The sequence below is a fragment of the Ylistrum balloti genome, unplaced genomic scaffold (genome assembly GCF_031769215.1).
Source record: "Ylistrum balloti isolate Yb309-2 unplaced genomic scaffold, AGI_CSIRO_Ybal_v1 Utg370914, whole genome shotgun sequence".
Lineage (NCBI taxonomy): Eukaryota > Metazoa > Mollusca > Bivalvia > Pectinida > Pectinidae > Ylistrum > Ylistrum balloti.
In genome coordinates, this window is record NW_026782518.1 from 16,118 (window position 1) to 88,206 (window position 72,089).

At 35.0% G+C, this 72,089-nt stretch overlaps 3 protein-coding genes across 3 annotated transcripts in view; all 3 read left to right on the plus strand.

Moving 5' to 3' along the window:
- Positions 1-385: 385 nt before the first annotated feature.
- LOC132559446 (uncharacterized) lies at positions 386-43,529 on the plus strand (the record flags this gene model as incomplete). Its single annotated transcript, XM_060224064.1, has 24 exons — positions 386-438; positions 4,932-5,006; positions 6,214-6,255; positions 12,457-12,525; positions 14,550-14,680; positions 15,274-15,385; positions 15,654-17,559; positions 18,264-18,327; positions 18,969-19,050; positions 19,935-19,995; positions 20,738-20,819; positions 21,012-21,162; positions 22,590-22,667; positions 29,782-29,859; positions 32,670-32,792; positions 33,000-33,070; positions 33,312-33,434; positions 34,046-34,133; positions 40,407-40,454; positions 40,790-40,864; positions 41,174-41,273; positions 41,492-41,604; positions 42,366-42,511; positions 42,973-43,529. Coding segments are annotated over 24 exons (4,070 nt in total), but the record flags the coding sequence as incomplete, so codon positions are not given.
- A 10,389-nt stretch (positions 43,530-53,918) lies between these two features.
- Positions 53,919-58,478, plus strand: LOC132559450 (anhydro-N-acetylmuramic acid kinase-like). The gene is made up of 2 exons (XM_060224069.1): positions 53,919-55,313; positions 56,774-58,478. Exons 1-2 carry the CDS (start codon positions 54,579-54,581, stop codon positions 57,200-57,202), a joined length of 1,164 nt encoding a protein of 387 aa, XP_060080052.1. The 5' UTR covers positions 53,919-54,578; the 3' UTR covers positions 57,203-58,478.
- A 7,007-nt stretch (positions 58,479-65,485) lies between these two features.
- The window catches only part of LOC132559449 (cysteine-rich hydrophobic domain-containing protein 2-like), an 8,982-nt gene continuing 2,378 nt past the window's right edge, over positions 65,486-72,089 (plus strand). Inside the window, exons 1-3 of the mRNA XM_060224068.1 lie at positions 65,486-65,601; positions 70,145-70,199; positions 71,010-71,165. Coding sequence (XP_060080051.1) covers positions 65,486-65,601; positions 70,145-70,199; positions 71,010-71,165 — 327 coding nt within the window. The remainder of the gene's footprint in view (positions 65,602-70,144; positions 70,200-71,009; positions 71,166-72,089) is intronic.

Here is a 72,089-nt window from a genome sequence, read left to right on the forward strand (position 1 = left end):
CACAAGGGTTTAATTGCTATATCAGCAGATGATATTCCTTGTCAGAGAAGTCTTCAAATTGTTTGTAATTTTGACTGACAACCGTGCTATTTTTACATCTGGTAAAACTTTATTGACAACAAAGGTATAATATTAGAAATGGACAAACCAATGTTAGGAAGATTTTGGAAACTTTGCAAAATAAAAAAGAAAATTCCACAACTTTTTATCTGTTTTGCTTTCTTTTTTTGTTTAAAGTTTTATTATTTGAGCAATATGATTTGGTAATGTAGACTTGAGCAAAATAAAAAAAATTGTATTTGGTCTTACAAAGGCTTTCTTTGTACTTTAAATACCTGAAATTTGCAATGCCTTATATTTATAACTATTTTTTATATTTCAACAGGAGAGCTGTATGACCAGGACGCAACTGACCTACAGCGAAAGATTATCAAATATGTAAGCATTCATTTGTACAGTGGTATATAAATCAATTTATTATAATGTATCAAGAATATATTAGGGTGTATGATTCTGTGATATCATCAATATTTAGTGTGAGTGATTCTCTGATTTCATTGGTTTAGATATCTCTAGTGTGTGTGATTCTTTGATTTCATTGGTTTAGATAAATATGGTGTGTGTTTGATTCTTTGATTTTATTGATTTAGATATTCAAGGTGTATATGAATATTCATCAGATTTCATTGGTTTAGATAAATATGGCATGTGTTTGATTCTCTGATTTCATTGGTTTAGATATTCAAGGTGTATATGAATATTCATCAGATTTCATTGGTTTAGATAAATATGGCATGTGTTTGATTCTCTGATTTCATTGGTTTAGATATTTAAGGTGTATATGAATATTCATCAGATTTCATTGGTTTAGATAAATATGGCGTTTGTTTGATTCTCTGATTTCATTGGTTTAGATATTTATGGTGTATATGAGTATTCATCAGATTTCATTGGTTTAGATAAATATGGCGTGTGTTTGATTCTCTGATTTCATTGGTTTAGATATTTATGGTATATGTGGGTATTCTTTGATTTTATTGGTTTAGAAATTCCGTTGGTTTAGAGTTTTAGCTCTCCTGGTCCAATTGCTACTGGTCATGTACAACTGAACAGATTTTGACCAAGTTTTCTTTGGTTAAAGGAAGTCAATCTTGGATAAAGTTAGGTCTCAGCACCCTGGGGCGAAAGGGTTGAAGCCAAATAGGGAAATAGAGAGAATTCTTTTAAATCCTATCTTTGGTGAAGGGGAATCAGTTCAGTATAAATGGTGGATCCAGGCCGTTTGGGGCGGGAGAAGTGAGGCTCAATCATAGAAATGTATTTTTAAAAAATCCTTCTTCTGTACAAGAATATTGTCAAAGTTTGGTCTGAAGTAATTTTTATGAATAGTGAATCTGACTTGTTTGATAAAAGGACGGAACCTTATAAGGAAATGAATTCTGATATTGTTTGTAATATTTGAAATTCTTTGTAAAATGACTGATAGGCTGAATTACCAAGGTGAGCAATGCAAACTCAATTGGCCTCTTGTTATGGTTTATATGAATATTCTTTGATTTCATTAATTTAGATAGTTATGGTGTGTGTGTGATTTTCTGATTGTTGGTTTAGATAGTTATGGTGTGTGTGTGATTTTCTGATTGTGTTGGTTTAGATAGTTATGGTGTGTGTGTGATTTTCTGATTGTGTTGGTTTAGATAGTTATGGTGTGTGTGTGATTTTCTGATTGTTGGTTTAGATAGTTATGGTGTGTGTGTGATTTTCTGATTGTGTTGGTTTAGATAGTTATGGTGTGTGTGTGATTTTCTGATTGTGTTGGTTTAGATAGTTAAGGTGTGTGTGTGATTTTCTGATTGTGTTGGTTTAGATAGTTATGGTGTGTGTGTGATTTTCTGATTGTTGGTTTAGATAGTTATGGTGTGTGTGTGATTTTCTGATTGTGTTGGTTTAGATAGTTATGGTGTGTGTGTGATTTTCTGATTGTGTTGGTTTAGATAGTTATGGTGTGTGTGTGTGTGTGTAGATAGTTATGGTGTGTGTGTGATTTTCTGATTGTGTTGGTTTAGATAGTTATGGTGTGTGTGTGATTTTCTGATTGTGTTGGTTTAGATAGTTATGGTGTGTGTGTGATTTTCTGATTGTTGGTTTAGATAGTTATGGTGTGTGTGTGATTTTCTGATTGTGTTGGTTTAGATAGTTATGGTGTGTGTGTGATTTTCTGATTGTGTTGGTTTAGATAGTTATGGTGTGTGTGTGATTTTCTGATTGTGTTGGTTTAGATAGTTATGGTGTGTGTGTGATTTTCTGATTGTTGGTTTAGATAGTTATGGTGTGTGTGTGATTTTCTGATTGTTGGTTTAGATAGTTAAGGTGTGTGTGTGATTTTCTGATTGTGTTGGTTTAGATAGTTATGGTGTGTGTGTGATTTTCTGATTGTTGGTTTAGATAGTTATGGTGTGTGTGTGATTTTCTGATTGTGTTGGTTTAGATAGTTATGGTGTGTGTGTGATTTTCTGATTGTGTTGGTTTAGATAGTTATGGTGTGTGTGTGATTTTCTGATTGTATTGGTTTAGATAGTTATGGTGTGTGTGTGATTTTCTGATTGTTGGTTTAGATAGTTATGGTGTGTGTGTGATTTTCTGATTGTGTTGGTTTAGATAGTTATGGTGTGTGTGTGATTTTCTGATTGTTGGTTTAGATAGTTATGGTGTGTGTGTGATTTTCTGATTGTATTGGTTTAGATAGTTATGGTGTGTGTGTGATTTTCTGATTGTTGGTTTAGATAGTTAAGGTGTGTGTGTGATTTTCTGATTGTGTTGGTTTAGATAGTTATGGTGTGTGTGTGATTTTCTGATTGTGTTGGTTTAGATAGTTAAGGTGTGTGTGTGATTTTCTGATTGTGTTGGTTTAGATAGTTATGGTGTGTGTGTGATTTTCTGATTGTGTTGGTTTAGATAGTTATGGTGTGTGTGTGATTTTCTGATTGTATTGGTTTAGATAGTTATGGTGTGTATGAATATTCTTTGATTTCATTGGTTTAGATAGTTATGGTGTTTATTAATACCCAGTGACTTGATTGGTTTGGAGATTATGACAACATTAGGATTTTTTGTATTTCTTTGGTTAGAGATTAAAATGGTTTGATTTAGTTTAGAGGCTTTGACATACATGGTTTCTTTGATTTAATTGAGTAAGAGGTTATATAAATGTTGCATGACAATTATGAAATTTTATATCACTGGTTTAGAAGTTATGACATGTATGGTACTTAGATTCCATTGGTTTGATGGTTTCAGATTTGGAGAAAGTATTACTGAGTGCAATATATTGATTTCATCTGAGGTTACCAAGTATATGTCACAATTAATGTTTTAGTTCTTTAGAAACGGGGGTTACAAAGTGTGTTATTTCTCAAACGCTTCGATCATGGGTATTTAAAAGTGGAAGACTTGTAATTGAATTGTTGTATAGAATCCATGGAAACAGGAAAGGTAATGAAGTCAACTTGTTTGTGTACTGATCTTCAATACTTGCATGCAATTAGCGAAAGATGGATTCAACCTTTCTGTTGATGTAGTGGCTGTATCGCTTACTCATTCCCTTCGATACAGGTTTCTAACATAACACAACTCAACCACGATTGTAACCAAGGTTGATCAATCCATTGATAACACTCCTTGTCAAAAATATGAAGCTTTACTAATGAAATTGGCCAGGGAAATGAGAGATTTAAAAAAACAATAAATGCCTGCAAGATATCAAGTAATTGGTTGTTAGAAATTTGATATTTTTTCTAACTATCAGAATTCTATTTAACAAGAATTGAGACTCTGGTCAATTAGCCATTAAATTTGTTTTTATAACTGTTTTTCAAAACTTATTTTTAAAAACATGATAGGTGCATATAAAGAGAGAGAGAGAGAGAGAGAGAGAAAGAAAACCTTTTGAAAATTATTTTTTTCCCTTTTTTTTCCATAATAAGATGATGAATTGTATAAAAATATTGTTCTTTCTCTCCTTGTAAACAATTTAAGCCACTGTGTGTTGAAATTATATAATTTCTGACTGTATTGCACAGAGGAATTTAACAAATTACTGACGTGATATTGAAATTGGGATATTCCTACTCACCACTTCAAAATAAAACTGAGATTACCGGTACTGCCTTTTTCTCATCCAATTCTACCTCCTTGTCTGAATTAGATTTGAAGTCAATTTACCAAAGGAAGTCCAAACTAAATTGTGACAAAAATCGAAACAGTTCCATTATGTTAGGACATTGATGACGGTGAAAGAGCAATTAAGAAAGCCTCCAACAACCATGAAATTTGAATTGAAATTTGGTTTTGATATTGATTTTACTGTAACAAATATATATGTTATAAAGTCAGATGAAACTTCTTTATTTGGTGATGTTGTCAAAGGTGAAGCCATAAAAAGAATTTGTTAAATCTTCAGAGATTGGCTCACAGCAAACTTACGACATTTCATCAGTACAGGGTGACAATGTGCCTTAACTTTACTGGTGAAATGAAAGATTCACAAGCTTCTCTGTCAGTGAATCTGCCAAGGCTGAGCTTGCACTTATAGGAACTTCAGAATTACTTTCTTGTTATTAAATGATAAAAATTCTGATTAGCTGAAGCATTTTCTGCTTATGTTGTTCCCTTCCCTCCCTCCCCTCCTCCCCCTCCTTTAGTTATTACAAGATGATCCCTTTGATCTCAAGCCAGCAGAAACATTTCTTGTTCATTAATATAAGATAATATCATGCAAGCTTAACACTGTGAAAAGGCCAAATAATAACTCCTTCATAACTGGTTGACTTGTGTTTTAAAATTGAAAAATAACATTATTATGTTTCATTTAAATGGAGAAATATTTCTTAACTCAAAGGGGAATTATGCATTGTGTTGTTTTTATTTTTCAGTTAGAAGAATACACCAATGCAGAGTTTGGTTTTATGTTGTTAGTGGTTCCAGAAACACAGGAACTGTATTGTCAGGTGAGATATTATAATACTAAATAATAATGCCTATTACTGATATAAGATTTCAAATGTGATAAAGTACAAAATTCAAATGTGAAAAAGCAGGAACAGATACTACAATATACAGAGTGTATATTGAGAACAACAGTATAAGGATCAGATTATCAGGAAGATTACTAAGGATTGACCTTCAGTAAGATTTTTAAGAATATAATTTTTAGAAGTAAAAGTTTATTGGATTTTGATGTTTTGGGTGCTGGTTGTTCTATATAAATGAATATTGATTCAGTGAAAAGAATGCTGATCTCTTTACTCCATTCAAGGTCAAAAGAACTAAGGCTTCAAAGGTCATGGTATTTTAACCTTTGGCATTCTAGGGTAAAATCATTACAGGTTTCATCAAATGACTGATCCACTCTCAAGGTCACACGGAGCAAATGTGTTGAAAGTGGATTTTTTTAATCAACAACTTTTCCTCACTATTTGTGTGATTAGTTCTATGTTTGTTGAAAACAAATAGAGTTGTTATTAGTATTCCTTTTCCACTGTAAATTTAACCTTTACCCTTTTTTACAGAAATAAACATTTTTATGGTATCATGGATTGCCTGATTAACTTTAACATTTGGCCTCCCTTTTCGTATGGCCGTGTGTTTCTGTGCAGATCTTATGTGACTTGGCATTCTTTTTCTCATACATTGTGGGATGGTGCTGTATTACTTCAAAATTGGTACTTGTATATTCATGCCTAGAAGAATGTGATGGGATGAAAAGTGTTATTGGTGTCTATATGACATGATGATAGATGTGTCTAGACAGATATACGTATGCCCATTGTCACATACAGGCAAAACCAATCTGTATATCTACAGACACTAACAGAACATTCTGATGGGATTCCAGTATCACTTAAGGCTAAACTGCTGCCGATTGAAATGTAATTTATTCATGTGCCATATGCGCAAGGGATACATTTGTTCAAAGTTTTAAAATGTACTGAATCTGAATGTATAATGTTTGGATCAAACAAAAGATGATTTTCATGTCAGCATCAGAATATGTACTGTAGAAATGTTATGTTATTCACCAGTGGATTAAATATATATAAATGCCTGTTGAAATTCTGTAATTTGATAACACATTCTGATAACAAGCATTGAAGAATGGTATTGATATAGGAAATGTACAAGAATGATCATTTATTTTTACTTCTTTTTCCTTAGGTGATTGGGGACAAGGTTCTGGAGTCAGAAATTCGGTTTCCCGTAAGTAAATCAATTAAGCAAGATAGTTATCTAAGGTATAGACTATTTATATTTAACTGAACCATCAGACAAAACATATGACATTTTACCTAGATGGTCAGACATCACCAGGATAGATTACCAGAGACAAAATGCTTATTGAGTTAAAGTAGACATTTTGGCAGTCAGACATCACCAGGTGAGGTTAGGGAACAGCCTAGTTAATGACCTGAAAAAGAAGTTTATCTAGACAGTCAGACATCTCCAGGAGAGGATAGGGGACAGACTAGTTAATGACCTTAAAAAGAATTTTATCTAGACACTCAGACATCACCAGGTGAGGATAGGGGACAGACTAGTTAATGACCTGAAGAAGTTTATCGAGACAGTCACACATCACCAGGTGAGGTTAGGGACAGACTAGTTAATGACTTAAAGTAGAAATTTGTCTTGGCAGTCACACATCACCAGGAGAAGTAGGGGACAGACTAGTTAATGACCTGAAGAAGTTTATCGAGACAGTCACACATCACCAGGTGAGGTTAGGGACAGACTAGTTATGACCTGAAAACGAAGTTTATCTAGACAGTCACACATCACCAGGTGAGGTTAGGGACAGACTAGTTATGACCTGTAGAAGAAGTTTATCTATACAGTCAGATATTACCAGGAGAGGTAGGGGACAGAATAGTAAGTGACCTAATTAGATATTTATCTAGACAGTCAGATATTACCAGGAGAGGTAGGGGACAGAATAGTAAGTGACCTAATTAGATATTTATCTAGACAGTCAGATATTACCAGGCAAGTAGGGGACAGAATAGTAAGTTACCTTAAGTAGATATTTATCTAGACAGTCAGATATTACCAGGAGAGTAGGGAACAGAATAGTAAGTGACCTAATTAGATATTTATCTAGACAGTCAGATATTTCCAGGCAAGTAGGGGACAGAATAGTAAGTTACCTTAAGTAGATTTTTATCTAGACAGTCAGATATTACCAGGAGAGGTAGGGGACAGAATAGTAAGTGACCTTAAGTAGATATTTATCTAGACAGTCAGATATTACCAGGCGAGTAGGGGACAGAATAGTAAGTGACCTAATTAGATATTTATCTAGACAGTCAGATATCACCAGGAGAGGTAGAGAACAGAATAGTAAGTGACCTAATTAGATATTTATCTAGACAGTCAGATATCACCAGGAGAGGTAGAGAACAGAATAGTAAGTGACCTAATTAGATATTTATCTAGACAGTCAGATATTTCCAGGCAAGTAGGGGACAGAATAAAAAGTTACCTTAAGTAGATTTTTATCTAGACAGTCAGATATTACCAGGAGAGGTAGGGGACAGAATAGTAAGTGACCTTAAGTAGATATTTATCTAGACAGTCAGATATTACCAGGCGAGTAGGGGACAGAATAGTAAGTGACCTAATTAGATATTTATCTAGACAGTCAGATATTACCAGGAGAGGTAGGGGACAGAATAGTAAGTGACCTTAAGTAGATATTTATCTAGACAGTCAGATATTTCCAGGCTAGTAGGGAACAGAATAGTAAGTTACCTTAAGTAGATATTTATCTAGACAGTCAGATATTACCAGGAGAGGTAGGGGACAGGATAGTAAGTGACCTTAAGTAGATATTTATCTAGACAGTCAGATATTACCAGGCGAGTAGGGGACAGAATAGTAAGTGACCTAATTAGATATTTATCTAGACAGTCAGATATCACCAGGAGAGGTAGAGAACAGAATAGTAAGTGACCTAATTAGATATTTATCTAGACAGTCAGATATCACCAGGATCGGTAGGGGACAGAATAGTTAGTGACCTAATTAGATATTTATCTAGACAGTCAAATATCACCAGGAGAGGTAGGGGACAGAATAGTAAGTGACCTAAAGTAGACATTTATCTAAAAAGTCAGATATTACCAGGAGAGGTAGGGTACAGAATAGTAAGTGACCATATTAGATATTTATCTAGACAGTCAGATATTACCAGGAGAGTAGGGGACAGAATAGTAAGTGACCTTAAGTAGATATTTATCTAGACAGTCAGATATTACCAGGAGAGTAGGGGACAGACTGGTTATTGATCTGAAGTTATATGATTTTAGCTAAATTGTTTTGAAAACATAGATATGAATTGTGTCCTCTTGCCCTGATTTAGATGCTAGCATACTGTGTTAGTTCCATCATACACAGCATGGTAGGCTAGCATCATATTAAGGGAGTCTCTAAAAGCTAGCCCTACATAATCAATAGAACAACAAGGAGATAGGTGTGAATTATCGTTGTGCTGGTGATCTCAAGAATTACAAGTCAGGCAAAAGATGTCAGCATCAGCTGCAAGGATTATCACATCATCAGATGCGACAAATAAGGGGAATGCATTTGCTTGTCTGGAGAAATGTCTTGGGTTCACCAGCAGACACGTTAGTTAATCGATTTGTTTTATTGAGGTAGAGTTGTGATAATACACCAAATGTTACCCGTGTCTGACCGCGCGATGTTGCTGGAGATTGTAACGCCTAATTCCCCCTCATTAGGATATGTGAGGATCACTCATTGCTCTGCTCATTGGATTACATTTGTAAATCAGGATACAATAAAATAGGAGATATAGACATACTAAGCTAAGAATTTGTTGTAGTTTGGCGGCATCTCTTGTTTGGTTATGGCCACTGATTGAATTAGACCGTTAACTACATTGAGAAGCATCCTTTTACATCATAATGGTTGAGGAGATCACAAAGAAAACAGTGCAATTAATATTTTCCTTTATCTGGAGTTTGACACTATTTATTGTAATGAAGTAGGTGAAATAGCGATCAATATTATTAAAATGACCACAGTAATTATAATATACAAAAGCATTTTGGTGAGCTATGGTTTGATTTTATTTTGTATCTACAAGAAATAAATATTTTGAAAATTATGATGGCTAATTTAGCTATTGAGTAAAAGGAAGAAAATTCCTTCCTGTATATTCATCAAAAAGCCATGTATGGTCTCGCTGATATTTGCTTTAATGATATTCAATGCAGTCACTGTTTTCTGACAAAATGGTAAGTTTATGCAAAGTATGAATGACTTTGTTTGTCCTTGAAGGGTTTTCTATTCTGACTTGACTTTTTGTGATTTTGATTAGCTCGTCTGGCTTGAAGGACCAAGTGAACTTATATTATGGCATGGCATGACATCCGTCATGCGTCCGTCAACTTTTTCTACAAATAGCTACTCATAAACATTTGCTCAGAATCATCCTTGGAAGAGAAGGGAATCCAATTTTATGTAAATGATGGGTCTCTGCCTCCCCTACCCATCCTCAGGGACCGAAAGTACAGGGCCCAAAAGAGGAAATTTATAAAATCTTTTAAATGCTTTCATTTGTAAGAATGATTGGATTTTGTTAAAATTATGGCTGAAGTATCTTTCGGTAGTTGGTACTCAATTCAACTGAAAAGAGAATCTGAACTTTCAATGAGGTCTGGAAGGTGAGACCCATTATGGTGAATACAGAAATTGCTTTAAAATCTTTCTCCTTCTGCTTGGATCATTGTATTTTGACTAGATTTTCTTAGAAGAATCTTGGGTGGAGAGAAATCAATTTGTATCATTTGTGTGTGATATCTTCCTTAAGGCTGGATGAGCAGGGACCAGTAGAGGATATATAGCTAAAGTTTTAGAATCCTGCTTCTGTAGTTATGGCAGGATTTGATCCAAACTTGGTCTGAAGCATCATTAGTGAAAGACTCTCGATTGTGTATAAATTGTAGGTCTGAACCATTTTGGGACAGAGGGATGGGCCAGTAGATGAAATAGAGGAATAAGTTTAAAATCCTTCTTCTGTTTGATAAAATTATGTTGATTAAGGTCAGAAGCATCCTTCAACAGGAGAAAGGGAATTAATTTTGTATAATAAATTTTAGGTCTTTGCCCCAGGGTCAAAGGGACAGGGCTCGAAGGAGAATGTTATCCAAGTCTTAAAATTCTACCTTTGTGTGTAGCAATGATGAAATCTTATTCTAACTTAGCCTGAACAATTTATGTGAATGGTAAATCTGACCCTTTCTGATGTGAGATATTTTGAAATAATTCTGTTTCTGCTTGGATGAAGGCTTGGTTTGAAACTTTAAAATTCCCCACCTTTTGGGGAAAACAAATGATTTGATGAGAAAGCTGAAATATCCAGGTGGGCGATAGAGTCCCCATGAGCCTCTTGTTATAAATCTGTGTGTGGCACCTTTAAAGATTTATGCATGCAAACAACAAATTTCTCTTCTTTTTTAAGGATAAAAGCTAGAATCAAGAAATACTTCCTTTTTCAATTCATTTGTTTTTGCTTGGAATAAGTTATTTTGGATGCATTTTCAAGATGAACTTTTATTTGTGTTTTGCTTTTTTGATGCACTGTTTCAAAAAATACATTTCCATTTTCAGAGGGTTTTAAATATTCTCGTCAATAATGTTTTTTTTCCTTCTTACCTTTCATATGATTTTACTGTTGTCTGTTTATCTGGGGTTATATATCACAGGAGTGTTTATAGAACAAGAGGATCTAGCTTGATGTTATCTCCTTTTGTGTCAAATATTTTCAACAAACATTTCAAATACTCTGTTTAATCTCAAAAAAGTGAATAGGTATTGAAAAAGTTTTAGAAGTAAATATGGTCTTCTCAACCCATGAAATTCATGTAAGGTGTGCAAGAGATAAGATCAGCTGACAATTTTGAGACCCAGATACATACATATTCTAGATCGAGTTTAAGTTGCCTATGATAAAGATTCTGAGTTTCCCAACCCGTCTGTGTCACCTTTAAGTCCAATGCAGATGATATTTCAGTGTCATATTGCTTAAGCTATCTGTTTCCTTGCTATATAAACACACATACACACAAACACACACACACACACACTCAATAGTCATAAATAAACAAATTGATTCATGTTGCTGTGATTGGTTCCTCCCCAGGGACTTAGTCCAAGCATTGGAGTTGGCCTAGATCCTAACTCTAGAAATACTGCAATATATTTTTTCATCAAAGATGAATATAACCATGTAATGATATCAGGGTGCAGTCCTGTCCCTGGAGGAACCTGATGGTTGCTACCAGTCAAAGTTTTAATACATGTAGCCTCTACTTCCTTATGTACAATTGTTCAAACCTACTACAGTAATACCTTTGTTTATATATTAGCTGCATATTTCATAGAAATAAAAATTTTGCTGCAAATATCATTTATACAGGTGATTTCAAAACATTTCTCTCAATGATTCTACAAAGAGTAAGGTCACTTTACAAACATTATAGAAGGTCACATTTAGATTTTGATATCTGAAATGTGTCTGAAAAGCAAACTTACAAGTGCCAATCATAAAACATTTCATTTTCTGTCTGAAAAAAAGATAGTAGTCAACTGAAGTACCTTGGTTGACTTCACTAAGTTAAACCTGTCCTATTAGACTTTGTTTCTGAGAGAAAATAAACAGCTCAGTTTCTGTCAATAAACAGTCATACAGTTGTTTATAAATATATATGACATTGCAGTTATTGAATACAGCACAAACATAACCCAAAATATTTAAATAGAAATTATAATTTTCCAACTGAAATCAGTTTTTTGGATTGGTATATGATATGTTGACTTTTTTTATTTGGAAAAAAGCTTAACTTCATTTTTTTGAGCTGTTAGTTTTATTATAATGAAGATTGCTGAATGTGATCTCTGTTGTGATTTTTCACTGCTAAATGAAGCCCATTAACTATATCTTCATTATATAAGGGCTGACAGTAAGTGTTATTAAATCTGAAAGTAAAATTTTATATATGATAAATACCTTTTGTCTGCTGAATGGATTTTATATTATCTCAAGGAGTAAATTAATTTGTTTTGAAACTTATTGATTGTTTTTTAGAGCCTCTTTTTCAATTTTTGTTATACATTGCTTAAAAATGTTGTGTCAATCAGTATACTTTGGTTCCTGATGTTTTAATCGTTTGATGGAAAAGTCAAGATCATTTAATAGCTTTTGATACATTAATGGAGGTAAATTAATCAATAGGTCCATTTCCTGATCTGACAGCAGTTTAGATCAATGTTTTTTAATGACAGGTAGTAAATGAAAGTGTATTGACACAAGGGGAAAAGTGTCTTTCTCTGTTTTCAGGCTTGCACTTTCAAGATAGTAATAATTGTCATGTATTTCAGGGTGAAACTAGTACGTTCTCAGCTGTTTTGGAAACCAAAGACCCATTACGGCTAGAGAGTATAACTGAGGTAAGTAATTAATATACTGATCACACATTGCATTGCTTTATAATTCTATCACTTCACATGTCAATATAAAAGCACAAATGACTGGTTATATATACTGATCGCTAAACTTTGTTATTTTTGAAGCATTCTATTTTTCATTTTGTTTTAAGATTCTGATAACAGCACAAAAATCTAACCTGTCTAAAAAAATCAAGTGAATAGAAACACAAAATTATAAGGATTAACCATTACATGGTTTATATAAGTTTTATGTACAGTACTGGATGTAAGTGGGATTTTTATTTTTAGTATGATGTGTTTTTAGTATAGCAGTTTTCTCAGTTGTAAATACTCCATGTAAATACCCCAGTTTATAGGTTTGTGCTATAGTCTTGCCTACCATTCGATAAGAGCTAATGGTACTAGAATTGTTTTTACACAGAATACCTTCTATTTTTGTTTCATTAACAATGCTAGATGCTGCTGTTTTTTGCATTTCCTCTGTGCTAATGGAGATGTGAGCTATAATCGTGTGTAAAAGAGCACCATTTCAAGCTCTTATGACACAGATCATATGAGGGGATTCAGATATGTCTAGTCAAATGTATATATAGAAACCATTTGTTGGATTTTACTGTCAGCCATTATCACCAAAGATCTTTGGAGATGTATACTTTGTCTGAGATCAATGGTTTGCATGAGAAATGTGCTATTTACTGTTTCTGTGGACTGGTGGGGATGACATCTGAGTTTCATATAAGTCAGTGATGTTCTTGCCATCTATACCATCTTAACAAGTGTTGATAAGATTGTATAATGATGTTAAACAATGGGAAATGAGGATCAGAATAACGAATGGGTTTACAATGATCAGGTCCTCAGGGGAAAATTGTCTTTTTTGGTTTATTCCTTTGTTGTCCTTGGTTTTGTAATCCTCGACATTGCTTTTAATGTCAGCTGATGTCATCTGGCTATATAATCTTGTTTTAAGTAGCTTGTAATGCTGAAGTCTAGCGAATCAATAAACTTCAGCTAAAACATTACACAAGCATCTCTCAATCTGTATTAAGACGCCATGGTATTACACTGTAATATGTAAAATTATAAAATGATTTTCGTCAGGTTTGTTATGTGTACTACAGCAACATTGATGATAAAGACAGCAGCACACTTCATGTTTACAGATGCCTTACAAGTAGTAGTGGTAGACATATATCCTTCTACAGCTTACTAACCCCTGTTTTGTATAGACAACTTTAAATTCAATTATCCTTTTTCCTGTAGACAGTAAGTCATAGTACTTACAATGACATCATTTGATCTTGTTTTCTGTAAACATGGATCATTATTACACTGTCATTACATAGCCATTGTGCTTTGTCCGTCCTCATGGCCGTCTGATGTGCGTAAACTTTTGACATTTTAAACTTCTTTTCTGGTTACATCAGTGGGATTGAGTTCAAGCTTGCATGGAATGATCCTCAGATGGTCCTGACCAAGTGTTGTTATTTTTATGGTCAGTCTGAAATCTGAGATGCCTGCCATGGCTGCCATCTTGAAAAACATATTTTAAACTTCTTCTCCAGTTTCACTAGTGCCATTGAGCTAAAAATGGATGGTGATGCTAATGAAAGGTAGCCAACAAAGTGTTGTTATTTTTCGACCTTGTCAAAATTTAGGTATGGCAGCCAGGGAGGCCATTTCATAAGATGTTTGCACAATCATGGTGCAACTTTACTGTCAAAAATAGGTAACACTTGTTACAGTTACCTACTCCTCACCAAACTGCCATCTGCATCGTGGAAACAACGTCTTAGTAAGATTTCATTTAACGTAGAAAAAATAACCCTTCTCCCAGCTGAAAGTTTTTGTAGTCAGATGACCATTAAGGCGCATGCATGGATCATATTTACACTGACCTTGTTCAATCTGTAAATATGGATCATATTTTCACCGACCTTGTTTGATCTCATAACATGGATCATAGTCCATTATATAGTTCCACTGACATCATTTAATACACTAATTTGGCTTGTTTATTTCAGGAGAAGAAGAAGGAGATGGAGGACCTTCTTGGACGAAGTCTTCAATCTTTGATGTGTGTCCCTGTTTCCAGTAGAAACTATGATGGACTTGTTGCTATAGCATGTGTTGCTAACAAGTTTGGCTCAGACAGGTCAGTCGGCTACAGGCACATTATACGCTTTGTTGCCCAGAAAGGTTCCGTCATGTTAGGATCTGCTCTTGTGAAAAGTCATAATTTTGTGATGATTGAACTTTTGAAAACCAAAATCTATACCTCATTTAAAGGGGGAAAATTAGGGTTATTTAAATGAAAAAAAAAAAAAAAAAACAGCAATAAGATCAGTGTGCTTGCTTTCTCATGGCATGTTGGTGAGTTTTGGTAGTAGTCTTTATGTGTTTAAGAGATTTTTTTATGCTAAATATCATCTTCTTTTCACATTTAAATACTGTGTGATATATTATGGTGTTCATCATCATGTTCCTTTCTGAATCAACACGTATTTTTTTCTCCTTTTTTAAATAGATAAGCAAAATTCTGTATGTTGTCAGATTATTGCTTTGGTGTTAAAAATATATGTGTACTTGTAAGGATAAGTACATCTAGCTTTAAATGAAAGAGATTTTTTATTAGAATACAATGAGACACAAAAGTCTACTCTAGATTTAAGGAATGTGTTGCCTATATACATAACAAAATTGTTTTGGAACTTCTGTTTCAAATGTCTTGTTTTTTTCTTTTAACAGTTTTACCAGTGGTGATGTTGAGACAATACAGACCTGTTTTAAGTACACTGCCGCCATTTTAACTAATACTTTAGCATTCCAAAATGAACGCAAACTAAAAAAACAAACACAGGTACTGTCACTTTCTTTATTTGTTGCAATGTGGTAGATGGATAAATAGATGTGGCCATATTTAATGTCCAATTACAAGTTGTGTTTTTCTTCCTGAAAAAATGTAAAGTTGGAAGTTCAGTGAAAAAGCCATTGGTTATTAAAATATCTCAAGTAATAAGTCTGATTTTGTGAGGAATAATCTGTTTGGTATGATAATGACTCTGTAGTGTCCTGTGAAGTTAGTTATGATGTGTACTAATGAATACCCTTTTTTGTCTCTGTAACAGGCTATGTTAGATGTTGCCAAGAACCTGTTTACCCACTTAGGTGAGTTATCATCTGTCCACTGTAAGGGTCTGGACGACTTTCCAGTCATACCTAGTAATGGGGTTGGGGTCAATGTCAGAGCATACTCCTACTTTGACCGTATTAAACCAGAACAGGACCACCTGACAACTTTATGCCGCCCACGAGTGGAAGGGGCCTCTCTCCAACACAACAACTCAGCCAGATTAGCGTCTAAAAATCTTAATAGAGAGATACAACAACAAGGAATACTGGCTGAAAAATTAACTGGCTATTATGATATTGAGGAAATAGCTCGTCAGCCTCATCAAAAGGTCAAAGGTTATCAAGTTCACCCAAAAATAAAATCTCCAGAACATAAACAGGCGAAGAAGTCCAGTGACACAAGCAGCCCTCAGAAGGAAACTGTATCACCTTACAGGCTTCCAGGGGGAAGACGACAAGATCAGACCAGTGTAGAAAGTGTTGAAGATGACTTACTTTCATTGTCCATTGATTCTTGTGTTCCTTGTAGAATGTCTGATGTTTCCAGATCAGAGTTTGCTCTGATAAACAATTCCAATGAGCAATACAGAACAGATGATGAGGAGCCAGACCAGTACCCTCCATCTGATACTAGTCACTGTAAAACAGACTTTCAGTATTATATCCAGGAAAGTTGCACCAGCCCAGGTGACCAGAGCTCTACAAATGTACAATCTATTAGACATCATTCTGACGGCTATCCAGGAAATGGATTTACATGCAGTGAGTCCATGAGAAATTTTGGAGAAGATGGTGGAAGTGCATCCTCCAGTGCATCTAGTATTTACACTTTAGCTGAGCCGCCGAAAGATTTGGCTGAAGAGAGACATCATGACAGGACCTCACATGGAATTAATGCAAAAAGCACTGAAAGTAAACAAGGGGGACTGCTTTACCAAACTGTGGTTGAGGCATTCAGAGATGCTGGAAAGGATACAAGTGAAGCTGTCTGCCCTGTAAATTTGACTGATGCATCTTTCCATCAGTTTGATAGTGCTAGCTCTGCTCCGGACACAACTCTGACTGCGCATTCAGAGCAGAAACATAAACAGGAACTGGACTACAGCAGCAACTCAAGTCCCAAGACAGATGTTCCATTTTCTGACAATCATGTTTCTACCTCATTAGCGTCAAGCTCACCTGATTCTGATTCCCCTACAAGTCCGTATGTTCCCAGTGAAACCTCCTCAGAAATGTTCACCTGCAAGGAATTTGAGTCATCAGATCTGAATGTTGATGCAAGTGAATTCAGCTCAGGATCTGATGTAGAAGAGATTGGTAGAGATTGCCATAGGTTGTCCTTTCATGATGCTTGGTCAGGCAATAGCACAAGGATTCAGACATGTCGTTCCCTACCTCTCAGCTCACAGATGCAAACTATTGAGGGATATGAGATGGATAGAAGTCAAATTCTTGATCCACAGGTATCTAACGTCAGGTTCTCTACAAGTGACCCTGGAATTCATCACTTTGAACCAAACGATGAATTTATGGAAAGCAAACCCAGTTTGAACTATGCTTTTTGCAAAGAAAGTTCTGCTGACACTGTAATGTCAACAGATTTCAGACGGCGACAAATATTTGCCTCCACCCTTGGTTTAGTGGGTAGTCTTGACCAAATTGGGGTAAGTCCATCAGAGTCTGGATTATGTGACCACACCATCATTGTAGAAGACACAGAATCCAGGGTCAGTCATACTTATGTCATCACCTCCGACTCTTTGATGTCCATTTCATCTGAGGATCTGCCCAAGGGGTCAGGCGACACCCAAGAGACTTCTAGGTGCACATTTATTGACAAAAATATGATAAATATATTAAGATTACAGCCCCCCAGTACTGATGCTTTGCCCATCACAAAAAGTAGGTCTGCATTGTTCAGTTCTGCACCTGTGTTGCAGTTATGGAGATCAAAGTTTCTTCAGGCGTTTCCTTATACAAGACAAAAAAATCATAGGGGAAAAAACTGAATAAAATTGAGGATTAAGATTATAATTTTGTTGTAAAACTGCTTGCCTTGTGTACCAGGATTAGTCTGCAAGAATTTGTAAATGTTTATTACAGTTAACTTTGATTTCAATTTTTTTATTGGTGTTTTTTATTTTTCAAGTTGTAAGCAAGAGTTATGTTGTTGATCTGTTTTGTTAGATTGTGTTGAATTTTCTTGTTTTCTTTGCAAGTTTCATTCACTGTATGCTCTGTATTGGTCATAAATACAAATGATCTGTTATGTAACAAATACATGATATCTGCTATATACAGACAAGTTAATGAAATATAGAAAGACATATTTACATTCAAATAACATATTTATGTATCATCAATACATGTACATCTTTGCCAATGTATTGTAATTCCCTTGAATTTTAACAACTTGTTGCCATTTTGCACAATTTTCAAGAACCTGATTCCATGACATTTTTGATTTAGAGCTCCAAGCTGATTTTGTAATGATAGAAAGCATTGTTAATTTATGAAATTAAAAGATGATGAAGTGTAATCTTAAATGTCTTAATGTTACTGATACATTATGTGACACTCATAATTTTTGTCACTTTCACTTGCAGATGACTTAACGAAACTTCTACGAGAAATTATGCAAGAAGCTAGGAATCTAACACAAGCAGAGAGGTGAGAAGTTAATATGAGCTATGCAGCATTTTCCAAGTTAACTAGAATTAATTTGAACATTGATTAGTGAAACCGTATTTTGCATCGCTCCAAAGGCATAGGAAGATTATTGCAGGGAATGCATTATTGATTCCTCTGTGAAATCTCAGAATATTTCATTTTAATCCCATGTTGTTTATGAATTAAACATTAGACTAGATTTCTTTACGATAGCTTTTTGAAAAATAAAGCTTTGTAAAAAAAAGTTAGTATCACAAATTCCTAATACTCTTTCTTAGATATTTAATTCGCCTATATACTTAGGCAATAGTATGTTTGATGTCTGTGCATCTACTGGAGATTAGATCATGAATTTCGGTTTTAACATGAGACCAAGTCATATCTGTCATGTCATTGCCATTATATTCTTCGATATTGACATCCATCATCTGCCTGAAAAAGACAGATGGACGTCATTATTTTGGCTAGTGTCAGAATGATTGCCATGACAACCTTTTGGCTGTTTGTGAGTATACCAGTAATAAGATCATGAAAATTTTCCAATTAAAAATATGTAATAATATCAGCATCGTTTTAGAAGAAATATTAGCTGTATGTGTTGCTGTGATATTGAGTTTTTCTACTTGTGTTCTATTTTATAGGTGCTCTGTATTCTTGATAGACGAAGAGACAGAGGAGCTTGTCGCTAAAGTGTTTGATGGAATCACTACCAATGACAAGGAGGTACTATCTCATATTAAAATGTAGATATTTGATTTTTAATTTGATTCGTCTTTACAACTTGTACATGTGTCACACACAAAAGAAGTAAATCTAGCTGAATATTTTTTTTTCATTTCTTAAAACTGTTACTGTTTTAAATCAGTTTTCTCTGCTTTAATGGTAACATCCACTTTGCTTCATTATGTGTGATAAGATGTAGATTTATGAGGTTGGGTTGGAGATTTAAAAAAAAAAATTTGCCCAATACGGACAGAATTTCCCCTGCAAACCTGCTCAACATGGTGCTGAACATAAACATTCAGCCTGCATGGTTTAGAGCAACCATTAAGCAAGGAGAATTCTGCAATGTTTAAAAAGAAATGAAACTAGTGCCCAATGTGAGAATAGCTTTGAATACATAGAGGGGGGGGGAAACTTCCAAAATGACCATTGACGATCTTTGTCTGGCAATGCATTTGCACAGTTTAAAATGGATCTTTTTTTAAAGATTTCACAGGAATGACCAGTATAATATGGTGATGTGCCCCCTGATGATACTCTGCATTTCTCCCCTGTTTCAATGAGTTATACATTTTGAGAGACTGCCATTTTCCAGATAATATGGGTTTTTGCTGTTTAACAAAAAGCCAGTTATACCATATACATAGCATTCTATCAATAAATACCCTCAACAACCTCAATACCAGAAAGTACATATGTTTAACAAAAAGCCAATTATACCATATACATAGCATTCTATCAATAAATACCCTCAACAACCTCAATACCAGAAAGTACATATGAAGGACACCAGCTGAATACCTACAACTGTTGTGTATTGTATAGTATTTCTAACTAATTGTTCAATCCATACAAAAGATATATTGTAAATAACTGAATTTCAGGTTCAGTCGGAGATCCGCATGCCAATAATCCAGGGTATAGCCGGACATGTAGCTACAACAGGTAAGTTATCTGTCATTATAAATGTCAGCATATGCACAATGTAGGTGGACGGTTAAAACAATTTTTGTTTTTTTTACTTCAGGTCCATACCTTTCTATTCTGACCTGGGTAAACATAGGTGCAATAGGATTGCACTAATGTCTTTTGTCAATATTGTAGCAAGAATTTCTCTACTGAATTCTTGTTGTAGATGTTGAATTTGACCAGCTCATGAGTGACTTTATGGTAAACAAAAATCAGCTTCTTCCTTAGAACATTTGTTTTTGTCCATGTCTGGTAACTGTGTTTGACAGGTTACATTTGCACTAGTGATGTAAGTAGGTTTGACCTGCGGAGTGTGTTTACAGTTCAAAGTGTTTACGTCTTAATATTCTAATGAATGGACTTTGAGGAACCTGTCTGCTGCACACATTACAGAACACTGTCATGTTTCTACTGCTGTTTTAAGGACTGCCTGACTATTTACCGATGTCCTACGGTCTATTCTGTTATTATGTCACTCAAATGAAGTTGGGGACATATTTTTTTTGCTTCATTTCTCTTTTTTTTCTGTTGGTTATTTGTTCTGGTTTCTTCCACTGAGAAAAGTTACCAGCATTTGGCTACTGGAAGTATCATTAATAACCACAGGTGTAGCTTTGAGATCCCCATTACAATTGGCACTTGTTTCTTATTTGATTAAAATTATCTCGAACAGCCTATTTGTAGGTCTTTAATGAAATACTTTGTGTTTTCTTCACAGGTAAACTTCTAAATATAAAAGATGCCTACTCACATCCAATGTTTTATCGAGGAATTGATGACTCCACAGGATTTAGAACCAGGTACAACATATCAATATATACTCATTTTAAGTTTGAAATTCGGTATTATGTAAATATAATCTGACAGTCAACTAGAATATGATTGTTTCCCTCCTTCAGAATGGGCTGTACATGAAGATTTCAATTTTCAAATCTATTTGGCCATAGAAGTAATATATATGTATTACATTTCAAAACATTTTTCTTATCCAGAAACATTTTATGCTTCCCCATCAAAAATGAATCTGGCAACGTGCTTGGAGTGGCCCAGCTATGTAACAAGAAGACAGGACCATTCTTCACTGTGTTTGATGAAGATGTTGCATCAGCATTTGCTGTGTACTGCTGCATCAGCATCAGCCATGTAAGTCTTCTTACACTCAGTGCTGTCTTTGTTAAATTATCACCATACTTAAATATTCTACAACCGAATTTGGATACACTGCAGAAATGTCAAATGATAAGCTATTAAAATTTTACATATGATTGAAAAAGGACAAAAAGAAAGAAAATACCCGTAGAAAGAACCCTGAAACTGAAATGTTAAAAGGTATTGAAACTGAAAAAACCCTGGTGTGATGGTTGGTGTTAGATCAACATTTCAAAACCATATGTAAAATTCTGCCTGCAGAGTAACTCAATGTTAGGCTTATCAGAAGATCTTTTATACACCTTGATGAAACTATGTTTAAACCATTATTTAAAGCATTGGTTAGGTCACATCTGGAACATGCAGTATGCATATGGAACCCCTACAAAACAATAGACATCCAAATGATAGAAAATGTACAACAAAGAGCCACCAAGCTAATACCACGATTTAAAGAATTATCGTATGAGAAGCGACTACATACAGCTCCCCACTCTGAAGTATAGAAGAGGACACTTGATAACTGTCTGGAAAATAATGAACAAACATTTTGATGAAAGAATTACCTTAAACCTGCTTATCTTTGATATTAATGAAAGAACTTGTGGTCATAATTTTAAACTGTACAAAAGACATTGTAAAACAGATCATAGATGAAATTCAATTACATATAAAGTTGTTGAGGTATGGAATAGTCTACTTGTTCAAATCAAAAATGCAAAAACTTGTCAAGACATTTGAACATCTATTGGATGATCATTTCAAGAACATTATGTATGGATTTTAATTAATATGATAAGTACATTTCATTAGCCAAGTCATTGATACTTTGTTGTATGTAAATATAACATAACGATATAGAGGCTTTTAGCCTGTGTCCATCATTGCTATTAAATTGCTATTAAGATGTTTTGTCAGTGTCTCCAGGTAGATTCCACCATTGTCTCACCGGAGATAGGATAGACATTTGATTAAGGTTGGACTGGTGTCTCATATTACATATAAACATCATGATTTCACTGTGATATCCCTGTCCAATGTCTTTTCACAGATGACTATTATGGTGATGCATTCCTGTTTGAAATAGGTCATACCTCATATTAAAAAGTGATATTTTTCATAGCTATTTGTAAATGTGGTGTACAAAATCTGCCATTGCATGACATCACTTCAAAAACCAAATTGGTTTAAAATGAAAAGCATTTCAAAGACATAATTACAATAACTTTTGCTTCATTTTTTAATTAGTGCTTTGAAGTTAATTAGAACTCAGATGATCTGTGTTAGAAGCTATTGTTGAAGTATTGTTTAAGATGTTCCTTAGCACCTCATTAAGTTTGCCACACCTAAACTATGGGCCAAGTTCCAAGGTGTGTACGAGCCATGATGGTGATTAGTATTAACACATGCTGCTCTTTCAGTCCCTCATGTACCAACGTGTGATTGCGGCGCAGATTCGTAACAGTCTTGCCAACGAGTTGATGATGTACCATATGAAGGTATGACCACCACCTGGTGGTCCTTTTAGTGGTGCCACTCTGAACAGGCAACACCACATCCTCTGGATGTCTACCTTACTTTAGCACTATTTTTTAAAATTTTATTTCAGTTCTGCAATTTACAAATCTCCTGTACTGAAGATTTATTTTTTCATTTCAATCAAACCTCAACAATTTTTCAATTTTCAAGTCATCTCATCCTTAATATTCACAGATAAAGAAAACAAAATCTGAGCGTAGATATTTTTTCTGGCCTTTTTTTGTTTGAAAAAAAAAGTAGTCAGGATATGAAAATTGAAGAATTGTATGCCAATTTCCTGTAATAAACCAACAGATCAAAAGTGTCATGATATGTTTTGAATTCATTTTAGACCATATTTTAAAATTTACACAGTAATGTCTTATTTTAGACCATTTGATAATTTTTCAGTGATAGTTTGATCTGTTGTTTGATGTGTTGTATGTAGTTCTTGTGTTGTAGTATATAGTTTTATCCCTGTATACCAATTATCCATAGTTTTATCCTTGTATACCATTTATCCTACAATTTCTATCTGATCTGTTAATACTACACATTTTGTTCCTCAACAAAATCTCCTGTTCATTTTCCTATCATCAAAAATCTGTCCAATTGTATATCTAAAATATCGCTAACTGCCATTAGACAGTGGATTAAAACTTGATCTCAAGGATTGGCCATAACCTTCATTCTGAAGCTCAGAATAAATAAACCATGGCCAGTTCACATGTTCCATGCCCAGCATCATAATTTTCTATCAACTTCCTCTTTGGTTACCCGAGTTGTGTGTTTGGTGATGACCTGTCCTCTATCTAGGCCTCCTATTGTACTTTAAAGGATTCCTCAAAATCACGCTACTAGTACCTGTACCCAAAATATATCCCACAAGTGTATACAGATGTGACATATCTTAACTACCACCGAGATAAAAAATTCATTAAAGATTGGCAAGATATCTGCCATGTACCTTCCATGTACCTTCAATAAAGTCTGCCACACTAAATTCTTGATTATAATCAAGTTAATATCAGGTTACTGGCAATGATAGATTTCTCTGATGAACCTGCACATTACTCTTTGATTTTCGTGATTAGATTAGAGATTGGAGTTGATTAAATGCCCTGCAAGGATCTAATCAGCATCTTATCATCATCCAGAATCAGACACGACCTTTACACACACAGATAGTCACAGAGTCTCAACACATAGCAACCTCTACACACACAGATAGTCACAGAGTCTCAACACATAGCAACCTCTACACACACAGATAGTCACAGAGTCTCAACACATAGCAACCTCTACACACACAGCTATAGTCACAGAGTCTCAACACATAGCAACCTCTACACACACAGATAGTCACAGAGTCTCAACACATAGCAACCTTTACACACACAGCTATAGTCACAGAGTCTCAACACATAGCAACCTCTACACACACAGATAGTCACAGAGTCTCAACACATAGCAACCTCTACACACACAGATAGTCACAGAGTCTCAACACATAGCAACCTCTACACACACAGCTATAGTCACAGAGTCTCAACACATAGCAACCTCTACACACACAGATAGTCACAGAGTCTCAACACATAGCAACCTCTACACACACAGATAGTCACAGAGTCTCAACACATAGCAACCTCTACACACACAGCTATAGTCACAGAGTCTCAACACATAGCAACCTCTACACACACAGCTATAGTCACAGAGTCTCAACACATAGCAACCTTTACACACACAGCTATAGTCACAGAGTCTCAACACATAGCAACCTCTACACACACAGATAGTCACAGAGTCTCAACACATAGCAACCTCTACACACACAGATAGTCACAGAGTCTCAACACATAGCAACCTCTACACACACAGATAGTCACAGAGTCTCAACACATAGCAACCTCTACACACACAGATAGTCACAGAGTCTCAACACATAGCAACCTCTACACACACAGATAGTCACAGAGTCTCAACACATAGCAACCTCTACACACACAGATAGTCACAGAGTCTCAACACATAGCAACCTCTACACACACAGATAGTCACAGAGTCTCAACACATAGCAACCTCTACACACACACACAGATAGTACACACACAGAGTCTCAACACATAGCAACCTCTACACACACAGATAGTCACAGAGTCTCAACACATAGCAACCTCTACACACACAGATAGTCACAGAGTCTCAACACATAGCAACCTCTACACACACAGATAGTCACAGAGTCTCAACACATAGCAACCTCTACACACACAGATAGTCACAGAGTCTCAACACATAGCAACCTCTACACACACAGATAGTCACAGAGTCTCAACACATAGCAACCTCTACACACACAGATAGTCACAGAGTCTCAACACATAGCAACCTCTACACACACAGATAGTCACAGAGTCTCAACACAGCAACCTCTACACACACAGATAGTCACAGAGTCTCAACACATAGCAACCTCTACACACACAGATAGTCACAGAGTCTCAACACATAGCAACCTCTACACACACAGATAGTCACAGAGTCTCAACACATAGCAACCTCTACACACACAGATAGTCACAGAGTCTCAACACATAGCAACCTCTCACACACACACAGTCTCAACACATAGCAACCTCTACACACACAGATAGTCACAGAGTCTCAACACATAGCAACCTCTACACACACAGATAGTCACAGAGTCTCAACACATAGCAACCTCTACACACACACAGATAGTCACAGAGTCTCAACACATAGCAACCTCTACACACACACACACAGTCTCAACACATAGCAATACACACACAGTCACAGAGTCTCAACACATAGCAACCTCTACACACACAGATAGTCACAGAGTCTCAACACATACACACACCTCTACACACACAGCAACCTCTACACACACAGATAGTCACAGAGTCTCAACACATAGCAACCTCTACACACACAGATAGTCACAGAGTCTCAACACATAGCAACCTCTACACACACAGATAGTCACAGAGTCTCAACACATAGCAACCTCTACACACACAGATAGTCACAGAGTCTCAACACATAGCAACCTCTACACACACAGATAGTCACAGAGTCTCAACACATAGCAACCTCTACACACACAGATAGTCACAGAGTCTCAACACATAGCAACCTCTACACACACAGATAGTCACAGAGTCTCAACACATAGAGTCTCAACACATAGCAACCTCTACACACACAGATAGTCACAGAGTCTCAACACATAGCAACCTCTACACACACAGATAGTCACAGAGTCTCAACACATAGCAACCTCTACACACACAGATAGTCACAGAGTCTCAACACATAGCAACCTCTACACACACAGATAGTCACAGAGTCTCAACACATAGAGTCTCAACACATAGCAACCTCTACACACACAGATAGTCACAGAGTCTCAACACATAGCAACCTCTACACACACAGATAGTACACACACAGCAACCTCTACACACACAGATAGTCACAGAGTCTCAACACATAGCAACCTCTACACACACAGATAGTCACAGAGTCTCAACACATAGCAACCTCTACACACACAGATAGTCACAGAGTCTAAACACATAGCAACCTCTACACACACAGATAGATGTCACAGAGTCTCAACACATACACACACACAACCTAGCAACCTCTACACACACACACAGTCACACATATAGTACACACACACATAGTCTCAACACATAGCAACCTCTACACACACAGATAGTCACAGAGTCTCAACACATCACAACCTCTACACACACAGATAGTCACAGAGTCTCAACACATAGCAACCTTTACACACACAGCAATAGTCACAGAGTCTCAACACATAGCAACCTCTACACACACAGCTATAGTCACAGAGTCTCAACACATAGCAACCTCTACACACACAGCTATTGTCACAGAGGTTTCCACACGTCCTGATCTTTACACACACAGCTACAGTCACAGAGGTTTCCACACATCACGACCTCTACACACACAGCTACAGTCACAGAGGTTTCCACACATCACAACCTCTACACACACAGCTATTGTCACAGAGGTTTCCACACATCACAACCTCTACACACAGCTATTGTCACAGAGGTTTCCACACATCACAACCTCTACACACACAGCTATTGTCACAGTCTCCACACATCACAACCTCTACACACACAGCTAAAGTCACAACCTCTACACACACACATGTGTTCACTTATGACACACTCACTACACACACAGCTAAAGTCACAGACTTCTCCATAACATGTTTTCTGATAGGAAGAAAGTAAATTGTTCTGATGTCTGGAAGTATTCTTGCTGTTATTCTATTTTGTACTAGTAGTAAATATTTCTCAATGCAATAAGGATTTTTCACTGGCTGAGTTATATGATGGTGTTAACTCTGCTGGAAGACTGGTGCCTGAATTTCTTTCCCAATTACCTTTCATGCTTTTAAGTCAGGCACCTGTGTGAATTTGTTTACATAAGGTAATTAAATATGTTAGGGTCACGATGATTGTGGTTTCCTAATTATCAATGGATCAAACCACAACGGTTTCATTGCGGTAACCAGTAATCAAATAATTTTTCTGTAGAAAATTTTTTTTTTTTTAATCTGACCCCAAAGAAGTACCTGCGCACTATACCCGAGTGCGCACTATACCCACAAATTTACGGTATCCTATATTTGATTTTAGGAGATTGTCATTACCTGAAATAATCACAACAAAGTAGAATGGGATTTAATTCCTGGTTTTCTGTATAACTTGGCAGTCATGGATAATTCAACTGTGAAAAAAAGTAAAAGGTATAAAAAAATAAATGACCCAAGATTTTCCTTTGTTATTGATATTTAAAATTTGAAGAAAAACTCTAACCAGGTTTCTACATTGTATTGTTTCTACTGCGAGATCTGAAGGTTGAGGTCAGTTAATTCCATAACCCAGCTGGGAAATCTTCAAGACAATGCTATGTTAGAAAGAATGCTATTGTTAAGGTTTAATTGTCAGTTTTGTGCAGGTTTATTGGTGAGAGCTGCACTGTTAAGCAATATCTTAACCAGCTGTTTTTGGGAATTTCAAGGAGGTTATAGATGTTACCTGTTCACTGTTGAAATAAAAAAAAATCACAAACATTGAAATTAAGCAAGACGCCCACATAGTTCTGACAAGACGGTAAGGATAAACAAAAAACAACTCATCCCCAATGTATTGCAATAGATTATCTTTTTTTTTCACTATTCTTCGATTGCCCTGCGTACCGTGAGGTTTTCAAATATCAAGAAGTCACTGAACTCCCACTTACATAACAGCATTGGCTCTATTTCATGGACTTAAACTTTGAAATTGTTCTGATGATAGCAGAATCACAATCAATATTTTAATATTAAACAGATTTAAATGCAACCATGAATCCAATAAAAAAAAAATATGGTGAAAATCTTACTTTCATGAATTTTTGATCTATTGAAACTTGCCATTTGATTGGAAACTTTTATCAGAAAATTTCACTGCAATAAAACGAACCAAATCTGCTGCAAAAGTCCTAGTTACATTGTAATTGTTATACACTAAATACAGGTAAATTGATTACTGATCAGCGGATATGATAAACTGTATTACCAGAACATCAATCATCAAATACAGGGCATAACAAATTCAGGGTGATTGGAAGTAATAATTTAGTGCAAAAAGATTGATGACGTTAAAGTATTGTCTCTTGGAGATGCTGGTCTTACTGACACAATAGCACTCTTTACCATAAGTCAGGTTTGTGAGTCCATTTATCAACTTGGACCGACTTCTTTGAAAACTTTCATGAGAAATGGGAAGTGTCTGTAGTTGGTCATTGACCAACCAGTCTGTAATGTACATATTTTGGATGAAACACCAAAATCACAGCAGCTGAATGAAGCCACTGAAGCTGTCAGGAACCCCATCTATTTGGTACACTGTTTTAGGGATAGCATTAGTAAGAACCAGGCTAGTCATTATGATGTGAAGGACTGACTCATATATCTCCACAGACAGGACCTAGACAGTGAACTTTAGCAAGCAGTCAAATGACCTTTTTGGATACATGCCTACATGTAAACCGCATTGTCACTGATTGGTTAATAGCTATGCATACAGGCCATTATTTGAATTTTGGTTCAAGCCTCTGACATGAAAACACAGAGGCTCAGTAAGAAGACCCCTAATGGCTACTGAAGCCTCATTGTAATATCTGCCTTACTGTGAAGGATTTACACAACAGAGTTCTATCATGTGATCAAGATATTTTCAGTTGGATTGGATATTGATCTTGTTAAAAATCCAAGGGCTCTAATGAAATATTTGAACATCAGTCACAAAAATAAAGATATGCAACAATTCCATGATATAGACAATGACTTCCAGGCTTGTTATGTACCGTTTGCAGGCTTTTTCTCTTTGGCCTTTGTTGGTACCAGTGGACTGACATCTTGTGGTCAGCAGGCCTTCTGTTGTCAGTCTGTGTTCTAGTTCCATTTACCTGTACATTTGGTTTCTTTAATGTTTTGTCTCTTTATTCCTACATGTGGCTTTGATGTCCTTGTATGGCCTACCAACAAATTGATGAATGTGTGTTGTTTTCTCTGCTGTTTGGCTGAAATGACTGATTGTCAATGTAAAATTATACAAAAACAATATTTCTATTGAAATGGAAACCCAAACTGTACCTATTTGCAATAAAAAGTCAGACACATAGATCATGCAAGTTAAAACAGGCTGCAAACAACACATTTTCAGACTCTCTTTTGATGTGGTAGAATGATTTAATTTAGTTTTCAGATGTCTAATTATTATTTTTGTATTCCTTAATTACATTCTGTTAAAGTTTCTACTTTTGCATGTTTGAAGAAATGATTTCAGACTTAAAGCTTGCAGAAGTAGATTCTTTTCACCTTTTTTTGTTTGTAGATGGTGATTTAATTTTGACCGCTTTCTTGTGTGTAGTTTTGCAGGTGTTGAGTATTTCTATCTTCTTTCTCACCTCATTTCAGTTTGTGTGCCTCTATTTTATCTTTGGTCGGCCCTTGTTTACTTCCAGTGTCTTATGTACAAGAAGTTACAAGACTCCCAGCACAGAAATAAGCTAGCAAATGAACTTATGAATTATCACATGCAGGTTTGTGTGGTATTTTTTTTTCATTTAAATATATGTTTCCACAAATTTCTTTTGATGTTTTATTTCCAAACATATTCTCTATTTCTGCTTGATGTGCTTTTGTTTTAGATCAGAATCTTGTAAATGTACATAGATCATTTCTACCTTTACATAGTTTTTCATTGTAGTCATGTGGTATATCTGTTCTAACAAAATTTAAACGCTCATTTTCTAAAGTATGAATATGGCTCAGAATAGAAAAAAATGATGATAGCCAAATAATTTTGATTTAGATGGGAGGGAAAATCAGACTATCAACTACGTAATGTTTTATGAGTTTTGTTGTTGCTGAATGTATTGAAATCCTGAAAGTAATTTATAATTATTTGTACCCACTGATATTGTTATGGATTGAGTAAATCGGTCATGAATCATTATAAGTCTTATGATTTGCTAGCTAAAGAGGTTGTAATAAAGTAATCTTCCAACAATAACCAAAAGTTCAGGTTACTGATATTTTGCCTGTAGCATGTAGGGATGAAGGGATCCATAGTTTTTCCAAGTGAATGACCTTGACTCACTTTCAAGATCGAAGGCATCAAATGTCTTAAAACCTTTTGAACAATAATCCATAGGTCCATTTGGTACTGATATTTAGCCTATAATATTTGGGGATAAAGAACTATCAAATTGTTAAAATAAATCATCTTGGCTGACTTTCAAGGTAATGATTTTATAAAAAAAAAACTTCCTAAATAACAAACATGATCTTGATAAAGGACCAGTTGAATGCTTGGATGAAAGGCTACAAAGTTCCTGCAAAGGAATGACTTATATCATTTTCAAGGTCGCAGATGTCAAAGGTATTAATAATTTTAAACTCTATTTAATATTGTATTTCTGGGACTATAAGCTGCACCGGTATATAAGCCGCAGAGGTCATTTTAAATGATTTTATTTTCTTACAAAGTGATAACCGTAATTTTGACCAGAGTTTGTTGATATAACAATGGAGGACAAGTTACCAAGATCATGAGTGACACATTTAAACAAATGATATGCAGATAATCCTTTATTTTATTGGTGTAGTTAAAAAAATGTAAAATAGCAAATATCAAATTCATTTGACTTAGTTACCTTCATAGATTGTCTATGCACAGATATATGGCCTGATGTTATGTACTTTACTATCTCGCCATCAGTGTCTGTACTGTTAAATATTAATAAAGGCCCTTGCATATTGACCAAATTCTTATAGTCCCATATTCTTTCTTCTTGTAAGTTTCATGAAGCCATTCATATCATAAACAAGCATGGAGGTTGTTCTAGAATTTGACTTACATCCCAGGATGCATAAAGCTAGTGTAAACATTTACTTTGGCTTTATATAAACCACAAAAAGTCCAGAAAATATTATTACAATTCATTAAAAGGTATGAGTACTTAAATCTACAACAATGTTATTTTATACATAAATCTTCAAATCATCCTGTATGTGATTGCAAATGACAGTTCTAGGCAATCTGTTTCAGTCAGTTTTGTACATGAGAGAGCTATTATAATACATAGGATTCTTGAGATAGTGTTTTGCACATGAGGGGGCTATTATAATACATTGTTTTCCTGAGATAGTGTTTTGTACATGAGGGGGGTTTTATAATACATAAGATTCTTGAGATAGTGTTTTGTACATGAGGGAGCTATTATAATACATCGTTTTCCTGAGATAGTGTTTTGTACATGAGGGGGGTTTTATAATACATAAGATTCTTGAGATAGTGTTTTGTACATGAGGGAGCTATTATAATACATTGTTTTCCTGAGATAGTGTTTTGTACATGAGGGGGGTTTTATAATACATAAGATTCTTGAGATAGTGTTTTGTACATGAGGGAGCTATTATAATACATTGTTTTCCTGAGATAGTGTTTTGTACATGAGGGGGGTTTTATAATACATAAGATTCTTGAGATAGTGTTTTGTACATGAGGGAGCTATTATAATACATTGTTTTCCTGAGATAGTGTTTTGTACATGAGGGAGCTATTATAATACATAAGATTCTTGAGATAGTGTTTTGTACATGAGGGAGCTATTATAATACATTGTTTTCCTGAGATAGTGTTTTGTACATGAGGGGGCTATTATAATACATAAGATTCTTGAGGGAGCTATTATAATACATCGTTTTCCTGAGATAGTGTTTTGTACATGAGGGAGCTATTATAATACATAAGATTCTTGAGATAGTGTTTTGTACATGAGGGAGCTATTATAATACATCGTTTTCCTGAGATAGTGTTTTACATTTGAAGGAGCTATTATAATACATAGGATTCTTGAGATAGTGTTTTGTACATGAGGGAGCTATTATAATACATCGTTTTCCTGAGATAGTGTTTTACATTTGAAGGAGCTATTATAATACATAGGATTCTTGAGATAGTGTTTTGTACATGAGGGAGCTATTATAATACATCGTTTTCCTGAGATAGTGTTTTACATTTGAAGGAGCTATTTTAATACATAAGATTCTTGAGATAGTGTTTTGTACATGAGGGAGCTATTATAATACATCGTTTTCCTGAGATAGTGTTTTACATTTGAAGGAACTATTATAATACATAGGATTCTTGAGATAGTGTTTTGTACATGAGGGAGCTATTATAATACATCGTTTTCCTGAGATAGTGTTTTACATTTGAAGGAACTATTATAATACATAGGATTCTTGAGATAGTGTTTTGTACATGAAGGAGCTTTAAAGCTTATTGTTTAGTATTGAACATCAACCTGCTTTGTGTAATTATGATGTGTATTTGTTTGAATAGGTGGCACCAGAAGAAGTTGAAGAATTGGCTCATAATGATATACATCCACCCTCTTTCTGGCATAAAGACTTCGATAAATTTTCATTTCCTCCAAGAACTATACCAGAAGATGATACAGAAAAGGTATGTCTGTCTATAAGAGTCATTCTGTATAGGTTCAAACCCAATAAGTGGGGTTTTTAATGTGGTACTCTTCTTATATGGTTATCTGCCTTGATGATAAAGTTTCTGTATATATTGTTTCTCTGTAAAAGACTAAAGATTCCTTGGTTAATTTGAGGAATTGCTAGACAGTAAGTTGCTGATCAAGAGTTTCTGATTCAATTTCAGGCTTGTTTAACAATGTTTGAAGATTTGGGATTTATATCAAAATTCAGAATCAAGAGAGACACTCTTGCCAGGTATGTGTTTGATGTTTGTAACCAGATTTGTCTAGTGATGTTAAATGAATGATATAATTTGCTAAAGATAATTTTTGGAACTCTGATATTTTCACTATGCAGTTTAATAATTTAACAAAGTATCAACATTAAGAAACAATGAAGTGAAGACAGACTGTGCGGTGTATTTATTTGTCTCTAAAGTCTGTAGCTTAGATAAATTATTGGATTTGAATCCGTAATACTTTGACGTGTGTTTCAGGTTTGTGCTAATGGTGCGGCGAGGCTACAGAAATCCACCATATCACAACTGGATGCATGCATTTGCTGTCACACATTTCTGTTATGTTTGTATGAAGAACCTGAAACTTTCACAATATTTGGAGTAAGTGTTATGATTAATGAAAATTAAGATGTCAACATTATGAATTTTTAGCCCACTATCATCAGTCCATCCTGCCATCCGTTCGACTGTAAACAGTCTTTGTTATTGCTATTTCTTGAGAATTACTGGATGGATCTCTCATAAATGTCATATGTAAGTTACCCTTTGTCTCTAGTTATGCCCATTTAATTTGGGTCTGATCAGAAAAAGCAAAATGGCCGACAGATGGATATTTAAAATTTTGATGTTGCAAGTTTGTTATTGCTATTTCTTGAGAACTACTGTATAGATCTTTCTCAAATTTCATTTAAAGGTATCTTTTGGGCCCTAATTTTGGGCCGTTGTTGACCTCTATATCTTAAACCACCATGTACATGTGCTGGGATTTTTTCTCTTTCTCTGGTGATATATTGATATCACTAGATATTACATGTCTTTGTAACATCATCCCTAGTGTCATACTCATCCAAAAATCCTCAATTTTGATACAAATCACGAGACTGTAGGGGAGTGTATTAGATTATTGTATAATGAGTTTTTATCCTTGGTTGTGTAAGACTTGTGTATAACTATATCTTAACAAACAACTTATTTCTACCCTCTCTTTTCAGAGAATTAGAAATGTTTTCACTGTTTACATCATGTTTGTGCCATGATATTGACCACAGAGGAACCAATAATTCATATCAGTCAGTATCGGTGAGTATATGTGTTCCAGATAAGTTTATCAGTCAATGGTGTGTTCCAGACAAGTTTATCAGTCAATATCAGTGAGTATATGTGTTCCAGACAAGTTTATCAGTCAATGGTATGTTCCAGACAAGTTTATCAGTCAATATCAGTGAGTATATGTGTTCCAGACAAGTTTATAAGTCAGTATCAGTGAGTATATGTGTTCCAGATAAGTTTATCAGTCAATGGTGTGTTCCAGACAAGTTTATCAGTCAATATCAGTGAGTATATGTGTTCCAGACAAGTTTATAAGTCAGTATCAGTGAGTATATGTGTTCCAGACAAGTTTATCAGTCAGTATTGGTTAGTATATGTGTTCCAGACAATTTTATCAGTCAATGGTGTGTTCCAGACAAGTTTATCAGTCAATATCAGTGAGTATATGTGTTCCAGACAAGTTTATCAGTCAGTATCAGTGAGTATATGTGTTCCAGACAAGTTTATCAGTCAGTATTGGTTAGTATATGTGTTCCAGACAATTTTATCAGTCAATGGTGTGTTCCAGACAAGTTTATCAGTCAATATCAGTGAGTATATGTGTTCCAGACAAGTTTATCAGTCAGTATCAGTGAGTATATGTGTTCCAGACAAGTTTATCAGTCAGTATCAGTGAGTATATGTGTTCCAGACAAGTTTATCAGTCAGTATCATAAGTATATGTGTTCCAGACAAGTTTATCAGTCAGTATCAGTGAGTATATGTGTTCCAGACAAGTTTATCAGTCAATATCAGTGAGTATATGTGTTCCAGACAAGTTTATCAGTCAGTATTGGTTAGTATATGTGTTCCAGACAATTTTATCAGTCAATGGTGTGTTCCAGACAAGTTTATCAGTGAGTATATGTGTGAGTTTATATGTGTTCCAGACAAGTTTATCAGTCAGTATCAGTGAGTATATGTGTTCCAGACAAGTTTATCAGTCAGTATCAGTGAGTATATGTGTTCCAGACAACTTTATCAGTCAGTATCAGTGAGTATATGTGTTCCAGACAAGTTTATAGTCAGTATCAGTGAGTATATGTGTTCCAGACAAGTTATCATCAATATCAGTGAGTATATGTGTTCAAGTTTATATCAGTGAGTATATGTGTTCCAGACAAGTTTATCAGTCAGTATCAGTGAGTATATGTGTTCCAGACAAGTTTATTCCAGACAAGTTTATCATGTGTTCAAGTTTATCAGTGTATCAGTGAGTATATGTGTTCCAGACAGTTAGTATATGTGTTCCAGACAATTTTATCAGTCAATGGTGTGTTCCAGACAAGTTTATCAGTCAATATCAGTGAGTATATGTGTTCCAGACAAGTTTATCAGTCAGTATCAGTGAGTATATGTGTTCCAGACAAGTTTATCAGTCAGTATGGTTAGTATATGTGTTGAGTATATGTGTTCCAGACAAGTTTATCAGTCAATATCAGTGAGTATATGTGTTCCAGACAAGTTTATCAGTCAGTATCATAAGTATATGTGTTCCAGACAAGTTTATCAGTCAGTATCAGTGAGTATATGTGTTCCAGACAAGTTTATCAGTCAATATCAGTGAGTATATGTGTTCCAGACAAGTTTATCAGTCAGTATCATAAGTATATGTGTTCCAGACAAGTTTATCAGTCAGTATCAGTGAGTATATGTGTATATGTGTTCCAGACAAGTTTATCAGTCAGTATCAGTGAGTATATGTGTTCCAGACAAGTTTATCAGTCAGTATCAGTGAGTATATGTGTTCCAGACAAGTTTATCAGTCAGTATCAGTGAGTATATGTGTTCCAGACAAGTTTATCAGTCAGTATCAGTGAGTATATGTGTTCCAGACAAGTTTATCAGTCAGTATCAGTGAGTATATGTGTTCCAGACAAGTTTATCAGTCAGTTTATCAGTCAGTAGTATATGTGTTCCAGACAATTTTATCATGGTGTGTTCCAGACAAGTTTATCAGTCAATATCAGTGAGTATATGTGTTCCAGACAAGTTTATCAGTCAGTATCAGTGAGTATATGTGTTCCAGACAAGTTTATCAGTCAGTATCAGTGAGTATATGTGTTCCAGACAAGTTTATCAGTCAGTATCAGTGAGTATATGTGTTCCAGACAAGTTTATCAGTCAATATCAGTGAGTATATGTGTTCCAGACAAGTTTATTCAGTATATCAGACAATTTTATCAGTCAATGGTGTGTTCCAGACAAGTTTATCAGTCAATATCAGTGAGTATATGTGTATCCAGACAATGTTTATCAGTCAGTATATGTGTTCCAGACAAGTTTATAGTATCAGTGAGTATATGTGTTCCAGACAAGTTTATCAGTCAGTATCAGTGAGTATATGTGTTCCAGACAAGTTTATCAGTCAATATCAGTGAGTATATGTGTTCCAGACAAGTTTATCAGTCAGTATCAGTGAGTATATGTGTTGTTTATCAGTCCAGGTGTGTTCCAGACAAGTTTATCAGTCAGTATCAGTGAGTATATGTGTTCCAGACAAGTTTATCAGTCAGTATCAGTGAGTATATGTGTTCCAGACAGTTTATCACAAGTTTATCAGTCAGTATCAGTGAGTATATGTGTTCCAGACAAGTTTATCAGTCAATATCAGTGAGTATATGTGTTCCAGACAAGTTTATCAGTCAATATCAGTGAGTATATGTGTTCCAGACAAGTTTATCAGTCAGTATTGGTTAGTATATGTGTTCCAGACAATTTTATCAGTCAATGGTGTGTTCCAGACAAGTTTATCAGTCAATATCAGTGAGTATATGTGTTCCAGACAGTAAGTTTATCAGTCAGTATCAGTGAGTATATGTGTTCCAGACAAGTTTATCAGTCAGTATCAGTGAGTATATGTGTTCCAGACAAGTTTATTTATCAGTGAGTATATGTGTTCCAGACAAGTTTATCAGTCAGTAAGTATCAGTGAGTATATGTGTTCCAGACAAGTTTATCAGTCAATATCAGTGAGTATATGTGTTCAGACAAGTTTATCAGTCAGTGAGTATATGTGTTCCAGACAAGTTTATCAGTTATCAGTTTATCAGTATCAGTGAGTATATGTGTTCCAGACAAGTTTATCAGTCAGTATCAGTGAGTATATGTGTTCCAGACAAGTTTATCAGTCAATATCAGTGAGTATATGTGTTCCAGACAAGTTTATCAGTCAGTATCATTGAGTATATGTGTTCCAGACAAGTTTATCAGTCAATATCAGTGAGTATATGTGTTCCAGACAAGTTTATCAGTCAATATCAGTGAGTATATGTGTTCCAGACAAGTTTATCAGTCAATATCAGTGAGTATATGTGTTCCAGACAAGTTTATCAGTCAGTATCAGTGAGTATATGTGTTCCAGACAAGTTTATCAGTCAATATCAGTGAGTATATGTGTTCCAGACAAGTTTATCAGTCAGTATTGGTTAGTTTATCAGTCAATATCAGTGAGTATATGTGTTCCAGACAAGTTTATCAGTCAGTATCATTGAGTATATGTGTTCCAGACAAGTTTATCAGTCAGTATCATAAGTATATGTGTTCCAGACAAGTTTATCAGTCAGTATCATTGAGTATATGTGTTCCAGACAAGTTTATCAGTCAATATCATGTGTCAGTTTATCATCAGTATTGAGTATATGTGTTCCAGACAAGTTTATCAGTCAATATCAGTGAGTATATGTGTTCCAAGTTTATCAGTCAGTATCAGTGAGTATATGTGTTCCAGACAAGTTTATCAGTCAATATCAGTGAGTATATGTGTTCCAGACAAGTTTATCAGTCAGTATCATAAGTATATGTGTTCCAGACAAGTTTATCAGTCAGTATCAGTGAGTATATGTGTTCCAGACAAGTTTATCAGTCAATATCAGTGAGTATATGTGTTCCAGACAAGTTTATCAGTCAGTATCAGTGAGTATATGTGTTCCAGACAAGTTTATCAGTTATCAGTGAGTATAGACAGTTTATCAGTCAGTATCATGAGTATATGTGTTCCAGACAGTTTATCAGTATCAGTGAGTATATGTGTTCCAGACAACTTTATCAGTCAGTATCAGTGAGTATATGTGTTCCTGACAAGTTTATCAGTCAGTATCATTGAGTATATGTGTTCCAGACAAGTTTATCAGTCAGTATCGGTGAGTATATGTGTTCCAGACAAGTTTATCAGTCAGTATCAGTGAGTATATGTGTTCCAGACAAGTTTATCAGTCAGTATCAGTGAGTATATGTGTTCCAGACAAGTTTATCAGTCAGTATCTTTAGTATATGTGTTCCAGACAAGTTTATCAGTCAGTATTGGTTAGTATATGTGTTCCAGACAAGTTTATCAGTCAGTATCATAAGTATATGTGTTCCAGACAAGTTTATCAGTCAGTATCAGTGAGTATATGTGTTCCAGACAAGTTTATCAGTCAGTATCAGTGAGTATATGTGTTCCTAATGATATTTTCTGTCAGTATCAATGAGTTTAGTTGTTCCCTATCAGCATTGCTGAGTATATATACAAACAGAAAAAGAAACTGTCTGTACTGAAATATTTCAGAAAAAATTATTATCATAATTATTTTCGCAACAATGATTTCAAAAATGATATTTTGAAATATTAAATGATTGTTCAAATAATAAAATCTTAATAAACATCTACTTTTATCATGTTTCAATGGTTACGTATGTTTTTTTAACCAAGGCAGCACATGCTAAGAGAACAGTCATAAGCTCTTGTATTTTTGGTTGCATTCTACACACTGTAGCAAAAACCTTTGTTTTTCTGCAAAGAAGATTGCCAGCAAAATGCCATATATGGGTGAAAATGAATGTTTGTGTGGTATTGGCATGCTAGAGGCTGGAATATCTCAGAAAGATATGGCAAGGCAGTTTGAGGTCACAAATATGATATATGCTTTTGGGAAGCATTTTCAGCAGATGAAAATGAACGACCCACAAAGAGGATGTCCACATGTGACAGTATGTCAGCAAGATAAGTTTATATTGACTTTGCATTTGAATGATCGATTCCATTCCTCTCATTAAACACTAGAAACATTCCAGGACTTCCAGATCAGTTCAAGAACCATACAAAACAGATTGTAAAATGCTAACATCTACCTGTGACATCCTGCTGTTCATCCAATTTTACTTTAACATCACAGAGTTAAGTACTTAGCATGGTGCAGGAATCATGTGTGATTCACCACAAGGGACTTATCTTCACTGCTTTTCACAGATAGTCCAGTTTTCACATTGATCAGCAGCGACATTTGTGTTTTTGGTGTACCAGTAGAATGTTACAGTGACATTTGTGTAATTCACCATGATCAGTTCAGTTGAGGGAGTGTTATGGTCTAGAATGGTATTACAACACATGGAAGAATTCCTTTGGTTAAGGAGGAAAACTTGACAAGTGTGTATGACCGAGACAAACTTGTTCTTCATCATGTTCTGCCATTTATCCATAACTGCCAGCACAACATTTGCTGCAGGACAATGCAAAACCCCATATTGCATGTGTTATTTAAGGCATATCTACAGCAGCAGATCCATGGCCTGCTGTGACATCAGATTTCTCTCCAAAACCAGAAAAACAACTCTCCTGCAACATTGGCTGTATTACATTGTCAGGCATATTGTAGAACATCCCCCCCCCCTAAAACTTCTTTCCTTGACAATAAATTTCAGTCATAAATGATATAGAAATTAAGCAGTCAAGATACAAAGCTTTTGTTCCATTAGTGTATATTTCAAATCAATGTTTTCTGTCGGTATTGGTGAGTATATGTTCCAGACAATTATATCAGTCAGTATCGGCATGTATATGTGATCCAGACAACCTTATCTGGTGAATATGTGATCTAGACAACTTTATCTGTCCAAATTGGTACACTAATTCCACTGTTTAAGGGAGCCAGACAGATGTAAGTCAATATGCTATTTCTAGCATAATACAATACTGACATGATCTGCTATCCAAAATATTGTCATGAAATGTCATATCATTTGTTATTGGCAATCAGTTTAATAAAAAAAAATATTGATATTTGAGGTGATTTCTGGTGCAATATATTTCAGTGAAACATGTTCCTGTAAATAGTACACATTCTGCTTAGTGAATTCAAGATGGCATCTACAATAGTTTACAGTGTAACTATTGTCTGATTGGTATCAGCATTTTGACGGATATACAACTCTCATGATGCTTGCAAACATCAGAATACAAAATTTATTTATTTTGTTACAAATGTCTTATTTACTCTGTTGTAGAAATCCGTTCTTGCTGCCTTGTACAGCTCAGAGGGATCTGTCCTTGAGGTACACAATTAGTATATCAGTTTTATTAACACTTTCTTTGAAATACATCCTATAAAATCATAACACTTATACAATTTTTGTCTTGCCTGTGACAAAACATTGTCAAAGTGAGATTATGATGCTGTATTCTTGTAACAGCAACATCATACTTTTAACTTTTGGTTTAGATCCTTTGATTCTAAATTAACATATGGAATGGGATTTATAAACAGGATGAATGAATTTCTAACAGAACTGCAATATGAATTAAGCTCTGACAATACTTTATAAAGAAAAATATTGAAAATACAGGTTACAAGAAGATTATGTTGTCAAAGTTTATAATTTGTTTTCAGAGGCATCACTTTGCTCAATCTATGTGTATAGTCAACACAGACGGATGCAACATTTTTGAGAACTTGTCTAGCAAGGTTCGTTATGGTGTTTTAAAACCTTTTAATTGATTTGATGTAGAGTTTTTTTCCATTTTGTTTAAAAAACCTTTACTGTTGAACTTAATATCACTGTATTTATCTTTCATTATTGCTGTAAATCACTGTTTGTTATGAATGCAGGTTTGGTGTCTGCATTTTTTTGATGATTAAAAAATTGTTAAAAAACAGGACAATGTTCATTTTGATATCTGATTTATAACTGTACAATATTTCTTTGGAGATGTAGAACTAAAGGCTATTAGTTCTGTTGACAATTGTACTTACCTTTATTCACTTTCTATTCAGGATTATCAGCAAGCTTTAGATTTGATGAGGGACATCATATTAGCCACTGACCTTGCACATCACTTACGAATATTGAAGAACATCGAATCAATGGCCAAAAGTAAGTATCCAGTGATGTGGTGGAGGGGAGATAACTCTATAAACCTTTCGGACTTATTATGTTATGAAATGAGATGTCTATAGGACCTTTTCGAATCATCATATATCTATGTCATTTAAACTCCCATGATATTCTGTAATGGTAAGATGTTTGATATATAAGTTGGTTTAGGTGTTGTAGAAGTTATAACTAGATGATGTATTGGTTTTGTTGAACAGCTGGCTATGATAAGGAGAACATGAAACATCATAAACTGCTGCTATGTCTCCTGATGACTGCTTCTGATCTGTCTGACCAGACCAAGCCATGGGATGCAACCAAACATATAGCTGTAAGTCTAATGTACTGTTAGCTACTCAAAACCTTTAGTGACATCAGTAACTTATATAATCAAGCTGTTGATATCTTTATAGTTTAATAGATTTGAAAAAAAAAATTCTCAAAAAACATTTCATTGATTCCAAACATATTGAGGTAATGCTATGTTAAACACAGATTTACTAAAGCACTATGCTTCTTCTGGAGATTTACATCTGCAGGGGACAAAAGATGGGGGTTAAATTTGATGCAGTTTTTTGTATCCTTTTAACAAACAAGTTAGATAGTTTTCATACTTTTAGTACAAATTTTGAAAATTTTTGAACGGATAAAAATCAGTCAACAAACTAGAACATACGAGGACTTTTGGGATACATTAATACATTATGCAATGTTTTGAAGGAATGGAAATTGTTTAAATGTTACCATATATTTTTATCATACAATGAGTCATGGATAGTGGGGATGGAATCACCTTACCTCTATCTCCAGTTCAGGTGGTGAAGGTCTTATCACTGGACAGAGAAATATCATTTGATAGTAAATCTATTGAACAGCAATAAATATGGATGAGCTTAACTGAGGAACCAAAAGGCAACAAACTGTTACATTTCCATAAAGTTTTCTCAGAGATACAACTAGAAAAGATTTAAACAAGACTACAGAATTCAGAAGATGGTCTTAGCACCACTTTAGCATTTTCATTTTGAAAATAATTTTTTCTGGAGCGAATGAGTATGATACTGTTGTTGTAACCACACTTCACTGTTGCAGGCACTTATCTACAAGGAGTTTTTCTCCCAGGGAGATTTGGAGAAATCCATGGGTCGTGAGCCTATTGAGATGATGGACAGGGAAAGAGCCCGTATACCTGACTTACAAATAGGATTCTTAGATCATATAGCCATGCCAGTTTACAAGTATGCCTTTCAGTTTCCTCCCTTTAAACATTTAGTGCTAGGTCAATTGTTACAGTCTACCCTTTACCCTTTTGTTGTAACTATTAGAATTTAAATATTTTTAAGAGCAACTTACTTAAATTTTGTCCATAACTCAACATTTTACTTGGATTGCTTAATTTTGATGTGATTGAAAAATTTAATTGCAAAATTTCTATGGTGAATTTTTCATTTATCGGAATAAGATAATCTCATTGGCAAATTTCTTTTCATCCAGATATTGAGCAAGGAAACATAGCAACATACAATGAAAATTATAATTTTTTAAAATGCTTCTCACTGACATTAGACCTTGTGCAGTGCTATAGTGGATGTGTAATTTTTAGCTGTTTTGGTGATCAGACAAACTTTGATAAAATTTAAACAAAACAAAAAATTTTAATTTAAACTCAATGCTACTAATAAAAAGATGCTATTTACAGGGTGCTTTCTGAACTCTTTCCTGAGGCAAACTGTGTTAGGATTGCTGTGGATGATAACCGTCGACATTGGGACAAAATCTGTTCTCTCATTAAAATACGTCGTGGTGGCAGCTGTGAACAGATGAGCTATGACCAGATATTGGCATTGGAAGCTGAGGATCACTCACCACAACCCAACCAGTCCAACCACATTCAGTAGGCTCAACAAGTCCAACCACGTTCAGGAGGCTTATCCAGTCCGACCATATTTTGTAGAACATCCAACCACAACTTCTAAACTCCACAATCCAAACACATCTATAAAACATCCAACTGATAACAGAATGATACAAACACATCTAGTAGACATTCAGCCTTAACTGATAATTCAACAATCCAACCACATCTATAAAACATCCAACTGATAACACAGATACTACAACTAACTAGTAGACTCAACAATCCTAACCACAACTAATTAGTAGACTCAACAATCCTAACCACAACTAACTAGTAGACTCAACAATCCCAACCACAAATAACTTGTAGACTCAACAATCTGACTACAGCTAACTGGTAGACTCAACAATCTGACTACAGCTAACTGGTAGACTTAACAATCTGACTACAGCTAACTTGTCGACTCAACTATCCTAACCACAGCTAACTTGTAGACTCAACAATCAAAACCACAACCAATAAGTAGACTCAACAATCTTACTCAAATAACTTATAGACTTAACAATCTGACCACAACTAACTTGTAGACTTAACAATCCTAACCACACTAAGTAGTAGACTCAACAATCCTAACCACAACTAACTAGTAGACTCAACAATCCTAACCACAACTAACTAGTAGACTCAACAATCCTAACCACAAATAACTTATAGACTTAACAATCTGACCACAACTAACTAGTTGACTCAACAATCCTAACCACACTAACTAGTAGACTCAACAATCCTAACCACAACTAACTAGTAGACTCAACAATCCTAACCACAACTATCTAGTAGACTCAACAATCTGACCACAACTAACTTGTAGACTTAACAATCTGACCACAACTAACTAGTAGACTCAACAATCTGACCACAACTAACTTGTAGACTCAACAATCTGACCACAACTAACTTGTAGACTTAACAATCTGACCACAACTAACTAGTAGACTCAACAATCCTAACCACACTAACTAGTAGACTCAACAATCCTAACCACAACTAACACTCAACAACTAACTAGTAGACTCAACAATCTGACCACAACTAACTTGTAGACTTAACAATCTGACCACAACTAACTAGTAGACTCAACAATCTGACCACAACTAACTTGTAGACTCAACAATCTGACCACAACTAACTAGTAGACTCAACAATCCTAACCACAACTAACTAGTAGACTCAACAATCCTAACCACAACTAACTAGTAGACTCAACAATCCTAACCACAACTAACTTGTAGACTTAACAATCTGACCACAACTAACTTGTAGACTTAACAATCTGACCACAACTAACTAGTAGACTCAACAATCCTAACCACACTAACTAGTAGACTCAACAATCTGACCACAACTAACTAGTAGACTTAACAATCTGACCACACTAACTAGTAGACTCAACAATATGACCACAACTAACTTGTAGACTTAACAATCTGACCACAACTAACTAGTAGACTCAACAATCCTAACCACACTAACTTGTAGACTCAACAATAAAAACCTTAACCAATAAGTAGACTCAACAATCTGACTCAAATAACTTATAGACTTAACAATCTGACCACAACTAACTAGTAGACTCAACAATCTGACCACAACTAACTAGTAGACTCAACAATCCTAACCACAACTAACTAGTAGACTCAACAATCCTAACCACAACTAACTAGTAGACTTAACAATCTGACCACAACTAACTTGTAGACTACAATCTGACCACAACTAACTTAGTAGACTAACCAACAATAAAAACCTTAACACAATAAGTAGACTCAAACACATCCTACAATATGACCAAATAACTTGTAGACTTAACAATCTGACCACAACTAACTTGTAGACTTAACAATCCTAACCACACTAACTTAGTAGACTCAACAATAAAAACCTAACCACAACTCAACAAACTACTCAAATAACTTATAGACTTAACAATCTGACCACAACTAACTAGTAGACTCAACAATCTGACCACAACTAACTAGTAAACTGATTAACTTTCCATCTATAAAGATCAAACTGTCCAATAACATTATAATGAGTACTCCTAACATTTACATAAATCTTGTACCTACTGACTCGGACGAATATGTATTTAAATACAGTAAAATAGAGAATGTTGATGCATCAATCATATGAGGTCTGCTGACTACAGGCTTTATTTTGAAGATAGAACATGGTATGCAAGGAGTTATTTACAACTTATTTCCTTCAACACAGGACTCGGGACTGAACTTCCAAATAGGACTAAAGCTTGAGGTCCTTAATATACAGGGCTTACCTTCCAAATAGGAAAAGACATTCCTAGTACAAAGGAACAACCTTCCATTAGGATACAAAGGGATTACCTACCATTTAGGACAGGTGGTATTTCTTCTTAATATTGTTTCTCCTTAAGGTTCAGATTCATTATCAAATAAGGGATTAGGAGATAATGCATCAACACAAAATATATCCTCGGCATTCCATGGAAAGTCCAGTCTAGTGTTAATGCAAGTGACCAGTGATATGATGTTGATATTATCTTCTCGAATATTTGATAGAGACTACCTATTCATTTTGTATCTATTTTCAATCCAAGAAATATATATCTTAGTCCTCCATGATAAGTATGTATTTCTATAGGAATATGAAAGCCAGGAGTCGACAGAATAAGAAGTCTTAATGATAGACTGCTATTGATGTATATGTACTCACTAAACAACCTGCAATGTAATTGCTCAAACATACTCACCAGACATTTATTATTCCTAGCTAAGGAATATTCATCAATTACTGAAATTTTAATTAGTTATGAGAAATCAAAGCAATTGTATTTGTGGAAACCTGTCCATTAAATTCAGACACTTCCTCATCAGTTATTGTAAGGTTTCCAATTTTACTTTGGCATTATCTAAAGGAAAACATTGTGCCAGGTTTGCTAAGCTTTTTAATAATACATTATATGATATTCAAGTAGTTTTTTTTATCTACTTTCGAGTTGGTTAGCTATTTCAATTTTAAGGTTTATGTAATATATACATATATATTGGATTATAGAACTTTCAGTAGATAGTTATAAAGTTATAATTTTCTATGAAATTGATTGAGATTTACATTGTACTGGTATGTAAAAAAAATCATAATTTCTTGTTTATTTCAGGGACTTTAATTTTTTTGGAAATATTATAATGATTTCTTTCATTGAAAAGAAAAAAACCACTGTTCTTTTATTATATCGACTTCTGGTAAAAACTGTTCGAAGGACATCGATAGATATGCTCATCATATGCAATATTTCAGTTTCATATTTCAATAGGGGGAAAATGATCATCCTGATGTCATATGCATTCATTTTGCCATGACTGTTCAGCTTCTCTATAACAAACATTTTTTATGAACAAAACTGTGACAATGTTTTGTTGATGCAGTGGTAATTAAAAACATTACTGAATAGATGTAATGTCTGTTTCTCATTTTACTCTATTTTCTGTACTAATGAAGTTTGAATTTATTTTGTACTTCAGGATTTTTCCATTTGTTACATGTTGTAAAACCTATCAGATATGAGAGGATATTGCTTTCTTACAAGAGAGGGGAGATAACTTGCTGTGGACCACTGTGTAGATTTTATTGGTCAGTGCTGGGTAATTTATATACACATGTTTCCTGATGAAATGCTCACATGATTTTAAAACTTCTTGTACATGAATGACTACAATGCATATGAAAATATTACCTCCCTCAAAGCTGTTTTGTGTTTGAAAAAGTTTGTTTACAGTTGAGACTTTAGACATATTTGAAGTGTTGTTTAGTTTTAATTATGTTATAAATCTGCAAACATAATTTCTGATTGACTTATGTTTAATGTAGCCTTCTTTTTCCATGTATGAAGCTCTTTGTTCATAAGTTCAAATCATTTGAAAATTTAAAATTCTAACTGTGGTGTTGAGTACAAACTCTTGATTCCATACTGAGATGTCTATTCAGTCCATGAGAAAAGACAATAGAAGTAACAAGAAATTAATCCCAATGTGTATTTTTAAAAATATTGATTTGGTTTCTTATCTTGTTTCATGTTCAGCATGTTGATATTTGAGTTTTGATCACTTTTTTTGTGTACCAATCTGTTACTATGCAACATACACCAACATATTCCTTTCGATCTGGACAACTGTTAATATTTTAACTTGTGCTCTAGATTCCTTTTCCTGAAGGGTATATGCTACTTTATAACATTTTATGTTATTTTTTGCTGGAGTTACCTCCCTTAAAACACTCTGAACTCAATTAAAATTGATTATAATATTTGCTGTAATACCAGTCAATGTATTTTCGGATATGTAATGAACAAAATAAATCTTACCATTCATTTGTTACTGTAATGTAGCATACCCTCCTGAGACATATCAATCTAAGGTAGGATGTGTTCACTAATTCAAGTGCTCATACAGATTATATGTCTTACAACATGACTGTTAAGTGTCCCTATGTCGAATCTAATACTGCTCATTTCTTTAGTAAATTGTGTATTCTGATTGTTATTTACAAACTTTGTTTTTGTGTTGGAAATTAAATACTTCATATTTCATTCATTAACAATCCATAGAGTCTGGGTAAAATACTTTCATTGGTTTGCAATAATTCCATACAACACCAGTCCATGTTTATTTTTTTGTGGGAAATAAAAAAAACAATAGCAGCATTTGTAGCAGCATCCAATGCATATTTGGTCATCATTAAAACTTTGATACAGGAATTATTATGTTCATATAGGGATTTACTGATACATCATGCCGGGTCATTACTTGGAATGTTGCATCATAGCTGGGAATATCTTGTGTTAACTGGGAATGTCAGGTCATAACTGGGACTGTCATAACTGGGAATGTCAGGTCATAACTGGGAATGTCATAACTGGGAATGTCAGGTCATAACTGGGAATGTTGGGCCATTACTGGAAATGTTGTGTCATGACTAGGGATTTTAGGTTGTTACTTGGAATGACAGATAGTTATTTGGAATGTCAGGTCATTACTGGGGATATAAGGTCACTACTGGGGATGTTAAGTCATTTCTCAGAATTTCAGGTCATTATTGCCAGTGTAAAGTCATTACTGGGGATTTTAAGTCACTATTGGAAATATTGGGTTATTAAGGGGATGTAAGGTCACTGGGAATGTCAGGTCATAACTGAGGTATTGTATCATATAACTGAGAGTCTTATCTCAATATCAAAAGTAGTATTTCATTGCGAGAGTTGACTTTTGAGACAATGTACATGAAGGTTTATTGATGTAAGTTCTATACAACAAACCAGGTGATTTACCAAGATGTAAAAAATGTGTGATCAAACGTTTGTGATATCTGAGTTGTGTGATAGTTTTACTTCATTGTTTTAGAATTTATTTAATTATAGTCTGTTATTGTCTTGCTTGATATCTTAATTTATTTCTAGCTTTTATTTCACAAATATTACACCAAATGTGTTTACTGTAGTTGACATTTTTGAAATGTGCGTTTAAATCATTATTTGTACCATGCTTATTTGTTTATTGGTAACATCAAATTCTTGCAAAGTCTGATTATATAAACTTCCCCTATTTGCCATATATTAGATGTTATGAAGTATTTATACTGATGTATGTTATGGTAGGTTTATATAAATACAACTACTGCTATCTATTCTTACAAATGTTACTCCTACAAGAACATCAGCTGAAATCAGAAAGTAAAACCAGCCAAGAGGACCGAAGGTGCTATCTTCAGAAACTCTCACTAATTTATTATCCATTCATTTTTTTTTTTTTTTTTTTTCGCTGATTCATGTATTTGCTTAATTTGTTAATTTCAGCAAATTGATCCCTTTGAATGAATTATTTCTAGCATGATAACATGTCCTACTTGAGTGTGAAGACTACACTGAAGAGAGACCTATGATAAATACGGAGCCCTCTTGCAATTGGTCCAAAAGATGGTATACACAGGGGATGGATTTAACTTAACAACCATTAGTCAAAAATGTTTTTCCTACTCCACAATGTAGTGGGAAGGGGGCTTACATTATATTTCGTAAATGTACAGCGATTTTTCCAAACAGCTTCTTTATAGTTCACAATTAACAACAAGGGAGAGCCTCACAGTACAAAACTAAGCAGTGACTTGTCCAAAAGACTTCTAAGAAACCCATAATTTACTGGGAATGTATTTTATTACAAAAACATAATGATTGGTCCAAAAGATTTGGTAGTCCATAGTTTACTGAGAATGTATGTTTTATAACTAGATCAGTAGTTTCCAAGGATATTGAACTATTTCATAAATTTTATTGATAAATCAAGATCTGTCCATCCTTCTCTCATAAAATACAATTTTCAAATCTCTTGTGATTTGGTGGAATATAGTTTTTTGTTTTTTGAATAATGAAATACTAATGGGGAGTTTATTTTTAGATTAGGAAGTTATATTTTGTTATTATAAACTGCTATATGGAAGGATATAGCTATATTCTGTATAAGTCATTATGTAAAGGGTTACGTGAAAACATATGAACATGTACAGGGATTCCAGGTTTCCAGTTTGCTCAATGCATTATATATGAATGTTTCAGAGCTATATATAGCAGTATGTGATTATATCCAAGTTAATGTTTGGTAATGCAGTATTTTATTGCAGTACAGTAGAGTGAAAACAGTGTACAAAACATAGATATTTCTCCCTCATGCAGATTAGTCAGTTGTGCTCCTCTTGATGCTCTGCAGTAGAAGCTATATTAGACTGAACTTTTCCTTCGTTTTTTTTTTGTTTTTTTTTTCATTTATGATACGTCCAGATAATTTATTTCTGCTATGCTCAAGTCAAAATAGAAATTGATAATGAACCACTTTCGTTAGTACAAGTGGTAGTATTATCAACCAGCTGTTGTTTTTATATATAAAATTGTGTCTCCTTGTTCATTGTGAACAATGAGAGGTCAGCTTGGCAGTCGTGTGTAAACTGATTTCGACTTTGAATAAAACCAATTGTAGGGATTTCATATCATCATCTTTCGACATATCTGATTGTTATAATCTCTGGACTTTGAAGTCATCATTTTCCTCATGTATCTACATGATTGTAGTATGGTGGAAGACCTTATTTATGTCTAGAGATTGAATATCCACCAGTATATATAATTTACACTTTTTTTTAATCATATTAAAAAAACCTATTTAGTATTATCATTATATAATCACGGTTTTATCATTAAGAAAACACTGCATGTTTTTTTTCATCCTCTTTCATTAAGAAACCAGTAGCCCATCTACACATTATCTCTGGCCTTGTTGGTGAGAAGATTCATCAGTTTGGTATGTGGACAAACTTGTCCAACATCTTTTATCTTGTTGTAAGAATATGGAAAATTCTATGTTATATTAATTAGCTTTTATTAATTTTTATCCTGCTGTGTTTCAGTTGTTACTAAATAAAAGATATTATTATATTGACTCCAAAGGGTTGTTTTATGTAAACAACGTATACATTATATACATAATGTGGGGGAAAATTAGACAAAATATATACATAATGTAATATGTAGTGTAATGAGATTTCTGCTGTGTTACCAACACCATTGTAATTATACATATGGTATAAAATAAAGAATATGTCAATAGCGGTACAGGTATGAGATATTGAATAAAAATATCTGAGATACCAAATATCAGGATGGTAGACAAAGCACAATAAATTAATAATCACCAACGTTCAGAGTTTGGGCAATGTCAAAACAGCAGAGGCAAAGTGGACAGAGGAAAGATGCTGCACAATCGTATCATGTGACTTGACCTTTTGTGAAAAAAAAAAAAAAAACCAAAACATTTTATTGAAGAATTGTTAATATTCACAATTTTGTATATAATCCTTTAGGTTCACTTCATTTTCTTCCTGAGTTTATCTGAAAGTTTGCATATGAAGTTGATTTCCCGATTGGAGTTGATTGTGTTTTTATAATTCAAATGCATGATCAGCATTTATTCACCAAGGTACATGCAGCTTGTATAGTCATATCTACCTATTTAAAGTTTAGGATTTCCTAGAGGTAAAAAGATTCATTTTTCATTTACATATAAGAAATATCTAAAACTTTGTCCAAACAGAACTAAATTAACTATTCTTTGAACGGAAATATTAACAAAGTATTTCGATTGCAGCATCTTGTTCACTAATACACATTTGGCGAATTTCATTTTTTTCTAAATTCTATGTATGGTTTTCTGGGATGTTGATAGTATTCTGATGGTAGATTATCTGCAAAAGGGACAGACAATCAATGGCACATATTATGCATCATTTGTTAGGCAGTTAAGAGAATATATTAAACTCAAGCGCCGTGGGAAACTCGGTAAAGGTGTGTTGTTCCACCAGGACAATACCCTTGTTCACAAGTCTGTCATTGCCATGGCTGCCATTAATTATTATGGCTTTGAATTAATTGAGCATCCCTTATTCGCCTGATCTCGCTCCATCACACTTTCAGCTACGTTCAAAATCGGAAAAGGCCATTTCCGGTATCCACTATGCAGGGAGGACTTTCTGAGCAGTCACGAAACGGCGTCTTTAAAAGTGGCTTTGAGTCACTTAAACAGAAGGAGATTATGTTGAAAAAACTATGCAATATGTCCGCCAAAAAGTCAAATACTTAAATATAGGGTTCATGCTTATCAATCAGCTCTCGTACGTTTTGGAACATTTTCTTCAGGCTGGTAATGTCAATAGAAATTAAGTTCATGTCAATAGAATGAAACTTCTTATAACGTAACCAGTAGAATATAAGAGGGTGACGTTTCGATGATTACACGATTACTTGTATTCTACAGCCCTTGTGCATTTGTATTATTTATAAACTCATCACAACATGAAATGTGCCCAGCCAAAACTGGTTCAGTCATAATGAGTATGAAAGGCCATTCATGACCAAAAAAACATGGATAAGCTAACGCGTAAAACACACTTCTATTGTGTTAAATGCTAACGAATACGCTTAATCGCGTTTGTGACACGAACGGCCTTTCATATACCAGACACTGAGTTTTCATTGGATATGATATTAACGCGGAGAATAGGCATCTCGACGTCATCGACCTTGACATTGACGCAACGAATTAATGTCCGCGGCAGGTAACATATGGACGATGAAATAAGAGTCATTGAGATTTTGCAGCAATAGTTTACATATCAATTGTACCTACAAGCCTGTGGCTGAATTTCTCACTTCACAGAATATTTGTAGATAAAGACTTCATGGATTGTAAATATTTGCCATGGATACCGAAATCTTCTTTTTATCTTCATGAGCAACGTTTAACACTATCAGACGGATATAAAAAGCATACCTAAGTATATTGGTCCCGTATTTCCCTGCTGTTTTAAGGAACTCAATACTTAGATTTCGTTATTTCGCTCCTGTTTATTTAATTTTTTCCCAATGTTAATAGCATGATTATACAAACTTAGTAAAATATTATAATTAACAGAAACTGTATAGATCCACCATTGTATTTAGCATTAACGTTCATTTTCCATGTGATTGTACTACTCTTTTTATCCAGCCTAGCTTAATAGAATTTATAACAGCGTGAACATCTATCATTATTAAATTTCCATCTATATCATTTTGAATCATAACGTTTTTCTTAATCTTACGATATTTACTTTTTTTAAAATTGTGTATTCAACTGATTGATATATCTTTCTGAAGGGGCTGGTAAATAGATAAACAGATACTTTAGTTGTAAAATCAACAATGACTTTATACCATCTATTTTGCCTATTGGAGTCAGATTCCGTCTATTCCAAATACTTATATAAGGGCTTTTAATTTTTTTTTTTATCAAAATTCATTTTTGGAATTCACTTAAATCTACACCGAAATCTGTCCCGCAAAAAGTGAACTTTTCTCTTCCCTATTGTAAATTCAGTTCTGACAGGTAATTCTGGTCACTATATGTCCTACTTCCTATCGAAGTAACTTGTGTTTTACTGGTATTGATGTTTAAACCCGAAATGTTCGCATAATTATTTAACTGAGTCTGTGGTAAGATTACCATCGGAATCTATAACTTCTGTGGATTTTTTTTGTCCGGTGTGAATACCTAATTTTACCTATTTGTGCCAGTCTCGCTGGGTTGATTATTACACAAATATAAAAGTACACGTATAATGCTGGGACTGGAAACAAAGCCCAGTGGAGGTATCCTGTGTACAAGTTTCTCTCCGGAGATAGCGAGATGGGGTCCGAGAATGTTAACTCGTTTGTTTATTAAGGTTTACGTCTGGTGAAAGTTGACTTTGAACTTAGCCTGTATTCAACTCCAGTTATCCTTATCCGCTTCCGCCGGCGCCACACCCACTATGATTCTTTCCAAATCAGTGACTGTTGATAAGCAGTATTCTTTTTGTGTCTATATATACATATGCCATATCAAAACAGCAATTTATGACCTTGCTAGTTTCTGTCGCTATTAAAAAAAGTCGCCACACGGTGTACACATGTGTATACATGTATAATACAAGAGCTCGTCACCGATATCCATGACCTATTGAGGTTATCTTGTGTTTTATCGCCCTTGAACTGATAGCAGATCAGCAACATGTACTTCTACATGTTGATGAGTAAGCCACGGATACAAAAAGTGTTTGAGTGAAAGACTTCCTGACAACTTGGTACTTGGTGGCTACAGTTATAGTGTGTAACATAATACATGCACAGTATTCCTAGAGCTTTAGTGCACTGCTGCACGTGTGCATTAGACTTGGTTCGTACTGTTGCACTGACAACTCAGAAAACAGTTTAGAGTCTTACTTGTATCCCATTTCAGTGTTTATTCTTTTTTGGACTCAAAAACGTGTTGTAGTGACACTTCTCCTGAATTTGTTGTCGACTACTTTCGTTTCATGGACATGTGAGTTGAATTGGTTACGGTGTACAGTGAATCAGTGTACCCAGTATTCGTACCCGGTGGCCGTGTAACCAGGCCGGTGGCCTATCTTCACCCCGGCTTTGTGTAGGACTCGGTACTGGCCACTAGTGTCAGGAGAGGTTATCGACACATGGCTCTGACGATAGCGCCATCTTTCCTATTAACGCTTAGCAATTGATCTGACATACAACTGGAAATTCTTCGTTAAACCGTTATACACCATGCCAACGAATGTGTCTCAATTGTTCACGTAGTATCATCACGCACGTTTTAACCTAATCTTGGTCACGTCACGTGACTGTCCAAATGACCTTGGCATATATTTTATCGATATTTCTCAGCCATATTAACAGACTGAATTGTTACTGTGCCGGATAAACCATTGATCCTATCTACTAGTGACACTGCTGACGTTTCTGATTAATTACGCGTGCATATACATTACGTCATATAATGACGTCATTTACAGGACTTGGTTGTATGTCGGGATCATCTCTGGATGGACTGGACTTGTGCCACGTGGAATTCACGGGAGATATAGAGACGGACATATGGGGGTACCACATCCTGGAGGCTACCACTATACCGTATGACCAAGAACTCATCGAGCGTCTCCGGAACTCCGCCAAACTGTCTGGTGAGGAACTAATCCAGTTGCACGTGGAATATGGGCACTATATCGGCACTACCATCAAAGAGTTTTTAAGTAATAAGCACGTGGACTTCGTCGCGTCCCATGGTCACACAGTATTTCACCAACCCCATTTAAGATACACGTTCCAACTGGGAGACGGGGAGACGACTGCCTCATACCTCAACAGTCCTTTTGTGTGCAACTTTCGGAACAAGGACGTGGCTCTTGGAGGTCAAGGTGCGCCTTTGGTCCCAAACGGAGAGAAATTTTTGTTCAGTGCAAATGATATCTGCATTAACCTTGGGGGTATCGCCAATATCGGCTTAAAGGGTCAGAGAGGGTATGACATCTGTCCATGTAACTCTGTCCTTAACAAACTGGCCGGAGCGCTGGACCCTTCCCTTCAGCAGGACACGGATGGAAACATAGCGGCTAAAGGCGATGTCATTCCAGAAGTACTTGACCGTTTGGAATCGCTTGCCTTCTATAGCAAGGAACCCCCGAAATCACTGGGTGCAAAGTGGATCGAGGATCACATCGACCCCATTCTAGACGTATGTATATAAACATGTTAACAAACGTCCAAAACGTTTTTACCTTTTCTATATATTTACCTTATTGACTAGCTGAGATCATTGTATAATGTATTTCGTCATGTATAACTTAGTTGCATGCTGGAGAAATGACGACGAGAAATTGCTTAGGTACGTTACCTTGACCTACTTCCAATAGCAAAGGATATAAATTTGTTGACATATTTTTAAAAAATCATGTTTTAATCAAATAATGCCTTCGAAAAAATATTTGACATGTAGCGGAAGGGCAACTACGTTACTAAGTCAACTGTTTGTATTGATTGGCTGCCTTTCTTTCAAGGTCACAGACTAAGGTTACTGAACTTTGGTCATCAGCATTCTAGTATGAAGGTACAATTAATTTACTTCAATAAGTAATCTCCACTGTGATGAACTAGTACGTTAAACCTTTAGTCAACACCTCTTCTCTATAACAAAAAGTTGAGGTGTGTTACATTGTACATGTACTGTAAAGTCCCGGATCAGAAGAATGACGCTAGATCGATTTCTGGGACCTATTCAAATCATACAACTAACTTCTGTCCAATAAGCGTTTGAACTGAATTAATTCCAGTTTCAACTTAATGTTTATTATTTCAAATGCTGGGACTTCAAACAAGATTTTAAGATTTATTTCCAAAGTCATTCATCTATACTGCATGGACATGAGGACCTCCAGCTTTTTTGTTCTTTCAAAGATAAGATTTGTAACTTGACAGCTAGCTAAGTATCAGGATACGCCGAAGTTCATTTTTTCTTGAAAAGTCGCTCCATAACCAGTTTTACCGCACACGCCATATAAAAGATTACGGCCATGGCAAGGTATCGCGAATGGATTGGCTAATTTATCAAGAAAAGGGAATGTTTTAGAGTCTTCTTCTCTCTATTTTTCTATTATACTTGTTCTGTATTGAAATGTGTTACCCGCTTTATTTTTCAGTCCCCATGGTTTGCCAAACCGTCCATATTTTGTCTTATTCTTTTGAAATGTATGGCAACAATTCATAATATACAATGTAGACACGTGCATGACGGTCTATTAAAGGTAACTTATAAGCAGCCCTTTACGTACTGGTGGAACTTTCGGCCTAATACGTGTATCTCGCATGTCATTTGATTTTGTGTGAATTTGTATTCCCTTTTTTGACAGCAGAATTACTAAACAGTCTGGTAGCTTCTAGAAGGACGAGACAACTGTATGATACTGTAGTGTTCATTATTTTTTTATAATCCGATAAATGTGCTATTTGTGTCTTATACAATCCGCACTAGTGAACAACACGGGCCTATTGACCTCTAACTGTATATTGTCGAAATTGTTTGGAATAATTATATTATTAGATCTTCACTAAGTTATATACCTCCAAGCCAAGAGGTATCTGATGTTTATAGGTATGCATATTTTCAAATATTAACTCGTGCTCATTTGTGTGTTTCAGGTACAGCAATATTCCATTCCCAATCTGATGAGGACCTTTGTTGAGCATGTCGCGTTGAGGCTAAAGGACGCATGCGTATTAAACTCATGTCAACTGTCGTCTGATGTTGTGCCTGTTCTGGTTACCGGAGGGGGAGCCTTCAACAAGTACCTCATGGATCTATTTAAGGAGAAATTACGTGGGACAAAAATTGAAGTAGAGAAAGTTGATGACGAGACAATTTGTTTTAAGGAAGCATTAATTTTCGCATTTCTTGGTCTACGTTGTATCCTTGGAGAGGAAAATGTGTTCAGTTGTGTAACCGGAAGTCGATGTGATTCCGTTTCCGGAAGTATCCACAGACCATTGTCATCTGATGGCGTTCCAGCAAAGTTTAAACAATGTTATTTTGAGTTTAAAAGGTCTTCATCACACAATATGAACATGTGATTTATTTCTACAGACATTTTATACAGCTGTTCTCGCAATTTCCGTTTGAAATTGATTTGTTTAACGGATATAAGTCTAGTTATTATATCCGGTATATAACATTTGTTGGTGCCCTAAGTGTTCGTTAATACCACGGGTTGTATTTGCTTTTATCTTAATATATTTACAACAGTATTCTTATCTAGAAAATAAAATGGAACAAAGCAAACTACATGAAAAGGCGATATCGAGAAAATCGTGCAAATATCGAAGAAATCGATTTCATTGAAAATATGTACAGCAATCGGCACTTGTTTACAGTCCTGTGTAGTGCTCGAGGAGTTAATGTTATAAATAAATAAACATGCGAAGATATGACGGTCAGATGGAATGTAAATAAAAGGCGAGATCCGGGTATGTGGTCACCGTCTGTAACCGTGCAAGAACGTACCTGATGATTGTCGGCCATTTTCCGATTTAGAATATCTCGGAGTAAGAAATGAACTCTTATGGTTTTATCTCACCTACTAAAACGTACTGACGAGTTTATATTTTTCATTGTTTAAATATTCAGCAGTTCTTTTAAAGAGTTCATAACTTGAAAAAAAAAAAAAAAAAAACACGACAATATCTGCAATGACATTTTTTGGTAAGGAAATTAGTAATACGTAACCGGTAATGATTCATTCATTCGTACATGTGTAATATTACAATAATATAATTAAGTTTTGTTGACATATAATGACATCAATGCTATCATAATCAAAGTACATTGTATTTCTAATGAACTACTGTTACACACCATTCAAATTACTTTGTACTTCTAATGAACTACTGTTACACACCATTCAAATTACATTGTATTTCTAATGAACTACTGTTACACATCATTCAAATTACATTGTATTTCTAATGAACAACTGTTACACATCATTCAAATTACATTGTATTTCTAATGAACTACTGTTACACATCATTCAAATTACATTGTATTTCTAATGAACTTATGTTATATATACCAATAATTGGAGTTTAATTTACAATGAGTAGTGTTAGAGTAAGCTGTAACCTCGGGTATTCAGTGTTTATTATACCAAACTATCCAGATCACTTATAAAGGTGAAATGACGAGTAAATCAGAAACGATGACGTGTAGCTTGTGTTAAATACTTGTTCGGATTTAGTTGTCTTGGTTTGCGTTCACAGCCACTGGGTATCAGATAAACAATATGTATACAATAATTATATTTCATTACCAGGAAAATATCACAAAATAAAATCGTGTAAAGAATGACGATTCATGCCTCACGGAGATTTTTATGACTACATTCTCAATTTCTGTACGTGGTGGTATGAATGGGTATTTCCTGTTGAATCAAGTTACACTATTGTGTATGTAAATTGTTTTGCTCGTAGACTGTAGATTTAAAGTTTATAGAGCAATTCAAATGTTATGGCCCTCATTCATATGACGGGCTTAAAAACTATTAAAAATGTTCAATTAATGTACACTCATGCATTTAAAGTTCCTTGATTTTGAGTCCGAACAGTAGATAGTAGACAAGGTGTTCATCTTGTAGCGGTACACATCCAATAGACAGTAAAAGTATATTTCTATGTTACATAGAAACTCACAAAACAGGATTATATTTGATGGACTTATTACATGGTGTCCCGTAGAGAACCTGATTCACACAGAACAAGCATGCATGACCAACCTAAACGGACATGTTAAAACACGATGTTTTTTTTATCAGTTATTACAATGGATATTGTCAACACCTGCGGCTCCAACAAAAATAGAAGAGAAGAAGATGTGTTTATGAAAGGCTTTGCCCAACAGAATTCTGAAGTGAGACATTAAAACTGTACTGTGTAAGATATTTACTTATTACACGCATACTTCATGAAACACTTATGTCTTCGTTGTGCAATAGTTAAGGTCAGTGTTTAAGTTTTACAAAATGTAGGTCAAAGGTCATGGTCAAGGTTGCATGGTCAAAACTTTTCGTACTACAGGAAAGGAACACACATGCTAAAGATGAAAGCCTTACCTCTTGCAATGCAGTAGTTATAGGCAAGGTTAAAGTTGACCACAGACACAGCACAAACACAATTTTGCCCGATCTTTCGATACGGGGGTAATTGTCCAGTTAGATAATGTTGGAGGCTAGGTAATGTGAACATTTTGTTTAATACACCGGTATAACTATAAATCCCTATCTATTAAACAGCCATTGGATTAAACACGTGCATTTTCTTGGTATTTCTCGCTCTATTGTTTAAGCTTCTTTTCCAAGAAAGATGTTTGTAAACTATAATGGAGAAATTATAAATATATGATTGAATTTCTGATGGACAATATCTTGGTCGAGTTTGGTAATATGATCTTCCCAATGACATACCATTGGGAAATAACTGTGTCCCACTCTTGGCTGACTTGTTTTTGTTTTCATACGTGGCGGAATTCATCTAAACACTTTCAGAAAAGGTCACAAAAACCTTGCGAAGTCTGTTGTACATGTATATTGATGGTATAACAAGACATATATGAACACGACAGACTTCTATATCAGCCGATTACCTCGATCTTTTCCTATAGAGAAACCAACATAGACCGCTTTCCACTAAGCTGTATGATAAATGTGATAATTCTAGGTTCCCTACGATGAATTTTCCATTTCTAGATAGAAACTTTCCTCCATCACCAACCTATGGTTTTAACATGTCGTAGTTGATTCGAATTTGTATGGGCTTTTACGGATGTCGTCGATGAAGCAGAAGATGTTCACTCTTTCGGAACACCAGTTCTTATTCTCCTTGGCTGTCTTTTGCTCTTATTTTGTCATAGTTTTTTCGAATTCGTTTCGAATTTCGTTTTTGTTTTCAAAGTAATATCTTCAGCATTACACTTATCGTAACTACCTCCCCCTTCCACACACACACGTCAATGTCGTATATATTATATATTTAGTGACTTTGAATATTTTTTAATCGACCAAGGAGATGAAATAGGCATGGCTGAGCTCCATACGAAGATACAAGCATAGGTAAAATGGCGTATTACGTAGACACATTTTATTCCTGTAAGACCGGTTAGAGGAAAGAACTACAAACACTTTACAGCAATAAAACGTTTTATTTTTCACCTACCGAGAGTATCTCACACGTTAGTATAAATAAAAAATCCGGGAAGGTTTTTATCAAGATTAAATTTATGTCATTTGTATCGAAGTTATAAGTTATAGATAAGAGACAATATCAACTGTAGATTTAAATCGTGGTTTTAAAAACGTCTTATAGATACATGTGTACACGTATTTATTTTTTTTTTCATTATACGTTAGGATATCTAATCTCCCCCTAAACTTTGATATAAAAATAGCTTCAAATCTCCAATCAGCAGTGATTGTAATTGTTTGGGTACATATCTTACATATACTAATGAAACGTTTCTATACCTCAATTCCATTCCTTTTCCGTTCTGTGTTTAGGCAGTTGCCTGGAGACTGAAAGCAGCGTTCTGGCAGATATAAGATTTCGGTATACTAAAATTAGAACGGGTTCGAAAATAAGATGTCGAGGTTCCTCTCCTTGTTGTATCGCCAATGAAAACATTTGTTTGATTTTAGCATTATATCCAGAGAATAGGCCTAATTTCAAATCCTCATATTTCTTGAGCATGGAAAGTAAAGTACTAAAATTATTATCACAACATGAACACCTTCAACTTTTTGAAATCAATCCCTCTACCTCTTTCTGACTATCCGTCACGAGCTGTTTATAATTGAATATGTAATTTTTTCTATCGTCACATGCAACCCACAGCTGATCTCTGACGAAAAGCACTGATCTCGGTGACGACAGGAGATGTTGTTGTGGTGCCACTAACATCAGTTCTAACCGCCCTTCCTTATCTTGGAGGTAGACAGAATTGTTTTTGTGGTCCACAATGATAAGCCTGTCTTCATCATCAAAACATGCATCGATGGGTCTACATGCAGCAGAAGGGTCATAACCGAATATCCCCGTAATGTGGTAGTTTTCGTGGTCAGATTTATTTTCCTTTAGCACGTGCACACTTTCCATTAATGGGAAATACGACATTTTGATGTAATACAAATGTCCGAACATATCTTTCCGGAAGCGGACAAAAGAAAGGTCGATATCTTCAACGTGTACGTCACTAACCTTTATTCCATACTTATTGAACTCGGCGAGAATAACAGGATGATGTCCAACCTCTTGAATGACAACCTGGACATTCCCTGACTTGGAAATGAAAACGTGGTGAGGTTGACAGGGACACATATTCGCGAAAACCCGGGAAACCCCATTAGGACATACCTGGTGTATGCACGTGTCATCGTTCTTGATAACAAGAACTGTCCCGTCTGTCGCCATGGTAACATCCTTTACATCCGACATAAACAGCGTACATTTGTTTGTATTTGTCCTGTAAAATGATTTCCCACTCTTTACAAATACTTCATTCGAAAATGAAACCGGAAACATTTCATCGATGCAGATAGCACCTTCTACCTCCAAAACAGATACACATGTATCCTGAGTTTCCTTAATGCTATCAGAAAACGAACTACCGTTGCTGTTCAAAGTTTCAGTAGGTACGTTCTCCTTCATTGTATGATGTATTTGTTTGATTGTCCCAAACAATGTTTTTAATGCGGAGAATTCTTCACCAGGCGACTGATCACTGTCCGGATACGTCAATTCGACACACGGGGATGTCGGCCACTTTGATACCTGTGCAACCATAGACAGTGCCCTTTGCAGTTTCATCTCCAGTGTAATCACCCGTACGTTTTTATCTTCGTTCTGATCGGAATCGTCCGCTGCTGGATATTCCAGGACACCTTCCAGTACTTCGGACAATAAAGTTTGGAAACCATGAAGATAATCTTTCCGTCCTGTTGAAAATTCCCGTAATTGTTGGGAGTAGCTTTCCTTCAAACTAGCCATCTCCTTCTCCAGAAATGAAGCTCTATTACAAATTTGTCCAAAAACTATATCATAATTCTTGACCTCCAGGTCGATGTTTTCCTGTATGAATGCAAGGTTTGTTTGCAATAGAGAAACTAAAGAGCCCTTTCCCTCCGCTACAATTTCGTTCAGTTGCGTACGTTTAGATTTGGCCACATCATTAATTTTGGCAAAGTCATGTTTTTTGTGTTTATCCACCAAACAATCTGGACATATGAAACATTCACAATCTTTGCAGAAGAGACCGCCGTCCTTGGCACCACACCCGCAGATCGGTGGCACGACTGTATCCGCCATGTTTGGAACACCTGACCAGAACGACAAGGGTAGTGCAATAACCCATTATCTTAATGTTAGAATTGGATTGAACATGTGAAATTCTGTTTCCCTTTCAGTCCGCCAGTGCTCGTCACTCTATGGGAGCTCCAATGTTGACGTTCTGATCGTTTGAAAATTAAACAACAAAATACACACCTATCAAACTGAATATTGCTGTAAATTAATTCAAATAGATTAATAAGAATTTTGAGTCAGGAGGAAGAAGCTTTGTAGTATTTTTTCATCTCCGTTATAGATTCTGCTTCGACACTTTGTTCAGAAGTCTCAAATCGTCTTGTACACTCTCCCAAGTTGTGACCATAATTGAAAGTAGATAACTTGTTTATTTAACTTTATTGAAAATAAATGCCGTTTGAAGAAAGGAGTCTTCTTTCTCTTTATGATTATTTACGGATTAGCGGACAAAGGTAGGGGATTACATTACGTCTCCACAAAAGACCAATCACTGCTGTTGTCTCTAGGTATCGAGAGCTCTTTAAATTCGCTGTGTTAAAATTTCAAGCTCGGAGAGAGTAACGTTGATAAAACAATTCGATGACGTATCGTTTTGCATATCTTTAGGAAATGTCACATGAGTGTCTAGACAACGATAATTACTTGTAGCGCTATCTATACGGGATTTATCTACGATACTATATTTGTGAATAAATAAAGAGTTATAAAGTACTGTTAGCGTTGTTTGTACAGTGAAACCTTACCTAACGACCACCTCAAAATTACGACCAACCCGCTATTACGGGCACTTTTTTCAGACCCGTTTTTCACTATATATCTTTGTATTGGTCGCTTCAGTATTACGACCACCCCACTATTCCGTATTACGACCACTTCTTACACTCCCAACGACTACTATTTCACGGTAATTGACCTCACCATTACGACCAAGCTGTGACCAGTGCTTCCTTGGTGAGCAGTGAACCGCGAGCATGTGTGTCGATCTCGACCATTGTTTTCGTCACGGGTTACCGACCCTGTCACCGGGTGTCGTTACACTGAGTAAACATCATTAACTTTTAATCTTTCAACAAAAATGTGACCTACTATATTCCTTTCGTCAATTTTGGATATGACATTGAATGAGAAAGCTAATTATAATTAGCAAAACTGTAGTGTAATTATACAAACTAGTTTGATCTTAAGTCATTCATTTACAACCTGTATACTCATATTAGTCTAATTTGTGTTTGTAATACTTTATCGGTCGGTAGACGCTGTACGTTTGTATAGCAGAACTGGACTTGGTCAATAGTCGGCGACCGGCTATTTCAGTTGATACGATATCAGCCGCAGGGTGCGGGTTTGAACCCCAGTCTCGCAGTGCATTTTCTGTCAGATTTGGTGCTTGTGACCAACCATTGTTTCAAGTAAAGCCACCGTGTGATGTTCAGGGTTAATTATTGATTTCCAAATGATTCGGATTCGAACCCGGGACCTCAACCAATCGAGCTAAAGAGAAGCTCTCCCGAACCGTATGTTACGCCTAGTATATACTAAGGTTACATCCACGTGCGAAGTGAATGGTTGAGAAACTATTTAAACAGGACAAGTATAACTGTATAAAGATTTCATTTTGAAGTTACTATTGATAAAAAATATCTAAACTATATAATGAAAAACAAAAGATTTCCACATTAAGAAAAATATGATTATGCATTCATGTTTTGTCCCCTTTTGTCTCCATTCTACAAAAAATTACTGATTCATTCGTATACACAAGGGAGATAACTCCGTCATGATTTTATTATATTGGCTTATTTTATATGAAATGACCTATTTTATTACAGTAATAATTATTTACTGATTTCTATCATTATTTACCCAATATCTACTCCCTGACATTTGTTCGTTGTTTACTAATCCTATACCAATTTCACTCTCATTCTACTCAATACTTCCCCGATGTTACTAATTATGTAAGAAAATAAATTGTTTACTTCTTTACTCAATATCGATTCATTTTACTCAATATTCATTATGTATGCAATATTTACTCATTCTACTCAGTATCCACTCATTTCACTCAATAATACTAATTTAACTCATTATTGACTTATCGCATACTCGTCATCGTTGGGAATGAAGAAGTTGGTATATCATATTAAATCATATCTTAGGAATTATCGAGCTTTTTCAGGTTTGGAAAAAAACAGATATATTTCTGTTATACAGTTGATATTTGATATAACAAGGCATTATTTTAAGTCCGTGGTCTCACATTGAACCCATAGATATATATTGTATAGGATTATATTGTCGTGGAAGTTTCCTATAGCGAAAGGTCATTTCGAGGCGAACTTCATCTAAAACTTCTTATGAAATATAGACAAATTTAGTTACTTCTCATCAGATCATTCAGGAAAGTGACAGTTTAAAAAAAGTTTTTCAAAGTAAATGTAGATGATAAAAACAAATTGAGGTAGCCTTTTTTGCGTACTTTTTCATATTTGTGACATCACAAATCGATTTCTAGTCGACGCAACCAGTGAAAACGCTACAGAGCCTATCACACTTAACTAGAAGGGCATGTATTTCAGAAATTCCTAAGTGCTTATGACATGTATAGGCAGAAATATAACGACAAAAATTCACTTAAAACATGTATTTGTAAATAGATTATTTTGAACGATAATACTAGAAAAGTTAGGAAAACTTTTAATCCACGCAGGATTTATGAAATTGTAAATGAATTAAGTTACACGGCGTGATAAATTCTCGCTGAATTGAGGTCTTGAACTTCCTCAAAAACTCCTTAAAATTTCCGATAACACTCGTATACGTTTTCAGGTATTTAAATACAACTACCAACATGTACCAGGGACGTATAATACTGTATTATACGTCCCTGCATGTACTAATAACAAAATCATTGTCCCTACTTTCACTTTCTTCTTGAAGATTCAACACATGATTTGATGACGTAGACAGAGTTTGAGCACAAGTAAGAACGTGTAGTAGAAGAAAGCAATGGCTGACTTCGATACGATTTACGAAGAAGATGACGATGAAGGTCCTCCTAGCGATAGTCAGGAGTTAGTGGTACCCGATCCCATACTCGTAAGGGGAGCCGGGAATGTGACAATGTAAGTTTCGATACAACAGGGATAAGGTTCGCCTATAATTTACAGCGGATCAGTGTTAGACCATATGACCACTTGTCGTTAGAGCTGTGTTGTCATTGTGTCGTAATGGAAGCGGATGTGCATGCTACATGTGTGTAAAGAGAACAGACCGACAGAAGCAGACATTTATTGGAGAAAGTATTGGAAAACGATTCCCCTTTGCCTGATCAACTAGAAATAATCAAAACCTTTCATTTTCTATGGTCTTTTTAGTTGACAGCTGAAGTAAACAGAGACGTTAATGTTACATCCATGTAAACAGGTTGGACACAGTTCCACTTATGGGGTAATAGTCATGCATTTGAGGAATAGTTAATGCTTTAATTATTCAGTTAGTTATTCGAATGCAAGGTCATTACGAAATAGAAAGACATAAAGTTTGTTTAAGATTCGCAACAAAATAGGGTCTTTTTTTGACATGACCAACAAATAGCCATTGTGATAATATATATGATTGCATAGGGAATGTTAATTTCTGTTCTTCAATTTTGTGGGAAAATCAAAATTTATATAACCAACATTGTTTTCCACTGGCTTCAGTATATAGCCAGTGGCAGCATTTAGTGCAAATGCCACATGTGAGCATGAATTTACCTGTGTTATATTTTATAGCCATACTATAAGCAATTAATAAACAATGGAGATGATAAAGTTTGTGATTTGTACAAAAATCCTGAAAGTAAAGTTAATAGTTTTTTATGTAAAAATGTAAAAAGATGCATTAGTTATTGGACCATGTCAAAAATATTTTTCAAATAACCTTATGTTCTGCTTCAAATGACCCTATATTTCAGTAACTATAATTGATTACACAAAGCAGTGATTAGTCCTTAAATGCAGAACTATTATTAATAGTAATGCTTATGCCAAACTTGGTAAATAAGCTAATTCATGTAAATAAAAACACAATAAGTAAAATTACACATACAAAAAATAAAATTATTGAAATGATACTCTATTTGCGTTCCAAATATTCAGTTTTTACTATGCTGCTTTGCATTCTATATATTGTAGCTGAATACAGAAAATTTCAAAGTGTTTGTTGGAACACTTGTGCCATGTTGTGAACAACACATTTGTATTACACATGAGCAGGAAATACTGTGGTATGATAAAATCTATACAATAAGAACTATGCAGACAACTACTTCCTTATTTTGATAAATGGACAAAAGTTAGTTGCTCAAAATTCTGATATTTCCTGATTCACATATATGAAATCATCTATTCTTTTGAAATAGTGATTTCAAAAATGTTGAGGCCAAGTAAGTATTGTTACATCAGATTAATTCTTTCTAACATCTGCTGACACATGACTTTTCCAGTGATGATGTAACAGTTTTTTATAGCTACTGCATTGATTTTCACTAATTTTCCTGTTCAGATACAAATGAAGCAAAGTTTGAATGAGTTGGTTTTCGATCAAATAATTCCTGCATATAATTTTTTTTTTTTTTATTTAGCCATTCTTACTTGATAACAGCGTATGTTAGAATACATTTTACCACATGTAGAACAGGAGCAATATACACAGAATCACGACTAGTATTTTACCATGGTTACATATAGTATCTCTGATTTTAGTATAGTAGTCTCTTTTGATAAATGAAAACAAAAAGTTTTGATACTTTCGCTAATTTTTTACCAATCAAATCATGGCGTTTGCAGTGAAAATATCAATTATTCCAGTATGAATTGCAAACATCAGGGTGGTTGGGTCGGGTGGTGTAGTGGTAACACAGTTACCTTTCACCTATCCATCCAGGGTTCGATTACTAGAATGTATGTAAAAAGGTATAGGGTCACCTGCACCTGATATGTGTCTTAAATGTGAAACTACATTTTGTATATAAATACCTAGTATATCTGGTGGAGCAGTGGTGATAGAATTTCAGATATAGAGAGAGTTGTAAACTCAAACTGGCATCAATGAAAGGCTAAAAAAATAGAATAGAATATTTATTGTTTGTTGAGGAATCACCGTTCTATTTCACCTCATGGGATGATAAATTTGTAATTATCCCTTTTGCTTTTCATTCAGAAAACATATAATTTTCCACCCCACTCTATGAAATTATTGTTATTCATGCAGAAACAAAGAATATCCTCTATGTATCTGATGCAGAAGTCCAATAACTTTTAATGGTGTATGTATCCCTATTTAAGTGTTTAAAGGGACAATTTAGTGAAATCTTTTCTATATGAAAAAAACTGCAGCCTCCTATTCCTTATGAACATTGCATTTAGAGATAAAAAGTTGAAGTTGTCTGGGAATTTCTGTTGTGTAATTGATTTGGCAGTATACTTACTACATAGATAAGGGTACTATGTTGCAGCATCAGCAGTGTATATGTCAATGGAAGATGATCTAACTGTTGTATCTTATTCATCTTAGTTGGCAGTCTCACTTGAGGCACTGTGGTTATGCACTGCAGAAATGCACAATCTATTTGTGTTATGCCTGCTGCACATTTACAAGACTTATCGCCTAACATATCACTACTCTGTCATTTACCATGACAAGGACTGTGTACATTAATTAGGCCCATGTTGTTTGAAGATAGCTGTGAAATTTCAGTGAAAACTTTTGAAATGGTTACTAATACGACTACCAAATATGATCAGTACATAGTGATGTTAGGACCACCCAGATATGATCAGTACATAGTGATGTTAGGACTACTCAGATATGATCAGTATATAATGATGTTAGGACTACCCAGATATGATCAGTACATAATGATGTTAGGACCACCAAGATATGATCAGTACATAGTGATGTTAGGACCACCCAGATATGATCAGTACATAATGATGTTAGGACTACCCATTTATGATCAGTACATAATTATGTTAGGACTACCCAGATATGAACAGTACATAATGTTGTTAGGACTACCTAGATATGATCAGTACATAATGATGTTAGGACCACCCAGATATGATCAGTACATAATGATGCAAGGACCACCCAGATATGATCAGTATATAATGATGTTAGGACCACCCAGATAGGATCAATACATGATGTTAGGACCACCAAGATATGATCAGTACATGATCAGGTTTTTCCATAAGAGGCGGTCGTTGGCCAGTTTGACCGGCTACTTTGTTCATTTGGCCGCCTACACCAATCCAGTTCCGTAATAATGTTCCGTACATGACTACACGTACACGGCAGGCCAGCCCAGCCCAGCCTCCTACTTTCACTACACAGCCTACTACTAACAAAATTATGGAAAACCCTGTGTTATATATGTGTATTCTGAACTGTTCTATATGAGAGATTGTTGTTATCAGGGTTTTCCATAACAGCCGGTCGCCAGCAAATTTGACCGGCTACTTTGTTCATTTGGCCGCCTACACCAATCCAGTTCCGTAATAATGTTCCATACATGACTACACATACACGGCAGGCCAGCCCAGCCCAGCCCAGCCCAGCCTCCTACTTTCACTACACAGCCTACTACTAACAAAATTATGGAAAACCCTGCATGATGATAGGACCACCCAGATATGATCAGTACATAATGATGTTAGGACTACCCAGATATGATCAATACATGATGTTAGGACCACCCAGATATGATCAGTACATAATGATGTTAGGACCACCCAGATATGATCAGTACATAATGATGTTAGGACCACCCAGATATGATCAGTATATAATGATGTTAGGACCACCCAGATATGGCAGTATATAATGATGTTAGGACCACCCAGATATGATCAGTACATAATGATGTTAGGACTACCCATTTATGATCAGTACATAATTATGTTAGGACCACCCAGATATGATCAGTACAGAATGATGTTAGGACTACCCAGATATGATCAGTACATAATAATGTTAGGACCACCCAGATATGATCAGTACATGATGATGTTAGGACCACCCAGATATGATCAGTACATAATGATGTTAGGACCACCCAGATATGATCAGTACATAATGATGTTAGGACCACCCAGATATGATCAGTACATAGTGATGTTAGGACCACCCAGATATGATCAGTACATAATGATGTTATGGTAATTACTGTCCAGCCATTACACATGTAATGATAGTGAATCTGTTATATGGTCAACATCTTTCCAGCCGTCTTAAAAATCCTTTTATTGCTATTTTACATTTATAATCTTCTTAGTGTCTTAGCCTTACTGAGTCAAGCCTAGATAACAATACAGCTGCCTTGCTCCAGTTTTTCTATAGTTCATGACTACAATTGTATGTGTAGATTCCAGGTTCATATAATTCGTCTTTATAACTAAATATTCATTTCCCAATTTTCATTCTGCGAAGGATAACTTAGAAGACTTATTTTTTAGTCAAACTCAGTTGCAAATAAAGAAATTCAAAGGAGATATTACAAGAGGACTGTTGAATGGGATGAGGTGATTATGTATAACTCAGCATTATTATATTGGTTTGTATATGTAGAACAAACAGGATATAGTAAATCTATTTATGATATATTTATATTTATATATTCAGATTTGGTCTCAGTAACAGATTTGATACAGAATTCCCCACCAGTCTTTCAGCAAAGGTAATTGAACTATGTTTTTGTCTGTCTTTGATATTATAGTGTGTTGTCATTGCTGTACATGTACGACCAATATAGAGCACAGATTTTGATGAACTGTAGTAATTATGGTCACAAAATAGGAAAAACTGTATAATCACATAACTTTTTATGTCAAGGTCAAAAGTCAAGGTCTCACTTAACTTTATATCCAATTTTATTGCTCTTATTAAAGCACAATTGTCCAGAATTGAATAAGAAGCCAAAAATCAATCAATATAACAACAGAAGGTCAAGGTGACCAAGTTGAAAACTTAAGTACATGTCTTAACAAAAATTTTTCACAATTAGATAAGAAGTCATCACATGGCAAAGTAACGAGGTCAGATTTACATTGCTCATAATGAAAGGGTCATAAAGATAAATGCTAGGAAAACTACCAGGTAACATTTTATTTCAATCATAAAGCACTTATTATATGGGCACTGGACAAGTTATAACTGCTATGGTCTGTTGATTTTTAAGGCTTTGCAACATGTTACAATTGTGTATGCGTATTTTGTGCCAATGTTAGTTTCAAATTTATCTCATATTCTCTGTAGTTAAGATATACATACTTAAAAATGATTTGGAGTTTTAAATTTGTGAGTGCAAGGTATACAAGTGTGATTATTGATTGAATTTTTATCAGACATCATATGTTATAGATATTTCTTAGTGTTAAAAAAGTTATCAGAAAGGTTGAACTGAAAAAAATTGTGCAATGTGTTAGATCAGCTTTGGACCTCATGTTTTGTTTGCCTTATCCTCATCCATGATGCTATTTGGTGACAGGTTGCTCCAGAAGAGTACAAGGCCACAGTGATACGATTAAACAGTGTGCTGAAGAAGGCCCTGCCAGTCAATGTCAAGTGGCTCTTCTGTGGCTGTATTTGTTGCTGCTGTACCCTGGGATGTTCCCTGTGGCCTGTTGTCTGTCTCAGTAAAAGGGTATGTAATTCTGGGCAAGGTTGCTCCAGATTATTTCTTCAAACCACTGATTATACTGATGTTATTTGTATTACTATGTCAATAGTGTTGTCATCAGTGCCGTTGTCCACACAAATGTTTTATTCATGATAACTTAGTTCACTTTTGCCGATTAAGCTCAAACTTCATACAGTGTTTCCTTATCAGAAGTGCTTGCTTGATATAACTTTACAGGTCCAAAGGCCAAAGGTTGCCTGAAAAGAGTACAAGAGTCAGTGTTACCATAAATAGGAAATTGTTTTTTTCACGATAACTTCAGTTCCTGTTGGCTGATCAACATCAAACTTCTTACAGTGCTTCCTAACCAAAAGCGCTTCCTTATGATTGCTTTTGAAGTTTGAAGAGCAAAGGTCAAGGACAGGCTTTCCATATACAAAATGTAGAGAAGATTAGTTTTCATGCGATTGCTTGAGTTTTCTTGAGACAATTACACTGAAATTTCATGCAATGCTTCCTTCCCAAAGGGACTTGCTGGGGATTGCTTTTCATATTTAAAGATCAAAGGTCAAGGTCACTACTACTTTGAGTAGAGAATTTGCTTTTCATACAGTAACGTTACCAAAGGCACTTGCGTAAGATTGCTTTTGAGGTCAATAGGTCAGAGGTCAAGGTCATTGTAGCTGTAAAAAGAGAATTGGTTTTGTGTGATTACTTGAGTTTTCTTTGAACAATAACATGATGTACTGCAAATGATATTTATTTCCTTGCTTTAACATTTACACATGACAAATATTGATACATATACACGACATGGAAATTATTGCAAATTAACATCTTTAACTATCTTTAAAAAAATTAAAATTGAAATAAAAACATTATGTTGTATTAATAGGGTTAATCTATTGTGTGGATTCATTTCCCTTCGACACTATCCATCTAATTAGC

Excerpts from the sequence above, each read along its gene's own strand:
- LOC132559450 (XM_060224069.1), top strand. The coding sequence starts at position 54,579 with ATGACGTCATTTACAGGACTTGGTTGTATGTCGGGATCATCTCTGGAT. Across the intron at positions 55,314-56,773 it reads ACATCGACCCCATTCTAGAC|GTACAGCAATATTCCATTCC; the intron begins GTATGTATATAA and ends TGTGTGTTTCAG.